The sequence below is a fragment of the Phyllobates terribilis genome, unplaced genomic scaffold (assembly GCF_046119375.1).
Source record: "Phyllobates terribilis strain yellow unplaced genomic scaffold, ASM4611937v1 Scaffold_231__1_contigs__length_3143052, whole genome shotgun sequence".
NCBI classification, from domain to species: Eukaryota; Metazoa; Chordata; class Amphibia; order Anura; family Dendrobatidae; genus Phyllobates; species Phyllobates terribilis.
This window is the reverse complement of record NW_027362991.1, coordinates 648,585-720,673: the sequence shown is the minus strand read 5'-3', so window position 1 is coordinate 720,673 and position 72,089 is coordinate 648,585. Positions and strand designations below refer to the sequence as shown.

The following is a 72,089-nucleotide window of genomic DNA, read 5'->3' as shown; positions in this document are numbered from 1 at the left end:
AGGATGAGTAAAAAATAGAGTAGAGCAGATCGATTTGCTCCAGCGCACGTGTCATTAGTCCATGGCCTTTGGGTGGGAACCCTGAGAACCTCCACTTACCTGCTGATATCCATGACTCCTCCTTTGATTGTCAGGCCTGCTAACCAGTAGTGGAGCTGGGGATGCTGGCAGATAGGATCTGGGTTGCAGGTCTCCAGTCCAGTTGTCAAAGACTACTCACATTGCCACTGAACCAGGATCATGTGAATCAACTCGCTCATCTCTAGAAAAGAGCTTTAATACCTGCATTTTGCGTTACATATTCTGTACACATATTTGTATTGTTGGAGTTTCATATTAAGAGTGGCACTGTATTAGCAGCCCCTTCCCCAATATTGCCTTGATAATTGCACTTGCCGACTTTTGATCATTTGCATCTCTCTGGGCCAGATGTCATGCTGGGGGTCATGGCACAAAGAAGTGGCACTAAGTGGTTTTCTCATCTCAGATATTCACGGTATGTCTACAGGATATGCTATAAATGCCTCATAGGTGCAGGTCGCAGAAATGGGATCTGCAGTTACCTTATCTCGAGCCATTGGGAATGGATAGTTTTCTGCACTTGCGCAGCGTTCTGTTCCCTTCCGTGGGAATTCTGAAAATTGCATAGTGATGTGCTATCGCTGAAGTTCCCATATCCTGTGGCTACATCTTAAGGCTGTGTGCCCACGTAGCGTTTTTCAAGCGTTTATGCTGCGGAATTTCCGCAGCGGAAACGCTTGTGAAACGCTAGGTAATCCGCACCCCATGGTCCCCAAGGGGATTCCGCATGTTCTATGCACATGCTGCGGATTTTTCCGCAGCGTTTATGCTGCGTACAAAAATCCGCAGAATGTCATTTAATTTTGCGGAAGCGCAGCGGAACTCCCGCCATTGACTTGCATTGAGACGCATAGAAACCGCGACTGTACATTTTTACAAGCGGCTTCTATGTGTGGATGGTACCCAGTTCTGGAGGAGAGGAGACTCTCATCCAGACCTGGGTACCATTGTACCTGTAAAAAAAGAATAAAATAACAAATAAAGTTTATATTCACCTGTCCGGCGGCTTGTCTCTGAATGCCGGCATCGCTTGAGGACCTGCGGTGACGTCAGTCATGTGACCGCAGGCCCTTCACCGCTCTGTCTCGCGAGATGCCGGCATCCAGGAACCAGACAGGAAGCAGCGCTGCAGCCACGCCGGGGCCTCGGGGGTGAGTATAGCTTTATTTGTTTTAATTTTTACGGTTCACACTGTATAAATCTATGCCGTTTGCATGGATTTATACAGTGTGACCTAGTTGTCAAGCACTTTCCAAGTGATGCTATCGCCTTGTCAATCTGCATGCAGAAACGCATGTGAATCTGCATGTGGATCCGCATGTATTCTGCAGGAAAAACGCATGCACAATCTGCATGCGTTTTTTTCTGCCAGGGAGATGCAGAAATGCTGCAGAAATTTTCTGCTTCATTTCTGCATCGTGGGCACATAGCCTAAATATCAGAGCAGGGAAAACCCGTATGAAGGCAGCGTGTCTGCAACTTTTACTCACAGCCCCTAAACTATTTATACAACAATGTAGCACTTTAAAACAAAAGACAATTATGAGAAATCACAATTAGTAGGCATGTATAAATGAGGCTGCAAGTGCACTGGGGTGTGATGATGCACTTCTACATCTCGGCTGGTCTATGTATTCCTCGCCTTGTGCCGCTCTCTTCTGGTTGACAGGTTGTAGGATGTATTACATCATGTCTATGTGCAGGAAATGGTAAGTTTGGTCTTTTCATTGTGCCTGTGAAGTACTTTCACATCTGTGTGTCTGCCAAACTAACGACCTCTCAATCATCCAGAGGAGGATGGCACCAGGCGATGAAAACTGAGGCTTTGGAAATACATGGACACGCCTCAGTGCACCTGCAGCCTCATTTACATATACATTCAAAAGTTGTCTCAATGCTGGAAGAACACTTTAGGGTCATAAAGGTATTGATTGTCTATGTAAATTGTTGCTGACCGGTTTGCTTTAAGAAAAATATTTTTATGACCTCTTCTTCTTTTGTGGTGAAGGTGGAACAATCCCTGGGTAACAAGTTAGTCAGCATGTTATACAATTCTGTCCGCTTCAATAGTAGTTGTTTTTTGTTGTTCAATTTGTTCACATCCAAAATGAAATTGACTCTAGGGACGCGATGAACAAACAGGAAGAGATATGAGGTGAACGGATTAATGTGAAATTGGCCAATAAACCATCAGCAGTGACCGTAGCTCTCATAAGTCGCTCACATAGTTCTCAGATGCCAGGATGCATCACAGCCGTTCTGTGGCCTATAGTCACAGGAGTATGAAAGCTATGTCCTGAAATCGCCATATAAGCTGAGACAAACGCGCAGATTTTAGCATTTTTTACAGCCAACATCTGCCTGCAGTATTAAATGGAAAATCTCTGTCCACATTAATTTCTTTAATTTACTTTTTGATGGTCAGAAAATCACTTAGTTTGTTCACTTAGCAATATACAATGTCTTAATACATGCATCCATCCAGACTGTCGGGTGTATGCTTCCTGAGAATATGCACCTGCCAGTCTACTTACAGACCCATTATTATGAAGGAATATAAAAATAAAACCTGACCCTAATAAATCATGGCAAATCTGTCAGTCTTTGACACCTGTAAGCAAAGCTTTAAGGGGTTGTCCGGTCTAAGTCTGCAATCACTGTATGCGCTCACTGTGCGGATTCTCTGACTGCGGTCATGTGACCTCAAGTATATGATATGCATACTCCTGGCTACATTAAGTCCTCGCTCAATGCAAGTGTATGAAACAGTCTAGTCAGAATGTATTCGGGAGTATGCATATTGCATACTTGCGGTCACATGACAGCCGCACCAGAGCATCCTCACAGCATGCAGTGCGTGCCTTGTGAGTATTCACAAGTCTGCAGTCTCAGAGGGACTGCAGACTTGTAATATTGGACTGGACATCTTTAATTCTTTTTAATCTACAGTTACAAGAGAATTGGGGAACACAATTTGTCTATCCTGATGATTGTGCAGTGTAAACAGGCTTCTGATCCCCTAACGAGCGAGCAAATACTCATTTGTTGGGTGAAGTAATCTTTTGGTTTGCTGAAAAAATAATCATTCTCGGCAGCGCATAACCCTACGTAAACAGGACATGTGCTATGGAGTACATTGAGAGCCTACCCGCACTGAACGATCTATTGCAGATTGTTCTGGGAACATATCTAATGTGATCGGCCTGTCCAAACTAGCTGTTGGGTAGTGTAAACCCAGTCTTGGTCTCTACAAAAGTGCATTGCTGGCTCTGTTGGATGCCTCCATTCTGATGGAAAAAATAGCTCTGTACACGGCGCTGATATTCCCCCCCACCACGACTGATACCACAGTAGAACCCAGTGGCCCCTATTTTATGTCTGTTGGGTCTGTGAGTTGCCACCAGTATCTGATGTGACAGATCTGGCTATGCAGATATGATCAGAGCAATTAGATCTAATGCTGTAATATCATTATACAATTACACTTAACATTGAGTAGGAGGATATTATACAGTCCGACTACTTGGTTAATTTGGGGCTTGGCGATTGTACACTATAGATCCTTTCTTTAGTATTGTGCATTTTATTTCATTCTCTGAATGACATTTGATCTACGGCCTATGACATACATTTGAAAATATTACAGTGTAGGTACTTAATAAATTCTGAAAGATGTATAACATTTTTATTTTTTTTTTTCCTCTCCTTGTATGCTACTTCATCAGACTATGCGTTCGTTCACATGGAAAATGAAAGTGACGCTAGGGAAGCTATCAAAAACCTGAATGTCAGAGATTTAAGAGGCAAACGGATTAAATTGGAAATGTGCAGTAAGGCTAATAAGCCTATGGGCGATAACGGTAGCTCTCATAGCGGTCGCTCACGTTGGTCTCATGAATACCGAGATGCACCGCAGAGCCACTCTGAGCCATATAACAGCAGGAGAGCAACCGAAGCGACTTATGCATCCTGTGCCCTGAAATCACCATACGAGCGTAATGGTGGAGATACTGAGCGATATGATGCTTACGACAGCAGAGTGCGTCCACCTTCCCTGATGTACTATTCGCGAGACAGGAGTCCCCTGCGGAGGTCGCCCACAAGAGCATACTATGAGGAAGCAATGACCTCCACTGCACTTGCACAGAAGTATTGTACTCCAGCGACAGACTATTCTTCATTGTCATCCGCCTATGGGGTCCCGACTACTCCATCATTGTCGTCCGCCTATAGTAGTCAGACATCGGCGTTGTCTTCTGCCTATGCTGCTCGTACCGCTGCTGCTGTGAATCAGACGGGATATGAGAGCCAGACTGCTACATGTGGTGCAGACACCATTACATATAATGCCCAGACAGCTGCAGCTTATCGGCAACAAGTTCCTACTCTAACCACAGGATACGCTGCACAGATTCCTGCCATGGCGGCGTCCTACACAACCCAGACTGCAGCCAACCCTTATGGATCCATTACCACCACTACTCCCTATGCGCCTGCTACTGCATATCGTCAACAGCAAGGTACCGCCTATGACCCCTCCCAAATCTCCGGTACCGGGACGCAGGCTGCTTATTCATCCCTCCCGACTAGAAATGATGCGCTCATATATGAGCGCGCCTGTCTTTCACCGCCACGAAGCGCTACCTCAGATGGCTTCAAGAAAACGTCGGATGCTTATAAAAGGTAAGTAAAATCAAGCGAGCTAGACTGGGTTGAAATTACCATTACATAAGACCTGAAGAGGTGAATCGGGAATGTGTTCTTTTTTCCCTTAGCAGGAAATGGGCATTTTTATGTTCTTTTATTAGGCTGGCCCAAGCCAAATTATGCTAGGTTTAGAAGCCAGTTACAAAAGTTAGGAGCCTGCGGTGACATGCTATATGCTGGATTCACACTAAGGCCGCGGCCACACTATCCGTATTTGGTCAGTATTTTTTTCTCAGGAGTGGATGATAAATGCAGAATTGGTGACTTGTTTCTATTATACCTTTTCTCTGATTGTTCGTTACCTGGTTTTGGCTATCACTCCTGAGAAAAAATACTAACTGAACACTGATCAAATATTGATAGTGGGGCCGTGGCCTAAAACTGGGAAAGGGTTTACACATCACTTGCTATGTAGTCAGGCTAGAACTCCCTTTGGTAATATGAGCAGTACCCCTCTTCCCCACTACCCTACACTGCCTCCATCATCTCCAGTGACCACAGCAAGTCCCCTTTTTTCCCCCATGTTGTCTTATCCCCTCATAAAACTGGTTGCCCTACTTCTAACTTTTTAGGAGTTAGACTTTCCCCGAACATCTCCTTCTTCTTCTTTTTTTTTTTTTTTTTTTTTTCACACCCGATGTCCCTCTGCAGTGCATTCTCTATGGACAGCTGCCTACTGGATATTTGAAAGGGAGGAAAGTAATTATTTCCTTAGTGCATTGTTACTATACAGAAAGTAGTATAAATCTGTAAGGTTAGCTCCTTCAGTATCCATGCAGTAATATGCACCGCTCAGTGCATTGTTGGATTTTGGGACATTTTGTGTGGCTGGTATGTTTTAGGCTCTATTTTTAATTATTAGAGGAGGGAGTAAGTCATTGTGGTAGAGGGTGACGTGACCAAAGAGTGGCGAGACAGGAGTCTCAAAAGTTGGTACACTGTATATCTGTTCAGTGCTGTTCAGTCACAGCTAGGAAGTTGAATGTTGTCAACCTTTGTTACCTAGCATCTAATCAGTAAGAACACTTAAAAAGCTGTGGTTCGTCCCACTATTCTTAATAGATAATGGAAATCAAGAAAAAGGTGCAGTAAGCAGGGTAACTCAATAAAACACATACAATTTATTTAGGTCTCATTAAAAAGCATACATAAAAGAATAAAATAAGCGATAAAAAAATTGTCAAAGTACACAGACATATGAAAGAAATGATGGGTGAGCAAAAAAATAACCCATAGAATGTATACATGTAAATATCAAAACCCAATTTGTATTATAGAATGTTGGGCTAAGGAGCTGCTGGTGAAAATGTATATATTGTCCATTCAAAGAATATTGGCAAACATTTTTATTTGAGTAAATACAGGAGAACACTAATACGTATTAGTAGTGGTCACTGTGAACCATAAAATCACCCTGATAACCAGCAAATTCAACCAATGTAAGAAATGCAGTGGTTCACACACCATGTGCCCAACACGTTTCACAGATGCCTTGTCAGAGGCTCACCAACCATTTCTTTCATGTGTCTGTGTACTTTGCCATTTTTTTATTGCTTATTTTATTCTTTCATGTATGCTTTTTAATGAAATCTAAATAAAATGTATGTTTTATTGTTTCTCTGCTTACTACACTTTTTTTTTCTTGATTTTCGAGCATCTAATCCGTGTAGTATCATTTAGCTGCAGTCTAGTGGAAAACATTGAATTGTTGACTCCTGTGATCGCTGGTGAGCCTGCCTGTTTGACAGCTCACCAGCGATCACATAGCGACGCAGCAGCGATCTCTGACAGGTCGTATCGTTGTCGGGATCGCTGTAGTGTCGCTAAGTGTGACGGGGCCTTAAGGTATTTGCAGAAATCCTTAAGGGCCCCGGGGGGATATATTGGGGGGGTAATATAAAGTACTGGACAACTTCTTTGATATCTTTGGAGGACACAGGAACTCGATGTTTCTGATAGGCTATGTGCCCACGTTGCGGACCTGAAGCATATTTTTTACGCTTCTCCCTGGCGGGAAAATCGCATGCGGATATTACATGCGGTTTTCCCGCCAGGTAGAAGCGTTTGTGAGGCGTCTTTGCATGCATTTCCGCATGCGGGTTATCAAGCACTTCTCCAAGCATCACTTGGAAAAGTGCTTGACAACTTGTTCAGAATGATTAAAAAAACCAAAAAAACTTTATACTCACCTTCTGATGCATCCTCTGCCCCGTCCGGAGTCTTGAGCGGCTCACGCTGTTGTGTGCAGGACCTGCGGTGACGTCATTGAGTCATGTGGTGGGTCACATGACTCAATGACGTGGCAGGTCCTTCAGACAACAGCGCGACGGAGGGAAAACATCAGAAGATAAGTATAAACTTTATTTTATTCTTTTTTTTTACAGGTTCTTTGGTACCCAGGTCTGGATGAGAGTCTCCTCTCATCCAGACTTGGGTACCATCCGCACATTGATTCCGCTGCGCTTCCGCAAAATTAATGAACATGCTGCGGATTTTTGACTGCAGCATATACGCTGCGGAAAAATCCTCAGCATGGGCATTGACATTGCGGAATGCCATTGGGGACCATGGGGTGCGGATATACATGCGTTTTTCAAGCGTTTACGCTGCGGAAATTCCGCAGCATATACGCTTGAAAAACGCTACGTGGGCACACAGCCATACAGTGCTCCAAATCCCCTTCACATTTATAGGTAAATTGACTTATCCAACTTACTAATACTATTTAACCAGTAAATGGTCATTCACAAATAATCCATTCAATTCCGAGATGGGAATATCTGCCTCTATGGGAACTCCGGAAACAGTCAACCAGGCTGTGCTATGCTCTTTCTATAATTTTTCTCTTTTATGTGAGATTTAGAAATGGCGTAGTGCAGCCTGCCAAGTTGTTTTGTGAGTCCCCACCTCCTGTGAACAGCACATAGAGATAGATATTCCTGTCTTTGGAAGTTGGAATACCCCTTTAACTTTAGGGATAATACCAGAAAAATTTTTTTCTATAAAGTTCTGAATTGAGGGTGGATGGGACGGTGGTGGGGTGATATTTATCTTACATTTTGTGATGAGATTAAAGATTTAATATCCACTATGTGAAAAATGAGCGGTTCTGGCTGCCTGAACCTCCACCGATATGAAACGTTTTAACGCTTACCGCATGCTTTTATTTTTGAGTTTAATACAGAACTACACATCTTTTCCAGGGCTAAAGCGATTGCCTAAAGTTATGGATGAGGGCCATTAAAGTAAATTGTTTACTGGACTTTTCAGTTTATGTGCAGCAGAGGATGTGTGAGCTTGGCTTACACGTTAATGTGACAAAATGAAGCTGCTGAAGGCACCATTAAAAAAAAAAAAAAAAAAAAAAAAAATACCAGACAACTTCTTTAAATTGCCCAATGTATTCAACATGTGGGAATAAGTATATTTGTAAACACCTTGTGCTGCCGATAGCGCCGCTCACAGGCATCACGTGACCCCGCGCTGATGTCATGACAAGTATCCTTGCATCCACGACAAGTATCACAGCATCCACCACACGCTTTCCCAATGAATGGGGAGAGGGAGAGCGCGCGGTGGGTGCCGGGTGTGACGCAGGGGAATAACCCCTCCCACAACCCAGCAGCCACCAGTGGAATGCGGAAGAGGGACCCTCGACTGCAGCCTGGACTTGTCGTGACGTCAGCGGATGTCAGCTCCGGCTGCAGCTGGGGGTCACGTGATGCCTGTGAGCAGCCAGTGATGGCTTCGCTCACAGGCATGATCTGCAACACAAGGTATTTACAGAGATACTTATGCCCACATGCTGAATACATTGGGCAACTTAATAAATTAAAGGGGTTGTCCGGTACTTTTTTTTTTTTTAACAGTATGCAGTAAGCTCCCCCTAGTGGTAGCTGCAGGCAGACAGAATTATGTCTTGTCTTTTAGTGATAAGCTAGCCTGTTCTGTTAATCCTTTCGTGCTGGAATGATATGTTAGTCACTGTGTGTGCATGATTTGCGACTGTTTGACAGCTTTAATACATGTAAGGAATGCCTAACAAACCGGCATTTCTCACATGTATTAAAGCTGTCAAACAGTCGCAAATCATGCACACACAGTGACTAACATAACATTCCAGCACGCCAAAGATACTCGGAAAACACCCCCAACCTCCCAAATCTCGAGTATCGAGCATGTTTGCTCATCACTATTATCTTTGTATATGCTGGGAGTTTGGAGCTCTGTAGTAGAAAAAATGAACTCTGCCATCTTACAAAAAATATAGGAACTAATCTGCACCTATTTTCTAAATAAAATGGGTTATGTGAGGCGGATATTTATACTAAAAAAAAACCCCCTTAACACTAGTTGTTTGTCAACTGCCGTGTCCGACGAAAGGCTAAAACACTTCAATGGTATAGGAGGGCTTTTAATGAGCATTAGCAGCAGTGTAAGGACATAACCTCTCCACTCTGAGTCATAAAAACACCAGCAGTCTCCAGGAAAATGTTGATCAATGGAGACCCCAAGTTTACTGTGTCGCACACTTAATTCAAGGCAATGCCTGCTTAGATCTTTATAGACCTTCCATAATTTTTTCCCTCTGCTTGGTCTGAAAAAAAATACCCTTACTGAGTACCACATTTTTAATCTTGATTTCTTTTAGTGTTTCTTAAAGCCCTAAAGTTGCCATTTGAAATGACTTTAGTTTTGTGCCATGTCTGTGATCTGCTTTTTTTTCAACAACATTAAACAACTGAATGAACATCCTCCGAGCCCGGTGAGTTCATAATTTTTGCCAGGGGTTGTAATTTCAGTCCTCTGGATTCTGTACTTTGTCCTGGTTACAATGCCACATGTAGTAACATTACGACTGGAGCAATGCTGAAAACATATTTAGGCCATGTTCAGTATTTGGTCAGTGTTTTACATCAGTATTTGTTTCACTCCTAGTTTTGGCTTACAATCAGAGGAAAAGTATAATAGAAACTCGTGCACCACTTCTGCATTTTGCACTCGTTCCTGGTTTTGGCTTACAAATACTTGTGTAAAATACTAACCATATACTGAAAGTATAATAAACAAGGCCTTGGAGTGTACACATTTTTATTTTTAATAGACCTCTTTTCTAGTTACTACTTGTGTAGTTTACGGTGTGTGTGTTTTTTTTTTTTTGTAGTATTAAATAAAACTCTTTGTTTCGACCGCAGGATCACTCCTGACCGCTGTTGCTCTGAACTATCTGATTATCGCCATTTAGCACAGAAGCCACAGGATTCCTTCCGTCGATCGCCGCCCAAGGCACAAATGGATTTTCACCACACAGCCGAAACACAATCTGAGTATCCTCAATATGCAGCTTACAATGATTATCTAAGAGCGGCACAAGCACCCAATTATCCACGACATATGTAACAGCATTTCAGGTGTGACGTTGGACAAGTGTTTTTAGAATATAGGGTGACTGTTAAAGCAATGTCCTTCAACTGTACGGAATATTCTAACAAAGTCACTGTTGCCTTTTGCCACCAGTCAGGTTTCAAGTGATCTAATTAGTTTTGATGGGCACTGACATGTTTTGTTACAACCCTTTGACTTTTTCTTTCTTTGTGTACATAACTTCTGCAATCCAAAAATCCTTTTGTTTCATAACAACCTAGGTATGGATATGGCATTAAGGAATTCTTGATCAATTCTCAATGTTTTTTCTTTTATATGAGAATAAACCTCTCACTTTATTTTCACATGTCAGATCTAGGGGGCTTGGGTGTTTTTATGTTACTTCACACAGTTATATATTCTAAGCTTGTGCCTGTTAGTTGACATGGTGTAAAGGAGGGAAGGGTTTACCATGAAACAGGTAACAATTGCATACAACTATGCAGTGTTCCCCAGTGATATGAAATATTTTGATCAAAAGAAAATAGTGTTTGATCCACGTTTGACTTCTTTTTTTTTAACACACCTTTTGTGGTGCAAGACAAAGCCAACTTGTATGTAACCAAGAAGTTGTTGACCCCTTGAGACCAAACGGCTGCCTGCTGCAATAGGAGACACATTTTTATTATCTGCGTTGGCCACAAACTTAGCATATATATTTTATAAGGTAACTAGAAGGAATATTGAGCGCACATAGGGTCTTATCTGAGATAAAAGGAATATTCGTGAGAGATAATTCAAATTCATTCACCTATTAGGGTTGTGTAAGACACAACCACTGTACTTAGCATTGGCGGCTGCTGCAAACCTTGAAGCAATGATCCTTTGTTGGGTAAAGAGAATGGGGCATCAGACTGTGCTGCTCGCCTGTCAGAATTATGTCCTGAGGAAGTGGTGTGATCACCACGAAACGCGTAGAAATAAAGTCTATTTCATCATTACATCGACTTGGATTCCTCTGGTACATAATTCTGACAGGTGAGCAGCGCAGTCTGATGCCCCATTCTCTTCATCCAACAAAGGATCATATATATTTTATGTAATTGCTACATATTGTGATCCTTATATCATTTTAGTGCTAACTGTATTTTTAATGCAAGACTATCTGGTCATTTATCGGTAATATTTTAATTTGACGCTCTCTTGTTGTATTTTTCCTAAACAAATGCAATTAAACTTTCCCTGTTTTTGTTTCTATTTTTTCTAGAATTATTTGCTTAAATTAACATCCAATTTTTCTCTTCAGATCACAGCCACTTTGCTAATGTTTAAGCTGGTGACATGCAGACTACTTAAGAAGCAGTCTAGAAAATACACATTTTATGGTCCCTAAATTCCGGCACTTGATTACCTTTGGTGTATTGCATGTTCTGTAAAGTGTACTTGCCTTGTATGCTTCACTTTAGATTTTCTATTTCATCCAGGATTTTCTTCCTCTGTTTATCAGCACAGCATCACATGATCTGCTACCTCCTGGGATGATACAGTTTATCGTATACTTCCAAATAAGCTAAGAGACCATAAATAAACAGTCATGGAAGCTGAACTGGGATTTTCATTATATCTGTGTGACTGGAGCTGTGTAATCATCATCAAAAACACTGATCCAAGTTTCTGTACCCCTTCTCCACCCACTAGGAAAAGAGTATGCGTGGAACAGTGTGCTGTTTTATAACAGGACCTTCTGGTAACTGATATGGTGAATCATGGGTAAAAAAACGTAGGCATTATCTATAGGTAGTCACTACAAAATCACATGACATAAGTGAATTGAAGGAATTCAGATATAAAAAACATCAAAATCATGTAATGTTAGCTGAGATGTATGTTGTGTAATAAAAAGCGAGTGCTATTGTACGCATGTCAATAGAAGTATAAATTCACATACATTAAAATATAGAGAATTGTTCAATAGTTTTATTTTTATTACAATTTTTGGATTATGAGATCAATCTTTATTATATTAATAAAATTATATAATAAGAAAACCACCTACTTTATGGAATTACTGAATCTGTGCATATGGGCTAGATATATAACCAAAACCAAGTACTGACCTGAAGGTTTTTTGTACCTGGAAATAGGAATTCCAGCTTGGTGTGAATCAGGTCCTAAGTATCTACAGCCCAAAATATGATCCTGGGCATGGAGGGTTTTTAACTCCCATTGGTTATAGGCAGGGCCTGGACAAGGTATTTTGGTGCCCTAGACAGATTAAGCAGATGGCCACCCCTCCTATGAATGCTCAGCCCCTAAGTAAAGGAATGGATTGAAGACTAAAGTACAAGGAGCCATAACTCAGCCGCCCTCCCATTCTGATGGGTCAAGCAACAATCTTTGAAGACCGCTACCACTGGAATTGTTACCTTTTTCACCAAATAATACCATCAACAGTAATAATAAAAAAAAGTGATGTACTTTAGGGCTGAGGCTCAAGAGAGTGCATTTTCAAAGTTAGATGTAGAATCATTCATTATTTGGGAATCATTTACACGACACATGGGGTTTTGTCAGCGATATTAATCCCTGACATCCTATATTTTGTATGTCAGACCCAAGGACAGTTATGGAAACTAATATAACTTAACTGCAATGGGGGCCAATTGCTTTCATTTTAGGCAGGGATGTTAAACTTAAACACAGAGGGACAAAATGAAAAACTTGGACAAAGTCACGGGCCAACCAGTATACAGTGTATAGGGCACCACATAGTCCTCTATACAGAATAATGGCCCTGCATAGGTGTGGCGATTCTGGTGTCGTGGGCCAAATATAACCACCCTGCACACCAGATTTAGCACGTATGATTTAACCCCTTTGCGACCTTGGGATTTTCCGTTTTTGCTCCCCTTGTTCCCAGAGCCATAGCGTTTTTATTTTTTGGGCAATGTGGCCATGTGAGGGCTTATTTTTTGCGGGACGAGTTGTACTTTTAAACGCCATTACTGGTTTTACCATATCGTGTACAGGAAAAAAATTCCAAGTGCGGTGAAATTGCAAAAAACTGCAATTCCACAGTTCTTTTTTTTCTTTCCACGTTCACTGGATGCTAAAACTGACCTGCCATTATTATTCTCCATGTCATTACAAGTTCGTAGGCACCAAACATGTGTAGGTTCTTTTTTATTTAAGTGGTGAAAAAAAAATCCAAAGTTTGCCAAAATAAAAAAAAAATAGCGCCATTTTCCGAGACCCGTAGCGTCTTCATTTTTTGGGATCTGGGGCTGGGTGAGGGCTTATTTTTTGCGCGCCAAGCTGACTTTATTAATACCATTTTGGGGTAGATACGATGTTTTGATCGCCCGTTATTGCATTTTATTGCAATGTAGCGGCAATCAAAAAAACGTAATTCTGGCGTTTGGAATTTTTTTTCTCGTTACGCCGTTTACCGATCGGATTAACTTTTTTTTTTTTATATTGATAAATCGGGCGATTCTGAACGCAGCGATAAATATGTGTATGTGGGGTTTATTTTTTATTTTATTTTGAATGGGGCAAAAGGGGGTGATTTAAACTCTTATATTTTTTTAAAAACATTTTTTTTTTACTTTTTGCATGCTTCAATAGTCTCCATAGGAGACTAGAAGCAGCAATTACCTGATCGCCTCTGCTACATAGAGGCGATGAGCAGATCACCTCTATGTAGCAGAAATGCTCCTGTACTATGAGCGCCGACCACTAGGTGGCGCTCATAGTAATCTTTACATGACAACCACTGGGGTCTGCCGCAGACCCAGGGTTGTCATGACCACCCATCGGTGACCCGCGATCACGTGACGGGGTCACAGAAGGGCAGGACTAATGCCGCGCTTCCGGCGCGGCTATGTTAAATGCCGCTGGCAGAGATTGACAGCGGCATTTAACATGTTAACAGCAGCGGGTGGATCGCGATTCCACCTGTGGCTGTTGCAGGCACATGTAAGCTGTAATAATCAGCTGACATGTGCCCGGTTCAGTGCGGGCTCAGCGCCGGAGCCCTCACTGAACCGGGGGTGATGGCCTGGGGCGGACTAATACGCCCTGGGCCAGGAGGGGTTAAGGTGTCTGGCATTTGGCTGATACCCTAGTGGAAACCAAACAAACCCAATTATAAATAAAGGGATACATATGTTTTTTTATGTCTGTCCTTCGACAAATGCAGTTTGCAACAAAACTGGTACTGGTTCTGATGCCATATTCATGCACTGATGGTGGTTGTGGGGCCGTATTCCTGTTCTGGTGATGTATTAATGAAGTGATGGTTGTTCTGGTGCTGTATTCATACACTATTGATGACTTTGGTGATGTATTCATGTAGTGACGATGGTTCTGATGCTATATTCAACACCAGAACTATCATCAGTACATGAATATGAAACCAAAATAGTCATCAGCACATAAATAGAACACCAGAGCTATCAATAGTACATAAAAACAGCACCAGAACTATCAGATAAATAAGTTACTAGAACCACTATCAGTACATGAATACATCACTAGAATCGCCTTCAGTAAATAAATACACCAGTACATGTATATGTCACCAGAACCACTATCACTACATGAATACATAACCACGCTTAGTACAGCAATCAATTTTAATGTCAAGCCCGGCCCATATACATTTGTATCTCATGAATCTACAATCTCCAGTATGTCCTTTACAATGGTAAGGAAATGCTGGGAGTTATCTGTTTTTATCAAAATGTGGACCATACAGGAACCACAGTACTGATGAGATGTAGTCAGTATTAACAAGGAATCATGTACATCCAGGTACCTTTATAGGTGACATTTTCTGATTGAGTTGTTTCTTTTCGTCTCCATCTTGTCCTGGCACCATGATGACTTTTCACATTTACCGCTCTTCTCTCTTCTCCAGTTTTCTGCAGCACATCCAGATGCAGTGCCCATAAAAATAAGTGTCATTATAATGTACTCTTCATAAAAATATCTGTCTATACTATGCCCTAAATAAGCCTTCAATGGTATATGGTCTCCACAATGTCCGCCTTAATGATCTATAACCACCCCACTGTGCCATTATCCGCTACTACCACCCCAATGTCTACCATTATCAGATATAACCGTCTGCCTTTATGAACCACGGTCTATACCATGGCTGTGCCCTCTCCACTGTTTTCCCTTAAGGCCCCGTCACACTTAGCGACGCTGCAACGATCCCGACAACGATATGACCTGTCAGGGATCGTTGCTGCGTCGCTATGTGGTCGCTGGTGAGCTGTCAAACAGGCAGGCTCGCCAACGATCAGGGGAGCAGCGACATCGTGGAAAGAATCTTTCCACGATGTCCTGCTCCTGGTTACGAGCCTGCTGAAGCAGGAGCAGGCTGGTAACTATGGTAAACATCGGGTTACTAGGGGCACACGCGCACCTAGTAACCCGTTGTTTATCATGGTTACCTCTCACTTTAGCAGGCTCTTAACCATGATAAACAGCGGGTTACTAGGTGCGCTTGTGCCCCTAGTAACCCGATGTTTACTATAGTTACCAGCCTGATCGCTGCTCCCGCTGGTCACACACAGCGATGTGTGCTGACCCGCGGGAGAGCAACGACCAAAAAATGGTCCAGGACACTTTGCAGCGATCAGCGACCTCACAGAAGGGGCCTGATCGTTGCAAAGTGTCACACAGCGACATCGCTGGTGAGGTGGCTGTTGCGTCACCAAAACCGTGACACAGCAGCGATCTCGCTAGCGATCTCGCTATGTGAGACGGGGGGCTTTACACTCTAGATTTCCACACTGTCTCCCTGCCATGCTAATCTCCATACTGTGCCCCCATTTTATGCTGCCCCCTCTCCATACGGAGACAAGGTTCTGTGTCCCAGAGATGAACGTGCTTTGGTCCGACATGTGCATATCAACCCAAGGACAAAAGCAACAGACTTTGTGAAGATGATGGGGGAAGATGGTAACATTGTGTCAATAACCACAGTGAAACGAGTACTGTATCAACATGGGTTGAAAGACCACTCTGCTAGGAAGAAGCCATTACTCCAAACGAAACATAAAAAAGCCTGATTAATGTTTGCAAATGCACACAGGAACAAAGACCTTAATTTTTGGAAATATGTCCTGTGGTCTGATGGCACTGAAATTTAACTTTTTGGGCATAATGACCATCGTTAGGTTTGGAGGAAAAAGGGAGAATCTTGGAAGCCTAAGAACATCCCAACTGTTAAACACAGGGGTGGCAGCATCATGTTGTGGGGTTGTTATGCTGCAGGAGGGACTGGTGCACTTCACAAAATAGATGGCATCATGAGAAAAGTAGATTATGTGGCAATATTGAAGCAACATCTCAAGACAATCGGCCAGGAAGTTAAAGCTTGGGAGGAAAGGGGTCTTCCAAATGGACAATGACCCAAGGATACTGCCATAATGTTAACAAAGTGGCTTAAGGATAACAAAGTCAATGTTTTGAAGTGGCCATCACAAAGCCCTGATCTAAATCCTATTGAAAGTTTATGGGCAAAGCTGAAAAGGCTGCGAGCAAGGAGACCTACAAACCTGGATCAGTTACACCAGTTTTGTCAGGAGGAATGGGCCAAATTCTGACCAACTATTGTGAGAAGCTTGTGGAAGGATATCCCAAACCACCCAAGTCATTCAGTTTACCCCTGAAGGTGGTTTGCACATTAATGACCAGGCCAATTTTTACAATTCTGACTACTGTCACTTTATGAAGTAATAACTCTGGAACGTTTCAACGGATCCCACTGATTCTGAAATTCTTTTATCGTGACATATTGTACTTCATGATAGTGATAAAATTTCTTCAATATGACATGCGTTACTTTGTGAAAAAAAACGGAAATTTGGCAAAAAAATTTCAATTTTTAAACTTTGAATTTTCATGCCCTTAAATCAGAGAGATATGTTTCACAAAATAGTTAATAAATAATATTTCCCACATGTCTACTTTACATCAGCACAATTTTGGAATCAAATTTTTATTTGTTAGGAAATTATAAGGGTTAAAAGTTGACCAGTGATTTCTCATTTTTCCAACAAAATTTACAAAACTATCTTTTTAGGGACCACATCACATTTGAAGTTACGTTGAGGGGCCTTAATGACAGAAAATACCCAGAAGTGACATTATTCTAAAAACTTCACCCCTCAAGGAGCTCAAAACCACATTCAAGAAGTTTTTTAACCCTTCAGGTGCTTCACAGGATTTTTTTGAATTTGGAAGAAAACAATGAACATTTAACTTTTTTTTCACAAAAATGTTAATTTAGACCCAATGTTTTTATTTTCGCAAGGGTAACAGGAAAAAATGGACCACAAAATTTGTTGTGCAATTTCTCCTGTGCACGCCGATACCCCATATATGGGGGAAAAACACTGTTGGGCATACGGCAGGGCTCGGAAGGAAAGAAGCACAATTTGACTTTTTGAATGTAAAATTTGCTTGAATAATTAGCGGATCCATGTCACTTTTGGGGAGCCCGTGACATGCCTAAACAGTGGAAACTCCCAAGTGACACCATTTTGGAAACTACACCCCTCAAGGAACTTCTCTAGATGTGTGGTGAGCACCTTGAACCCCCAGGTGCTTCACAGAAGTTTATAACATTGAGCCGTGAAAATAAAAAAAAACTTTTTCCACAAAAATAATCTTTTAGCCCCAATTTTTTTATTTTCACAAGGGTAAGAGGAGAAAATGGACCACAAAAACTTGTGCAATTTCTCCAGAGTACGCTGATACCCCATATGTGAGGAAAATACACTGTTTGAGCGCGCGACAAGGTTCAGAGAGGAAAGAGCACTGTGTGACTTTTTTTAATGCAAAATTGGCTGGAATCGAGAGCGGACGCCATGTCGCGTTTGGAGAGCCCCTGATGCGCCTAAACAGTGGAAACTTCCCACAAGTGACTCCATTTTGGAAACTAGACTCCTCAAGGATTTTATCAAGAGGTATAGTGAACATTTTGAACCCAGGGGTACCACACAGAATTTGATAACATTAGGTCATCATATTGAATAAGTTGTCATTAGTCTTGAGCGCAAGTCATCGCTACTTGAGTTTGCATTGGGTACTTGGGCATGCACCATGTAACGCGGGTGCTCGAGTGACATGCTTGAATCCCCGCCCCGCATGTTTCACGGTTGTTAGACACCCAGGATAAAACATGCGGAGATTGCTCATGTATGGCAGGCAATCCCTGCATGTTTGGCTGTATAACAGCCGCAAAACATATGGGACGGAGACTCGAGCATGTCACTCGAGCACCTGCGATACTTTGTGCATACTCGAGCACCCGATGCAAACTCAAGTAGTGAGCACTTGCGCACAACACTAGTCGCAATATTATCTTTTTTTTTTTTCATAACTTTTGAAAAAATCCCAACCCTAATTCAACCCCAACCCTAGCACAACCCTAACTTTAGTACAATCCTAACCCTAGCAAAACTCTAACATAACCTAACCCTAAAGTTTATTTTTACGCTGTTCCTCATGCAGTACAAGTGATTAGACGACTTTATTCTTTGGGTTGGTGCGATTACAGCGATATCAGATTCATATTTGGTTTTTATGTTTGGCAGCTGTCACACACAGATGCTTTTAATTTCAAAGACTAGTTTTTGCAATCATTTTTCCATATTTCGGCCGACAGTCACGTAAGGCTTGTTTTTTGCTGGGCAAGTTGACGTTTTTACTGGTACCATTTTCGGGCAAATTACATTTTTCATTTTTGGATCTCTTTCTATTCCGATTTTTGAGAGTCCGAATAAACAAAAAACAACAATTCAGGAATTGTTTTTTTTTTTTTTTTTTTTTTATGCCGTTCCGCGTGTGGTAAAATTGATAAGGCAGCTTTATTCTTCGGGTCAGTACATTTACAGCGATACCACATTTATATAGTTTTTTATGTTTTGGCGATTTTACACAAAAAATATTTTATATAAAAAAAAAATTGCATCGCTTTATTCTGAGAGCTGTAACTTTATTTTTTGGCTGATGGCGCTGTATGGTGGCTTGTTTTTTGCGAGACAAGATGACGTTTTCAGCGGTACCATTTTTATTTACATTCGTCTTTTTGATCGCATTTTATTACATTTTTTGTTTGGCGTATGATGATAAAGCATCGTTTTTTTGCTTCGTTTTTTATTTATTTCTTTTACCTTGTTCACTAAAGGGGTTAACTAGTGGGACAGTTTTATAGGTTAGGTCGTTCCGGACGCGCCAATAGCAAATATGTGTACTTTTATTGTTTGTTTGTTTTTTTCATAATATTTATTTATGGGTACAGTATATTTTTCATTTTTTGGATTATTATTTTTTAAATAACTTTTTTTTTCACTTTCTGACACGTTCTTTCACTTTTATACTTTGTCCTACTATGGGACTTTCATTTTTTGCAGGCTAATCGCTTGCATAGCATAGGGATGCAGCAGCATCCTTATGCTATGCAGGCTGTCAGCTTTGCACTGGCACAAGTTAGCACGATCTAACTTCCTGATGTCTGGTGACCCATATGTCATCATGACGACATTGGATCACCCATGGTAACGATCATGACCCCGTGCTCACAGCACAGGGTCTCCGATCCAAGGTAAGAGGGGCGCTCTTACCTCTGCCTGTCCCGGAAATGCTGTGATCGACTTAGTTCACAGCATTTCGGGGGGTTAATGTCCCGGGAGCGGTGCGGGACAGCTCCTAGCACATAGTATCGGGTGTCAGCTGTTAGAATAATTCTATGGGTAATTCTATGATTCTATGGGTAATTAAATCCAGAAAAAAATGTCAATTTTTTTTTGCAGTGTTACATATCACCGAAATGTTCCCCAGACCACAGAATACTTTATGGGTAATTTAGTCCAGAAAAAAATGTAAACTCTTTTTTGGAATGTTATATGGTACCAAAATGTACCACAAAGCACGTACTACTCGATGGATCATGATGCATTACATTTTTTCACACACAAAAAAGAAAAGCCGCTGCTATATATTTTGCAAGGGTTTGCGAAGCTCTAATCCCTGCCTACAGACCGTATTCTGCCACTCTCCCTGCACCTGGAACTCTCTCTCCCTTGACTAAATGGAGAATGTATGTGATACAAACAGCAAAGAATTAGCCCTGACAATGGCTCTTAGTATGATGGTTCAGCTTCAGCCCCAGTATCAACACTACAGGACTCTGATTCATTATACTCACACACACACGCCTGGACAAGCACTCTCTCCTTCCAATATGAACTGTCACAGATCTGTGCAATGGCGTCAGGGTGCAGAGCCTGGCGGCGCCTGTCCTTTTATAATCCCTGATCCCTGCCACTACCAAGATGGCTACAGCATTACAGTGCCTCGCAGGCAATCCTTGCATGCGTATTGGCTTTGTAACCGGTGTAAACATGCGGGGCAGGGATTCGAGTTTGAAATCGAGCACCGCCCAATTCTTGACGAGTAGCGAGCACATCCGAGCGCTCAGATACTCGAGTGATATCCGAGTATCACCGAGCATGTTCGCTCATCCCTAATAATGATCCTTAACACACATCAAAATCCACAATAGACTTATGTCACGGGTGTGTCAGATGTGAAAGACAGTCGCCCTGCAGTTGGTTGCAGAAGATCTATTCGTTTGGCATTACAGACACCTTAGCTGTTTCACTCTAGGACCCAGCGGCTACCTCCTTCCTGCTAATTGACACTCTGGCTTGGGTGTTTAAATTGTTTCACTTTGCAGTAGGAAAGGGCCGGTGATACTCACATGTTTCCTTGTGAATTCTTGGAGCTTTCAGACTGCTATCTTCCTTTGTGGTGCTAGGAAGACGCTTGGAGTTATCTCTCTGAAGTCGGCTAAAGCTAAGCTACTTTCCCCGTGTTTGTCTCCCTTGTTGTCTTTAGTCGTCAGTGGGGATCGACTAGTGCTCATCCCCCCCTTCCCTATCCAGGGCTAAGGGCTAGGGAAATAGAGGGTTTAGGTTCACGTGTGGCAATTGGTGAGGAACCAATATAGGGACGTTAGTGGAGACAGCCTAAGAGGTCTCCACTCCCCCATTTTCCTAGAATCTAGGCTCCCTTTCTCCCTTCCCTTTGTGTTGCACTTAGTCTTTTACACACCTTACGTGACAACTTCCTCAAAAGGCGCAAGCTGAAGGTTTTACAATGGCCCTCACAGCCCCTGATCTGAACATCTTGAAAATCTGTAGCTAGACCCCAAAATAGCAGTACATAAAAGACGACCCAGGAATCTCACAGAACTGGGAGAATTTTCCAAGGAAGAATGGATGAAAATATCTCAAACAAGAACTGAAAGACTCTTGTCTGGCTACAAAAAGCGATCAGAGAGGGAGCAAGGGCCGGGTGCAGGGAGTGACTTATATTACACTGCTCCCCTGTGTGCCTGCTCCCCGGCCGTCACTGTGCTGAATGCCTGCGGCCGAAGGAAGGTGAAGGTATTCTGCAATGTCAAGGTTTTTTTTTATTCCCCAAAGTACACCCCCCTCGGGGATGCAGGAGTTAGCAGCCTAGACGGGTTCCTACCCCTTGTACCGACCCTGGGTATCTGCATGTTATGATTATGAGGAATGTGACGCGCTCCAAATACTGCATCAATCTCTAGGAGTTTCTATGTTCTCCCCGTATTTGCTCTGGTTTCCTCTTAGCCTATGTGCGTTTTTGGTGCTATTTCGCGGCGTTTTTTTCTGTGCAGAAATGGGCCAAAAACGCTAGGGAATCCTTGTGCCAGCTAATGCAATGACAATCCTGAATCCTGCTGTGCACATGATCAGGAATTTTCCTGTCAGGATTGTCATTGCGTTTAAATCTGCAGCATATCCATTCTTTTTGCGTTTTTGCAGTGTTTTTCACCGATTGACTTCAATTGAGTCAGTTAAAAAATGCAGGTTTAAAAATATTTGCGGATTTTCTGCGGATTGTTGCAGCGTATTTGACTGACTCAATTCAAGTCAATAAGTCAAAAATGCAGCAAAAACACACATAATTGCATGCAGGAGACTACTCCTCCCATCATCCTACAGCTACTCCCTCTGTTAACAACGGGAACAGGCGCAGCTGAGGGGAGAAGTAGTCTCCTCAGCCGGCGTCTGTGCGCAGAGTTAAAAAAAAAAGAGTTAAAATAAATCGATATTAAAATAAAAAACACCTTATGTTCACCTCTCCGCCACCATCACGAGTGTCCCACGGCAATCCAATCACCCAGCAGCACTCTATACACTGACGGGAGCGCAATCGCTGAATGAAGATCAGCTGAGCGCTGCAGTGACCTCACGGCACCGGTGTTGCTTGAAAATTTTCGCTTTCAGCTGATGAACTCAAGTGACCTCAGTCCCGGCAACTCGGCGCTATACACTAAACAGGAGTGATTACACTCCTGTCAGTGTATAGAGTACTGTCCTCTACAACAGTCACATCAGTGATTGCTGATGTTACCGCTGTAGAAGTGAACCAGATCTTCGTGGGACACTCTGGATTGTTTCATCATGGCGGACAGGTGAGGCATACGGTTGTTTTTTTTTTGTTTTATTACTGGTGACAATGGCTTCAGCGGATTAGGTGTTAGATAGTGTTGAGCGAAAATGTTCGACACTGCTCGGTACTCGCCCGAGCATCACGTTACTCGGGCGGGAGCTCTGGTCTCCGCCCTGCATGTTTGGCGCTCTTTACAGAGCCAATGAACATGCAGGGATTGCCAGCCAGTCACTGTAATGCCGCAGCCATGTTGGTTGTGGGCATTACATTGATTGGCTGGCCGCACAGCGTCACCTCGAGTATTTAAAACCGGGCGCCGCCATCTTGGACACAGACGGCTGGGATCAGACAGTGTAGGGACAGCGCTGCTGATTTAGGGAGAGATATAAACTGCGAAATAGTTAGTGTAGGGTCTGTAAAGGCTGCCAGATCAAACAAACAGTCCTTCTCAGGACTATTATCCATCCCAGATATCAGGCAGGCAGGCTATATAGGAGACGCAGTGGTTATACCAGCAAACGCTGCATTACAGTCCTGTGTGCTCCTGTTGCTGAAATTGCTGGACTTAGCTCCAGGTCTGGGGGGCCAGGAAAAATCCTTTTTTTTTCATCTAAAGCCTCTTTTTTTTTCCTCCTTCACACTGTACAAATACCCATCTTATTAACCTTTTGGTGTCCCCTCCTCCCCCCCCCCAAAAAAAAAAAAAAAAAGTGTGTCTGTGACAGTTCAGACACAAATATATTTTTTTAAAAGAGTCTGGTGTAGGCCAGAGAAATAGAAGTGTGGTTTTGCCGTTCCACGGTTCAAACCTCTGTATTATCCACTTTTGGGCCATTTTTACCTAAAAAAGAACAGTTTGAGTGTGTCGCTCACTGTTCAGCCGCAAATATATCTATTTAAAAAAGTCTGGTATACACCAGTAAATTATAACTGTGGTTTTGCCATTCCACGGTAAAAAATCTCTTTTATCCAGCTTTTGGTATTTTTTCCATAAAGAAAAACAGTAATAGTGTCTCCTGATTGTTCAGACACAAATATATCTGTTGAAAATAGTCTGATGTAGGCCCGAGAAATAGAACTGTGGTTTTGCAGTTCCACGGGTCAAATCTCTGTATTATCCTGCTTTTGCCATTTTTTGCCGTAAAGAAAAACAGTAATAGTGTCTCCTGATTGTTCAGACACAAATATATTTGTTGAAAATAGTCTGGTGTAGGCCAGAGAAATAGAAGTGTGGTTTTACAGTTCCACGGTTCAAACCTCTGTATTATCCACTTTTGGGCCATTTTTACCTAAAAAAAAACAGTTTGAGTGTGTCGCTCACTGTTCAGCCGCAAATATATCTATTTAAAATTGTCTGGTATACCCCAGTAAACAATAACTGTGGTTTTGCCATTCCACGGTAAAAAATCTCTATTATTCAGCTTTTGGTATTTTTTCCGTAAAGAAAAACAGTATTAGTTTCTCCCTGATTGTTCAGATTGTTTAAAAGAGTCGGGTGTAGGCCAGAGAAATAGAACTGTGGTTTTCCTCTTCCACGGTTCTAATCTACTTTTTCTTACCCTTTTTCCATTGATAGTGCGAATGTAAGCTATTTTACTTCCTTTACAATGGGCAAGGGACTTCTTGACCAAATTACTAAGGAAGCACAGAACAACACCAGTATTACGAACTGATCAGTGTGAACAGGTTATTAACTGGATAGCAGATAATACTTCCAGTTACCTGGGCACCACCACCTCTGGTCTGTCTTCCACACGGTCAAATCTTAGTAGCCGTGAGTCTCGACCGCATACTCCTCCTCACCCTGATGCTCCTTCCTCCCACCATGCCGAGTGTCGTTAGACAGCAACTGATCCCACACTTGGACACTCTGAAGAGCTGTTCACTGGTCCATTTCCAGATTTGTGCCCCTCGCCTGCTCCGCTTGAAGTGGTGGAAGAGGAGATCCCATGTAGCGATGCCCAAATATTTGAACAGCCACGGCCACAGGACGTCGATGCTGGCAATTTGTCACAAGAGGTGGACGATGACGAGACACAATTGCCAGGAAGTGAGGAGGATCGTGGTGCGCAAGTGGAAGAGGAGGAGGTGGTGGATGATCTAGTAACTGACCCAACGTGGCAGGAGGACATGCAGAGCGAGGCCAGCAGCACACAGGGTGAGGGAGGCAGTCTACCCCAACAAGCAGGAAGAAGCAGTGTGGTGGCCGCACACAGAAGGCAGGCAACAGTTCCCCGTAACACCAACACGAGGGACGTTGCCAGTACAACCTGTAGGTCTTCCAGAGTCTGGAATTTTTTTAAAGACTCTGCTGATAACCCCAAAAAGGCCATTTGTACCACCTGCCATGCCAGCATCAGCAGGGGTGACAAAACTACCAGCCTGACCACCACCAGCATGATCAGGCACATGGCAGCAAAGCACCCGACTTTGTGGGGTGAACCCCAGGGTCCACGACCAGTGTCAGCGGGTGTCACCACTAGTGTTGAGCCACCCCCGTAGTGTTCGGGTTCGGTTCGTCGAACACCGGGATGTTCGAGGAACTGTTCGTCGAACACCTTAGAACACCATCGAACACCGTTAAAACCAATGGCAGGCAAACAAAAACACATATAAACACATAGAAAACACCTTCAAAGGTGTCCAAAAGCTGACAAACTGCTCAGAAGACGCTCTCTTTAAAAAAGCCGGCCGGCAATTCAGCAGCGGCATATACCGGTACCCGACAATTTAGACAAGAAGGAATAGAGCATCACACATAGATTAGATAGATAGAAACATGTCAGTCGCATATATATGAAGTACAGTGACAGTGTTGGTTACTGTACTTGTCATTTAGTGTAAAGGATTTATTAAAAAAAATATTAGTGTTTTCATGCACCGTCTCTTTAAAAAAGCCGGCCGGCAATTCAGCATCTGTACCCGACAATTTTGAATAGAAAGAATAGAGAATCATACATAGATTAGATAGATAGAAACATGTCAGTCACATATATATGAAGTACAGTGACAGTGTTGATTACTGTACTTGTCATTTAGTGTTAAAATAAAGGATTTATTAAAAAAAAAATTGGCGTGAGGTTCCCCGTAATTTTAGTCTCTAGCGGAGGTTAAGCAGACAGCTGGGGCAGATGTTTGAAGTCTGGGAAGGGGGTAATAGCCACGGAACTCCCCAGGCTACTAATATCAGCCCCCAGCTGAATACCTAGCCTTTACTAGCTATTAATATGGGGGACCCCTCAAAAAAAATGACGTGCTGTCCCCCCTATTTTAATAGCTAGCAAAGGCTAGGCAGACAGCTGGGGGCTGATATTAATAGCCCAGGAAGGGTGCCATGAATATTGGCCCCCTCCCAGGCTAGAAACACCATCCATGGGATGCGCCAATTCTGGCACTTAGCCTCGCTCTTCCCACTGCCCTGTAGCGGTGGCAGTGGGGTAATAGGGCTGGGGTTGATGTCAGCTTATAATGCCAGCTGACATCAAGCCCAGGTTAGTAATGGAGAGGTGTCTATAAGACACCCCCATTACTAACCCCATAGTGAAAGTTAAAAAAAAAACACAAACACCCAGAATAAAGTCCTTTAATTGAAATAAAGACACAATTCTTTATTGTTCTAAATTAAACCCTACTTACCGTATCGCCCATTCCAGCTGAAGCCAACGATCTCCTGCAATAAAAGTAAAATAATAAAGCAACATCATCCTTACCTTTCCATGGTTCCCAGGACGGCTCCAGCTCTGCTACATCGAGATGACAGGCTGGAGCGCAGCAGAACGCTGCCATCCAGCCTGTCATCCCGCAGACACTGAGAAGCAAAGGCTTGCTTGCGCTCCTCAGTGTCTCGCTGTGACGGCATCCAGATGAGCCGATGTCATGTCCAATGAACTCGGCTCACCTCATGTACGTTGTAGCGTCGGCGTCCCTGCCTCCTGCTAGGCAGGGACGCTGTTCCCCTCACCTCTCTGCTCCGTGCCCGGCGGCTTCCTCCCGCTCTGCTTGCAGCGCCCGCTCTCCCCCGGTCACTGTGCTTATGGCGCGCGCGCGCTCCCCCTCTCTTAAAGGGGCCGCGCGCGTCGCCCTAAGGAGTCCCCGGCCAATGTCCGGAGGATCCCTCCATATATAAGGCACCTCCTCCAAGATGGAGGTGCCCGAGCAATGTTGTTGCACTGTTCACTACTCTGCTTCAGCCCTCAGGTCCCGTTTCCAGTTACCTGTCAGTTACCTGCCAGATTGCTGTCTGATTCCTGCCTGCTATCCGCTTACCTGCTTGCTAGCCTGAGGTCCAACGGTCTGCCTTCCTACTCCTGTCAGTCTGTCTATGGACCAGCTAACCCGCTCACCTGGGAGCGCTCATCTGCTACCTGCCTGTTAGCCTACCTGGAGGCTCCGCCGTCACGTGCTGTGACCACCTGCCAGTCCAGAGACTCTTCCCCGCTCACCTGGGAGCGCTCATCTGCTACCTGCCTGTTAGCCTACCTGGAGGCTCCGCCGTCACGTGCTGTGACCACCTGCCAGTCCAGAGACTCTTGCCCGCTCACCTGGGAGCGCTCATCTGCTACCTGCCTGTTAGCCTAACTGGAGGCTCCGCCGTCACGTGCCGTGACCACCTGCCAGTCCAGAGACTCTTGCCCGCTCACCTGGGAGCGCTCATCTGCTACCTGCCTGTTAGCCTACCTGGAGGCTCCGCCGTCACATGCTGTGACCACCTGCTTATCCAGAGACTCTCGCCTGCTCACCTGGGAGCACTCATCTGCCATCTGCCTGCTAGCCTACCTGGAGGCTCACCCGTCACAGGTCGTACCTGCCCGTTTACCCAGAGACTGTCCCGGTCACTTGCTGTGACCTCCTGCCCGTTTACCCAGAGACTGTCCCGGTCACTTGCTGTGACCTCCTGCCCGTTTACCCAGAGACTGTCCCGGTCACTTGCTGTGACCTCCTGCCCGTTTACCCAGAGACTGTCCCGGTCACTTGCCGTGACCTCCTGCCCGTTTACCCAGAGACTGTCCCGGTCACCTGCTGTGACTGCCTGCCTGTCTTCCCTGGTCGCCACCCGCTTCCTTACAAGGACCGCCCCCTTGTATAAGTTGCTCAGAGGTTCCGCCTCCCAGACCCGTTACAGTTTGCTCGGGCCATGGAACCCGGTGGCACCCAAGCTCCCTCGCTCTCGGACCTTTGTCATGAACTGTCCCGACAGAGGTCCCAACAGGAGTCCATCCTGGGTCACCTGTGGAATGTCAATACTCGCCTGGACACTTTGACTGCTCCACCAGCAACCACCGCTAGTGTCATGACTCGCAGCCCGGCTGCTCCGCTGCCCACCAATACCATAGTATCCTGCTCTGGAATCCGGCTTTCTGCACCTCCTCGCTTCAGAGGCGACTCCGCTCAAGCTCGGGGCTTCATTAACCAGTGCACCCTGCACTTTGAACACCAGTCCCACCAGTTTAATTCCGACCGGGCCAAAGTAGCCTTCATCATGTCCCATCTCACGGGAGAGGCACTGGCTTGGCTAAATCCTCTATGGGAGAGAGGAGACCCTCTGGTGTCCGACCTGCCAGCCTTTCTCACGGCTTTCCGGAAGGTCTTCGACGAACCCGGACGGAAGGCCTCATCCGCCTCATCTCTGCTACGCCTCCGTCAAGGGAGTCTCACCGTGGGCCAATATGCCATACGGTTCCGTACCCTTGCTTCGGAGCTGGCCTGGGATAACGACGCCCTGGTGTCCGTCTTCTGGGAGGGTCTGTCCGGCCGTATTAAAGATGAACTCGCCGGTCAGGACATTCCTACCACTCTCGACGACTTGATTACACTTGCCACCCGGATTGACATCCGGTTCCAGGAGCGCGCTAGGGAGGTCACCCGTGAGAGGAGGATTCCACGTCTAGTCCCTACCTTCCAGAGACCCGTCACTCCCTCTGTTACTCCCCAGGCACACTCACCTGAGCCTATGCAGGTCGACCAGACCAAGATGGTCAAGACCCGTCAAGACTTACGTCGTGCCGAGGGGAGCTGTTTCTACTGTGGCAGTAAGGAGCACCGGATCCGTTCCTGCCCTGAGAGGTCGGGAAACGCCTGTGTCTAGGATCGCTCAGAGAGGTCGCCCTAGACAAAAGTAAACCCTCTCCATCCCTGATGCTGTCTGTTTCTATCTTCTGCGGAGAGAACCGCTATTTTGAACTGGCTCAACTTGACTCTGGAGCTGCTGGAAATCTCATCTCTCAATCCCTGGTAGAAAAATACCACATTCCCACCAAACCTCTGGCCGTACCTTTATCTGTCGCCGCCGTGGATGGGGGTCTCTTACCACATCCCATCCAACTCATCACCGAATCTCTGACTCTACAGGTGGGAATGCTGCATTCTGAGAGCATCTCCTTTCATGTTCTGCCTAGACTCTCTCACGCACTATTGCTTGGCCTGCCTTGGCTCCAGAGACATGCACCCGTGCTTGACTGGCAGACCGGAGAGGTCCTTCGCTGGGGACAGGACTGCCATAAGACTTGTCTAGTTCCCGTTCGTCCTGCCCGTCCTTCTCCTACCCCAGCCAATCTGCCTGGTCTTCCGGTTCCCTATTGGTCTTATGCGGATGTCTTCAATAAAAAGAGGCAGAGACTTTACCTCCTCATAGACCATACGACTGCCCAATCGACCTGATGCCCGGCTCTACTCCTCCCCGTGGGCGAATCTACCCTTTGTCCGCTGCTGAAACCCGGTCCATGTCTGAATATATTGAGGAGAACCTGGCCCGGGGATTTATCCGGAAATCTACCTCCCCGGCGGGAGCAGGCTTCTTCTTTGTCAAAAAGAAGGACGGCTCACTCCGTCCATGTATAGACTATAGAGGCCTAAACCAGATTACTGTGAAGAATAAATACCCCCTTCCGCTTATTCCTGAATTATTTGACCGTCTGAGGGGGGCTAGAATCTTCACCAAACTGGATCTCCGTGGGGCGTATAACCTGGTCCGTATCCGTCAGGGGGATGAGTGGAAGACGGCATTCAATACCCGGGACGGCCACTATGAGTACCTTGTGATGCCCTTCGGTCTCTGTAACGCTCCTGCCGTCTTTCAAGAGTTGGTCAATGACATCTTCCGTGATCTTCTCTACTCCTGCGTGGTGGTGTACCTGGACGATATCTTGGTCTTCTCTCCGGATCTTCCTACTCACAGGAGGGACGTTCGTCAGGTCCTGCTCAGGCTCAGGCAGAACCACCTCTACGCTAAATATGAGAAGTGCATCTTTGAGCAGACCTCTCTTCCATTTCTGGGCTACATAATCTCTCAGACAGATCTACAAATGGATCCTGAGAAACTGTCTGCCATCCAGAAGTGGCCCCGACCAGAGGGGTTGAAGGCTATTCAGCGGTTCCTGGGCTTCGCCAACTATTACCGCCTGTTCATACAGCACTTCTCTTCCCGGACCGCCCCTATCTCTGCTCTCACCCGTAAAGGTACGAACCCCAGAGAATGGCCGCCCGAAGCAGAGGAGGCATTTCTTTCCTTAAAACAGGCCTTCCTCTCCGCCTCGGTGCTGCATCGTCCGGACGGCAACAAACAATTCTTCCTAGAAGTTGACGCCTCCTCCTCCGGAGCTGGGGCGGTACTTACCCAAAAATCTTCTTCCGGAAGAAAGGTAACCTGCGGCTTTTTCTCCAAACTTTTCTCCTCTTCTGAGCGCAATTATTCTATAGGAGACCGAGAATTGTTGGCCATTAAGATGGCACTGGAGGAGTGGTGTTACCTGCTCGAGGGAGCTCTCCACCCGGTAATAATTTACACTGACCACAAGAACTTGGCATATCTCCAGAGAGCCCAGAGACTTAACCCGCGCCAAGCCCGGTGGTCTTTGTTTTTTGCCCGCTTTGATTTCATTCTTCATTTTCGTCCGGCTGACAAAAACATCAAAGCTGACGCCTTGTCCCGATCCTTTCTGGTGTCTGATCTTGAGGAGGAGCCTAAACACATCATCGATCCCGCCAGGGTAATGCAGGTGGCCCCCGTGGGTCTAAATCGTCTCCCTCCCGGTAAGACGTTCGTAACGGAGTCCGATCGGGAGAAGATTCTACACTGGGGTCACTCGTCTAAGCTAGCTGGGCACGCCGGTCAGAAAAAGACCCTCCAGCTTATTACCTGGCACTACTGGTGGCCTACCCTGCACAAGGATGTAATTGACTTTGTTTCTGCCTGTGTGTCCTGCGCCCGCAACAAAGTTCCGAGACACCTGCCTGCCGGCCGCCTTCTTCCTCTGCCTGTGCCTGCTGCCCCGTGGCAACATATAGCTATGGACTTCATAACAGATCTCCCCGTCTCTGCCGGTTGTACGGTCATTTGGGTAGTCGCTGACCGCTTTTCCAAAATGGCTCATTTTATTCCCCTGCCAGGCCTCCCGTCTGCTCCTGAGCTAGCTAAAGACTTTATCCGCCACATCTTCCGTCTCCATGGTCTGCCTCTCCACATCGTGTCGGATCGTGGGGTTCAGTTCACCTCACGCTTCTGGAGAGCCACATGTAAACTGCTCGACGTCACCCTGGACTTCTCCTCCGCTTACCACCCACAGTCCAATGGTCAAGTGGAGCGGATCAATCAGAATTTGACCAGTTACCTCTGGCACTTCGTTAATGCCCACCATTCAGACTGGGTGGATCTCCTACCATGGGCCGAGTTCTCTTACAACAATCACGAGAGCGAATCTTCTTCTAAATCCCCATTTTTTGTAGTCTTCGGTCAGCATCCTCGGATCCCTTTTCCTGTCTCCACCTCTGTGGACAACCCGGCCGCGGAATCTCTCATTAGCAAATTTTCCTCCATTTGGGAGAGTACCCGATCCGCACTCCTTCAGTCGTCCGAGCGGATGAAGAGACACGCCGACAAAAAACGCCTGGATTCCCCACAATTTCGTCCCGGAGATAAAGTCTGGCTCTCATCCAAATATGTCCGGCTCAAGATTCCTTCCTATAAGTTAGGGCCTCGGTTCATCGGCCCACTGGAGGTTATCAAACAGATCAACCCGGTGGCCTATAAATTGAAACTCCCGGCCAACTTACGGATCCCTAACTCCTTCCATGTATCTCTTCTCAAACCCGTGGTACTTAACTCCTTTTCCAAGTCTACAGGTACGCCTCCTGCTCCGGTTCTGCTGAAGACGAGTTTGAGGTAGAGAACATTCTGGCCACCAAAAGGGTAAGAGGAAAGACCTTTTTTCTAGTGAATTGGAAGGGGTTTGGTCCTGAGGAGAGAACATGGGAGCCCCGGGAGAACATCCATGCCCCTCTCATCCTTGCTAAATTTCTGTCTGGCCTAAAAAAGGGGGGGCCTAAAGGGGGGGGTACTGTAGCGTCGGCGTCCCTGCCTCCTGCTAGGCAGGGACGCTGTTCCCCTCACCTCTCTGCTCCGTGCCCGGCGGCTTCCTCCCGCTCTGCTTGCAGCGCCCGCTCTCCCCCGGTCACTGTGCTTAGGGCGCGCGAGCTCCCCCTCTCTTAAAGGGGCCGCGCGCGTCGCCCTAAGGAGTCCCCGGCCAATGTCCGGAGGATCCCTCCATATATAAGGCACCTCCTCCAAGATGGAGGTGCCCGAGCAATGTTGTTGCACTGTTCACTACTCTGCTTCAGCCCTCAGGTCCCGTTTCCAGTTACCTGTCAGTTACCTGCCAGTTTCCTGCCAGATTGCTGTCTGATTCCTGCCTGCTATCCGCTTACCTGCTTGCTAGCCTGAGGTCCGACGGTCTGCCTTCCTACTCCTGTCAGTCTGTCTATGGACCAGCTAGCCCGCTCACCTGGGAGCGCTCATCTGCTACCTGCCTGTTAGCCTACCTGGAGGCTCCGCCGTCACGTGCTGTGACCACCTGCCAGTCCAGAGACTCTTGCCCGCTCACCTGGGAGCGCTCATCTGCTACCTGCCTGTTAGCCTACCTGGAGGCTCCGCCGTCACGTGCCGTGACCACCTGCCAGTCCAGAGACTCTTGCCCGCTCACCTGGGAGCGCTCATCTGCTACCTGCCTGTTAGCCTACCTGGAGGCTCCGCCGTCACATGCTGTGACCACCTGCTTATCCAGAGACTCTCGCCTGCTCACCTGGGAGCACTCATCTGCCATCTGCCTGCTAGCCTACCTGGAGGCTCAGCCGTCACAAGTCGTACCTGCCCGTTTACCCAGAGACTGTCCCGGTCACTTGCTGTGACCTCCTGCCCGTTTACCCAGAGACTGTCCCGGTCACTTGCTGTGACCTCCTGCCCGTTTACCCAGAGACTGTCCCGGTCACTTGCTGTGACCTCCTGCCCGTTTACCCAGAGACTGTCCCGGTCACTTGCTGTGACCTCCTGCCCGTTTACCCAGAGACTGTCCCGGTCACTTGCCTGCCTGTCTTCCCTGGACGCCACCCGCTTCCTTACAAGGACCGCCCCCTTGTATAAGTTGCTCAGAGGTTCCGCCTCCCAGACCTGTTACATACGTCACTGACAGCGTGGGAAAATTCTCCTGCACTCAGCGCTTCAGTGTGAGATTTCTCCCACGCTGTCAGTGACGTGCATGAGGTGAGCTCATGTCCAATGAACTCAGCTCACTTCATGCACGTCACTGACAGCGTGGGAAAATTCTCCTGCACTCAGCGCTTCAGCGTGAGAATTTTCCCACGCTGTCAGTGACGTGCATGAGGTGAGTTCATGTCCAATGATCTCAGCTCACCTCATGCACGTCACTGACAGCGTGGGAGAATTCTCATTCTGAAGCGCTGAGTGCAGGAGAATTCTCCCACGCTGTCAGTGACGTGCATGAGGTGAGCCGAGTTCATTGGACATGACCTCGGCTCATCTGGATGCCGTCACAGCCTGACACTGAGGAGCGCAAGCATGCCTGCGCTTCTCAGTGTCTGCGGGATGACAGGCTGGATGGCAGCTTTAACCCCTAACCCCTTTATTACCCAGTGAGCCACCGCACCAGGGCCCTGGATGAGTTGGGTACAGCGCCAGAAGATGGCGCTTCTATGAACGCACCATTTTCCGGGGTGGCTGCGGACTCCAATTTGCAGCGGGGGGGGGGCCCAGAAAGCTTGGGTCCTCCCTGCGCTGCGGATTCCAGCCCCCAGCTGCCTAGTTGTACCTGGCTGGACACAAAAATAGGGCGAAGCCCCACGTATTTTTTTAAAATTATTTCATGAAATATAGTGCGAAGCCCCACGTTTTTTAAATTATTTCAGGAAATTCATGAAATAATTAAAAAAAAATTGACGTGGGGCTTCGCACTATATTTGTGTCCAGCCAGGTACAGCAGGCAGGAACGGGCTGCCCCCAACCACCAGCTGCCTATTTGTACCTGTCCGGACACAACAATATAGGGAAGGCCTTTTTTTCTTTATTATTTCATGAATTTCATGAAATAATTAAAAAAAAAAAATAAGTGGGGCTTCGCCCTATTTTTGTGTCCAGCCAGGTACAACTAGGCAGCTGGGGGCTGGAATCCGCAGCGCAGGGAGGCCCAAGCTTTCTGGGCCCCACCCCCCCACTGCAAATTGCAGTCCGCAGCCACCCCAGAAAATGGCGCGTTCATAGAAGCGCCATCTTCTGGCGCTGTACCCAACTCATCCAGGGCCCTGGTGCGGTGGCTCACTGGGTAATAAAGGGGTTAGGGCCAGCTTGGCATTATCAGCTGGCCCTAAGCCCGAAATTCATGGGGTCACGCCAATATTAGACATGACCACCATTAATTTCTAGTAAAGTATTTAAAAAAAACACAACACCCAGAAAAAAGTCCTTTAATTGAAATAAACACACAATTCTTTATTGTTCTAAATTAAACCATACTCACCATCACGCCCATTCCAGTTGAAGCCAACGATCTCCTGCAACAAAACAAAAGTAATAAAGCAACATCATCCTTACCTTTCCATGGTTCCCACGACAGCTTCAGCTCTGCTACATCGAGATGACAGGCTGGACCTGCAGAAAGCTGCCATCCAGCCTGTCATCCCGCAGACACTGAGAAGCGCATGCTTGCTTGGGCTCCTCAGTGTCTAGCTGTGACGGCATGCAGATGAGCCGAGGTCATGTCCAATGAACTCAGCTCACCTCATGCACGTCACTGACAGCGTGGGAAAATTCTCCTGCACTCAGCGCTTCAGCGTGAGAATTCTCCCACGCTGTCAGTGACGTGCATGAGGTGAGCTGAGATCATTGGACATGAACTCACCTCATGCACGTCACTGACAGCGTGGGAAAATTCTCACGCTGAAGCGCTGAGTGCAGGAGAATTTTCCCACGCTGTCAGTGACGTGCATGAAGTGAGCTGAGTTCATTGGACATGAGCTCACCTCATGCACGTCACTGACAGCGTGGGAGAATTCTCACACAAGCGCTGAGTGCAGGAGAATTTTTCCACGCTGTCAGTGACGTACATGAGGTGAGCCGAGTTCATTGGACATGACATCGGCTCATCTGGATGCCGTCACAGAGAGACGCTGAGGAGCGCAAGCAAGCCTGCGCTTCTCAGTGTCTGCGGGATGACAGGCTGGATGGCAGCGTTCTGCTGCGCTCCAGCCTGTCATCTCGATGTAGCAGAGCTGGAGCCGTCCTGGGAACCATGGAAAGGTAAGGATGATGTTGCTTTATTATTTTACTTTTATTGCAGGAGATCGTTGGCTTCAGCTGGAATGGGCGATATGGTAAGTATGGTTTAATTTAGAACAATAAAGAATTGTGTGTTTATTTCAATTAAAGGACTTTATTCTGCGTGTTTGTGTTTTTTTTAACTTTGACTATGGGGTTAGTAATGGGGGTGTCTTATAGACGCCTCTCCATTACTAACCTGGGCTTGATGTCAGCTGGCATTATAAGCTGACATCAACCCCAACCATATTACCCCACTGCCACCGCTACAGGGCAGTGGGAAGAGCGAGGCTAAGTGCCAGAATTGGCGCATCCCATGGATGCGCCATTTCTGGGGCGGCTGACAGCTGGTGCTTCTAGCCTGGGAGGGGGCCAATATTCATGGCACACTTCCTGGGCTATTAATATCAGCCCCCAGCTGTCTGCCTAGCCTTTGCTAGCTATTAAAATAGGGGGGACCCACGTCATTTTTTTGGGGGGGGTCCCCCATTTTAATACCTAGTAAAGGCTAGGTATTCAGCTGGGGGCTGATATTAGTAGCCTGGGAAGCTCCGTGGGTATTACCCCCTTCCCAGGCTTCAAACATCTGCCCCAGCCGTCTGCTTAACCTCCGCTAGAGACTAAAATTACAGGGAATCTCACGCCAATTTTTTTTCTAATAAATCCTTTATTTTAACACTAAATGACAAGTACAGTAATCAACACTGTCACTGTACTTCTTATATATGTGACTGACATGTTTCTATCTATCTAATCTATGTGTGATGCTCTATTCCTTCTATTCTAAATTGTCGGGTACCGCTGCTGAAATGCCGGCCGGCTTTTTTAAAGAGACGGTGCATGAAAACACTATTATGTTTTTTAATAAATCCATTACACTAAATGACAAGTACAGTAAGCAACACTGTCACTGTACTTCATATATATGTGACTGACATGTTTCTATCTATCTAATCTAGGTGTGATTCTCTATTCTTTCTGTTCTAATTTGTCGGGTACCGGTGTATGCCGCTGCTGAATTGCCGGCTTTTCATGTTTCACTGTGAGCACTGTTCCCATCGATTTGGGCAATCACTGTAATGCCACAACCACCATGGCTGTGGCATTACAGTGAGTGGCAGACAATCCCTGCATGATTGGTGCTCTAAATAGCGCCAGACATGCAGGACACGCTTTTGGTGCACGAACAGTTATCGAACATAACCTCGAACAGCCGAATTTTTTGCAAATTGTTCGGGTTCGTCGAACAACTCGAACACCGCCCAAAACAGCTCGAATTTGAGATTGGTGAACAGTTCTAGTCGAACACCGCTCATCTCTAGTCACCACTGCTTCTTCCGCTGTTGTGCGTGCAATAGAACACCCTGTTGTGTGTGCAAGGCAATCCCCTGTCCATACTGCATGCAAAGATGCCCCCTCCTCTCAGTCTTCACTTGTTATGGCAGTTTCTCAAGAAACAGCATCAACGTCCACGTCCTACCGCAGCGTTCAATTGTCCATATCCCAGACCTTTGAACGAAAGCGGAAATTCGCAGCCAACGCCCCACAGGCCACAGTCCTAAATTCGCACATTTCACGACTGCTTGCGTTGGAAATGCTGCCTTTTAGGCTGGTGGAGACGGAATCCTTCCGCAACCTTATGGCGGTGGCCGTCCCTCGGGGTACTCGGTCCCCAGCCGACACTATTTTGCCCGGTGTTCCATCCTCGCACTACACAAGCACGTGTCCCAAAACATCTGCCGTGCCCTCAACAACGCAGTTACTGGGAGAGTCCACCTGACAACGGACACGTGCTTGTGGCCAGGGACGGTACATCTCCCTGACGGCACACTAGGTAAACATAGTGGAAGCCGGGACCCAGTCGGACCTTGGGACGGAACACATCCTCCCCACACTGAGGATTGCGGACCCTATGTCAGTCAGAGTTGCCCCCACAGTGTACTGGTCCTGCGCATCCTCCTCCTCCTCCTCCTCATGTTCAGCCTCCATCTCAGATATCACCACATCAGTTACAAGCTGGAAGCACTGCAGTACTGCCTCCGCCAAGCGGCAACAGGCTGTGCTGAAACTCATAAGCTTAGGTGAGAAACCTCACACAGCTTGTGAGTTGTGGACAGCTGTGAAAGAGCAGGCAGATCTGTGGCTGAGACCGCTGAACCTACATCCAGGCATGGTCGTGTGTGACAATGGCCGTAACCTGGTGGCGGCTCTGAGGTGAGGCGAGATCACACACGTACCATGCCTGGCTCATGTGCTTAACCTCGTGGTTCAGCGGTTTCTTAAATCGTACCCCGAGTTGCCAGATCTGCTCGTCAAAGTACGCTGCTTGTCAGCTCATTTTCGCAAGTCGGCTACAGCTTCCACCGCCCTTGCTGTGTTGCAGCAGCGTTTGCAGCTTCCGTCACACCGACTGGTGTGTGATGTCCCCACACGTTGGAACTCTACCCTCCACATGTTGCAAAGGATTTGTGAGCAGAAGAGAGCAGTTGTGGAGTACCAGCTGCAACAAGGCCGTCGATATTCAGGTCAGACTCCACACATAAGACCTCAGGAGTGGACCTGGATGTCTGACATATGTACCATCTTGACAAACTTTGAGGAGTCCACCAAGATGGTGAGTGGCGATGACGCCATCATTAGCGTCAGCATTCCACTTGTCTGTCTTATGCAACGCTCTCTGCAGAGAATTAAAGAGGAGGCATGGCAGCCAGAGTATGATGAGATGGATCAAGAAGCCGTAGCGGGCGATTACACACAGCCCAGCCTCATCTCATCCCAACGTGCATTGGAGGGACAATGAGGGAGAGGAGGAGGAGGTGGAAGAACAGGAGCTTGTATCATGCGCTGTAGACGGTAGTACCTGTACAACTGTCATACCGTCGGTTCAGCGTGGGTGGCCTGAGGACAGGGGGGAGGAGGACGAGGAGGAGAGCATGGTCAGTCGTCATCTTGGTGAGGACACGGAAGTCTTGCCCGTTACCAGTCTGGCACGCATGGCTGACTTTGTTACGCTGCCTTAACCGTGCCCCTCGCATTATCAAAATGTTGGGTGACAGTCATTACTGTTGGTGACACTTTTAGACCCCCGCTACAAGGAGAACTTTCACTCTCTTATTCCTGAGGTGGAGAGGTCTACAAAAATGGGGCAGTACCAGAAGGCCCTTGCTGCAGAACTGTTAAAAAAAATCCCATCTGAACACGCTAGCGGCAGAGGTCACAGTTCATTGCCCAACCAAGGCGTACATGCGAGAGAGACGCAACTCCAATCCAGCATAGGCAGGGGAACACTGTCAACGTTCTGGGAAAGTTTTCTCAGACCCTCCCTTCGGACAGACCCTGAGGCGTGGGGTACTCTCACAAGGAGTGGAAAGTTTCAAAAGATGGTGAGGGAGTACCTTGCCGACTGTACCAGCGTCCTCCGTGATTCCTCTGTGCCTTTTAATTATTGGGTATCCAAGCTGGACACTTGGAATGAACTCGCTCTGTACGCCTTGGAGGTCCTGGCCTGCCCTGCCTCTAGCGTGTTATCGGAGCGTGTTTTTAGTGCCGCTGGGGGAATTATAACTGATAAGCGCACTCACCTGTCAACTGACAATGCTGACAAGCTGACCCTTATCAAAATGAACAAGGGCTGGATTGGGCCAGACGTCTCATCACCACCAAATGACAGCAGAGTAACATAAAGTCAAATCCACTGTGTTATTTTGGGAGGTGTATTCACATGCACCGCTTCACACCCACACATGGGTATACGCTTCCTCATTTCGGCTGTTTTATGTTCTTCTACTTATCCTCAGCCTCCACCACCACTATACCACCAGGGTGACCGTGGTCTGTGTTGCCATTATTGAAAGTTCCTCCGTCCTTATTTTTGTCAGCTTTTGCTTGGAAGGCATAAGCAAAGACTGTAGGAGACCCACTCCCCAATAATGGGAATAATATTTTTAAGATGCTGTACTGTATGGCTCTTGTAAGGGGCATTAAAATCGTCTTGTTAAGCTACTGCGACCTCCACCACTTTTCCAAGGGGCATTAAAACCGTCTTGTTAAGCTACTGCGACCTCCACGTCTCTTCCGAGGGGCATTAAAAGCATCTTGTTAAGCTACTGGGACCTCCACGTCTCTTCCAAGGGGCATTAAAACCGTCTTGTCAAGCTACTGTGACCTCCACCACTTTTCCAAGGGGCATTAAAACCGTCTTAAGCTACTGCGACCTCCACGACTCTTCCAACGGGCATTGCATTTCCTCCTAATTTTAGTCAGCTTTTGCTTTTCAATGCATAGGCGAACACTAAGGGAGACCCACTCCCCAATAATGGGTAGAAGGTTTTTAGTACGCTGTAATCCATGTCTGTTTCAAGGGGCATTGCAGTTCCTCATAATTTTTGGAAAGCCTTCCATTCACTGCTTAGGCCAACAGTGCACAGGAGACCCAGTTGTTATAAATGGAAAAAATGGTTTAGTTAAGGCCCTCTGACCTCCATGTCACTTCCAAGGGGCATTGGAGTGCCTCTAAATTTTTGGTAGGCATTGCACTCACTGTATGCCCTATAACTGTGTAGCCGAACCGCTCCTTTTGGTACAGAAACATATCCTACAAGAAATGTGTGGTTGACTGGCCTGATATTGATGTGAATGGTCCCTGTTCCTCCTGCTCTTTCTCCTTTGCCACCACCTCATAAATCATTCATCACCTGAAGCTTTGTTTTAACTGGAGTTATAGAACTGGGATAGTTGCAGGAAAACATCCAGCAATCCTCGGAGGAGGTAGGATATGCGCCAAAACGCTGACTACCTCAGGCCTAGCCGCTACTACATACATGCGCTTGCATTCCAAGAAAACAAAGCAGATGCTAACTTCTATCATCATCATCATGCTCCTCACCTTGGCACTCTCAACTCCCCTGATGGAGAAGCCAGGGCCCACCGGAGGAGTCTGGTTCTCTGGTGGGCTCGTCCAATGCTGCCCTAAAGCAGGCCCGGCTAAGAAAAGTGTGTGGGAAGGTGACAGGAGAAATAGGGGCGGCTGGGGACCGTGTGTGGACACCCCGCCGCCCCCTGGCGGTTGGGGATCGAGTGTGGACACCCGACCGCCGGGCAGCTTGGGACTGAGTATGGATACCTCGCTGCCGAAGCAGCCATGAGGTAGTGGCCAGCTTCGGCCTCCAAACTAAAAGGCCCCATTTCAAGTGAAAGCTAGCAGTATGGTATTGCAGCCTGCGGGTGGGTGGGTGGTTGGCTGCATATTTGCGCTTGCATTGCAAGGAATGGGGGAGGTACAATTGAACACTGCCCTGGGACAAGGACTTGCACGGGGATAGTTGCAAGTCTGCATCTTCTGATGCGTCAAGGATCACTTCTGATGGGCACACTTTTAGGCAGTGACCTGGGAGTCAGAGATGCTTCCAGGGGTCTTCCCCATGCTGTTCCCATGTCTTTTCAGCACTGTATGCATGTGTCACACAGCACATGGCCAGATAAGGTTGTAAAATGTTAAAATGACATTTCCCGGTGAATGGATTTGTCACGGTTGAAAGCAATACAAAAGTGCAAAAACGCATGAAAAATCCTACTTGTGAACATAGCCCAAGGTGTGGAGGAGTATTTTTGTTTTTGATTATTTATTTTACCTTATACACAAGTCTTTACCCTGGAAAGGAAATTCATTAACATATTTCACAGGAAAACCGTTTCAGTTTAGTTTTTGAACGTTTCATTGTGAGCCCGTAAAAGTGGCTTAATACCTCTGACCACGTTGCTGACAGCAGTGACCTGGGGGTCAGAAATGCTTCCAGGGGCGATCCCCATGCTGCCCCCATGTCTTTTGAGCACTGTCACTATCGTTTTGGGCACTTTTTAGGCTTTCTACAGACTGCCGGGTGTGCCGCCGCAAAAATGCTCGGGTCTCTCATAGACTAACATTGGGCTCGTTGCTCGGGTCGAGCACCCGAGTATCACGGTGAGCTCGGCCCGAGCTTCGAGCATTTTAGTACTCTCTCAACACTAGTGTTAGATGAGTATACAGTGTTTTTTATTTCTAAATAAATTATTAAAACCGTGTGGACTTTTATTTCAATAAAGGATTTTTTTTCAGGCCGTGTGTTTATTTCAAAACCTTTACTACGGGGTTAGTAATACCCCCTCCATTACTAACGTGGGCTTCATGTCAGCTGCCAATACAATGCTGACCTGAACCCCAACCCTATTACCCCACTTGCCACTGCACCAGGGCAAGTGGGAAGAGCGAGGCCAAGTGCCACAATTGGCACATCTTATGAATACGCCATTTCTGGGGCGGCTGAGGGCTGATATTATTAGCCTCGGAGGGGGCCAGGATCCATGGCCCCTTCCCTGGCTATTGATATCAGCTCACAGCTGTCTAGCCTTTGCTGGTGACATTTTATAGGGGGACCCTATGTCAGTTTTTTTCTGGGCTCCCCCTGTAATCTAGCCTGTAAATGCTAAGTAAACAGTTGTGAGCTAGTAATAACCAGGGAACATTTTTGGTTAATGGCTCCTTCCCTGGCTACTAATATCAGCACGCAGCGGTCGGCTTTCCATCTGCTGGTTTTGAAAATGATGTGGGAGCCCACGCCATTTTTTTTTATTTAATTCTTAATTATATTTCATTTAATTTATAAGAAATCCCATGCCCACTGTGCGTAAACTGACTCACAGCATGTTAATCTCTGTAGCAGAGACGCAATTGAAATGTCTTTACATGCAGTGGATCCGCATGTACTGACAAAACAAGTGTGGCATTAGAACGCAGCATTTTTGATGCAGTGAAAATACGCTGTGTCCAAACAGCTGCTGGTGGCTGATCGTGGGGATGTAGCGGCTAACCAAACAGCTGTGAGCTATTATTAATTGCCAGGGAACATGTTGGCCTAATGGCCCCTTCCTAGGCTAAAAATAGCAGATCTTAGCTGCCCCAGAAAAGACATGAATGAGAATTAGGGCTAATGGGATTAGGTGTCGCTGACACCAAGCCCTTTGCTCAGTGAAGAGGTGTCAACCAGGCACCCTCAGTACTAAACCTGTAAGTAAAGAGTTAAATAAACACAGAGAATAGAACACTTTATTTGAAATACAACATACACATTCGTTAATCATTTAAATTAACCAATATACTCACCCCATGTTCGATGGTAATCCAAGGGTTAAAGCGATGTCCCACGTTTCTTTTTTCAAATATCTTTATTTAGCTCAAAGGGATTCATTGCTGTACAAAAACGCATCAGAAAAATGCATCAAATCACGGCAAACACGCACGTTTTTTCACAAGCGTTTTTGCTTCAAAGGTGCAAAAACCGTGCAGAAATTTCTGCAATCAAATACTTAACGTGATCACATAGCCTTAAACTACAAAGACATACTGATAGGGAAACTAGATTGTGAGCCCCAATGGGGACAGCAGTGATAATGTCTGTAAAACTGACCTACAAAGCAATCCATAACCTTTCTCCTCTGTACATCTCTGAACTAATCTCCCGATATATTCCCTCACGTAATCTCCGGTCCTCCTTCTCTCCTACACACTTATTCGTTCCTCACCCAATCGCCTCCAAGACTTCTCCCGAATATCCCCCATCCTCTGGAATTCTGTGCCCCAACACTTCCGACTATCCACCACACTCGGATCCTTCAGACAGAACATGAAAACCCATCTCTTTAAGAAAACCTACAGCCTGCCATGACCCCGCTGCCTCCTCAACACCACTGGTGCTGCTGCCTCACCAACACCGGAGCTGCTGCAACCCCCCACCTACTGTCTCCTTCCCCATCATCCTGTAGAATGTAAGCCCTTAAGGGCAGGGTCCTCTTCCCTCTGTACCAGTCTACAATGTTTATTTGTTACTGTAAGTGATATCTTTATTTTGTATTGTAACCCCTTCTCATGTACAGCACCATGGAATCGATGGCGCCAAATAAATAAATAATAATAAAACGCTGTGCAATTAATGACATTAAATAAGTGAGTAAAATAAATAAATCTTGAATCCTATTATTATGAGTGACGTCACTGCGACAGACAAATGAGTGGACCAACGATATTGGGGATATCTAGAACCTAAGCTATGACTGTAAAAGAAAAAAATGTTTCCACATACATCATACAAACCTCCAGTGGGAAAAATCAATGGTAAGTTAAATGATGATCAAACAGCTGGAATCAAACGTATAAATACTTTCAGTAAAAACTAGGTACAAAACAAACATCCGAATACACAATAGCTGGTGACGTCCCGATAACTTTCTGGTTGTTCCTCAGTGTGTCCCCAATGCACTTTTTGCCCCCGAAACCTGTTTAGGGGGGTGATCGGGAAGGTAATCCCCATAATGGATTATTGGACCCATGAAAATCATGGAATAGATTTAGTGATGAGCGCAAGTGCTCGTTACTCGAGTTTGCCTATGGTGCTCGGGTATGAACCGAGTATCGCTGGTGCTCGAGTCCAGGTGGCCGCTTGTTTTTCGGCTGTTAGCCACAAAACGTGGGGATTGCCTGTGTTTTTCAGGCAATCCCTGCATGCTTTGTGGCTAACAGCTGCAAAACATGCGGCCGCAAGAACTCGAAAATTTAGCACCTGCTATACTCTGCATACCCGAACACCCTAGGCAAACTCCAGTGACGAGCACTTGCGCACATTACTAAGTAGATTAACTGAAAATTGGGAGAACGTGATTAGAGAATATATATATATGTTGGTAAAGCTAAATTTCCCATACAATTAAAAGTTCACCTAATGGGATGAATTGGGATAGAAGAACCTGCAGTCAGCTGATGGAAACAGCCTGCGTATTTCTCTATAGTACAGCCGTATATGTACGCAATAATAGGATCCAATGACATGAGGTGATATCCGCCATCTGTCAGGTACAGGCTTGCACGAGGGACGATACCTGACAAGAAAAATTTGATCACGGTCGTGTTTTGTTTTTTTTTCCCCACCCCACGTGTGAGGTAATGGTGTCGTCACGGGACCGGAAGCGTGGAGCGCATATCGCGATAACACACAGCCAGGACTCTTCCTCCTCCCAGCTTGTACGGACGTCGTCCTGCAGCGTCCACATCGGGTGGTAGCAGCGATTGCCGAGTACCTGCTCTCTCTGCCTCGCGTCACCTACAAAAATGAGGGACGCCATTAAGATTTTCGTCGGTAACGTGGAATACCGGACCACGCAGCAGGAGCTGACTGAGCTCTTCGAGAAGTACGGCACAGTGGTGAGCTGCGCCGTCATGAATCAATACGCTTTCGTTCACATGAGGGTGTCGGACCACGCCACGAAGGCGATCGAAGAGCTGAACGGCCACGAGCTGCACGGCAAGAAATTGGTGGTGGAGCTATCGAAGCCCCGACCCCAGAACACCTGGAAGATATTCATAGGCAATGTCGGCACCGACTGCGACGCCTCCGAGCTCCGCAACTTGTTCGAAAAGTATGGGAACGTGATGGAGTGCGATGTGGTGAAAGGTAATAACGACCGGAGGAAGGAAGACGTGTGTGAGGAAACTAAAATGGCCGCCGAGCGCTGGGTGACCTAAGATGGCGGCCGCTAGTGCGCGCTTGTCTGACTGAATCCTGTCGCGTTTGTAGTCGCCTTCTCCCCGCGTTTCTGTAGTGCTGCATCTATTTAACCCCTTCTTGCGTGGCCTGTGCCCCGAAGAAGATGGCTGAAGAACAAGCCCTGTTGTTTCCCTTATTGCTCGATTGACATCAGTCTGTCGTTTAGTCCTCGAGACACGCTTAGGGATGCGTCGACGTTGTGTAACGCGTCCGTATCAAATTCTCGCCATTAATGCAGTTTTCGGAGATGCGTGTAACGTCATTCTGTATGTCAGGACATATTTCGACGTTATGTAATGCGTCCTTATCGTCGTTAATCCAGTTTGCGCGCTATCGTGAGGTGTCGCCTCTGCTTTTCGTTATTGCGATGTGGGAAGCTGCGCCGTTCATTTCCCCATTCACATCTATCATCGCAGTTTCTGCGTTACTACTTCTCCCTGTGAGGTGCGATGGATCAAGAGGTTTCGCCTAAAAACTGTTCCTAACTGATGCAGGGCGAGCAGTAGTCCAATGGTGTAGGTTTAGGGTATGTGCGCACAATGATTATTTTGTGCAGAATTTTTTTGCAGCGTTTCTGCACCTCTTGGTAGCAAAAATTGTGCTGAAATTCCGTTCATTTTTTATGCGTTTTTGCTTGTCTTTGTAAATGCATTCAATAGATAAAACTCACGAAGAGTTGACATGCTGTCGACTAAAACGCACTGCCAATCCTGACAGCAAAATTCCTGATCATGTGCACAGCACTTCAAATTCTCATAGACATTGATGGTATAAGGTTTCCAATGCATTTTTGTGGCCAATTCCACGTAGGGGAAAAAGCGCATCAAAACGCGCCGTGTGCACAGAGCCTTAGTGTCATCCGAAGACTGGCTTCAGCGATAAGGCAATGTTCACACGGTTATCCGAAATGTTCAAAAATGAAGGTGTCCCCCACCCCAAGGGGAAATAACTTCAGGAAGTGGATTTTTTTTTTTTTAAAGGAATTTTTCTTTTCCTGAAGAGGTTTATTTTTTTATTCAACTTTTTTTTTTGCAGTCTTTTGATTGGACAGTTTGGTGCAGCTTTAATTTGGGATCCATTTTGGAGAAGTACCCGCCAGGCTTTTTTTTCAGGATCTCCTAAGGGGGGAAAAAAGGCTATAAAAAAAAAACAAAAAAAAAAAAACCTCGTCGTATGAACAGTAAAGTGGATTTTCCATAGAAATAAATTGGAAGAGTTTTCCAAGGATTTTAAAGCGGTTTTAGGGTATTTTGGAGCAGAAAATCTGGTCGGCGCCATCAGCTGCATCTCTTAAGGCTATGTGCCCACGTTGCGGAAATGAAGCATATTTTTTACGCTTCTCCCTGGCGGGAAAATCGCGTGCGGATTTTACATGCGGTTTTCCCGCCAGGTAGAAGCGTTTGTGAGGCGTCTTTGCAGCATCTTTGCATGCATTTCCGCATGCGGGTTATCAAGCACTTCTCCAAGTGATTTAAGCATCACTTAGAAAAGTGCTTGACAACTTGTTCACACTATATAAATCCATGCAACGGCACGGATTTATATAGTGTGACCAAGTAATAGTTAAAAAAAAAAAAAAGAATCAGAATGGTAAAAAATAAAAAAATAAAGTTTATACTCCCCTTCCGATGCATTCTCTGCCCCGTCCGGAGTCTTGAGCGGCTCACGCTGTTGTGTGCAGGACCTTCGGTGACGTCATTGAGTCATGTGATGGGTCACATGACTCAATGACGTGGCAGGTCCTTCACACAACAGCGCGACGGAGGGAAAACATCAGAAGATAAGTATAAACTTTATTTTATTCTTTTTTTACAGGTTCTTTGGTACCCAGGTCTGGAGGAGAGTCTCCTCTCCTCCAGACTTGGGTACCATCCGCACATTGATTCCGCATGCGAAAACGCAAAATTAATGAACATGCTGCGGATTTTTGACCGCAGCATATACGCTGCGGAAAAATCCGCAGCATGGGCATTGACATTGTGGAATGCCATTGGGGACCATGGGGTGCGGATATACATGCGTTTTACAAGCGTTTACGCTGCGGAAATTCCGCAGCATATACGCTTGTAATCCGCAACGTGGGCACGCAGCCTTACACCAAATGTCACGCGAGGGGGGAAATGTTGCAAAGTGGCACTTTTAAAGAGGTTGTCCACTACTTTTACGTTGATGGCCTAGCCTTAGAAGAGGCCATCAATGTCTAATTGGCTGGGGTCCGACAACTATTATTGGTGCCTGCGGCAGCTAGAAGTACTTACTTGCCGAGGTTGGCCTTTTAGTTGTATTAGCTGCCTCGGGATATTGCACATCCGCATTCCATTGATTTGAATAGGAGGCGGATGTGCAGTGTCACACGGCAGCTGCTACAAGTACACGGCCAATGTCGGCAATTAATTACTTCTGGCCGGTACCGATAATAGCTGATTAGCGGACCTCGGACAATCAGACATTGATGGCCTCTCCTAAGGACAGGCCATCAATTTAAAAGTAGTGGAGAACCACTTGAAGTAATTTTTCATCTTAGATATTCACAGCATGTCTACAGGATATGCTATAGATGCCTCAGAGGTGCGATCTGTAGTTACCTTATCTCAAGCCATTGGGAATGGATAGCTGACCGCACATGCACAGCGCTCTCTTCACTTCTGTGGGGATTCTGAAAATTGCATAGTGATGCGAGATCGCTAAAGTTCCCATATCCTGTGGATACATCGTAAATGTCCGAGAATAGAAAACCCTTATCAAGGCAAACCTGTCTGCAACTTTTACTAACAGCTCTAAAACTGTTTATTCAACAGTGTAGCACTTTAAAACAAAATAACAATTATGAGAAATCACAATTAGTAGGCATTATTAAATGAGGCTGGAAGTGCACTGAGGTGTGATGATGCACTTCTACGTCTCAGTTGGTCTATGTATTCCCTGTTTAGTGCTGCCATCCTCTGGTTGACAGGTTGTTGGATCTATTACATCATGTCGGTATGCAGGAAATGCTTAGTTTGGTCTTCTTACTGTGCCAGTGAAGTACTTTTCCATCTGGGGGCACAGGTATTGCGCATCTGCTGCACATGTGCCTGCCACACCAGTGACCTCTCAATGAACCAGAGGACGATGGCACCAGGCGCTGAAAACTGACAAGTTATATGCACACAATGCGGAAATTCATGCCAAAATCCGCATACGTTTTATCCTTTCCCTGGCAGAAACAACGCATGCGGAATTGTGTTTTTTTTCTGCCAGGGAGAAGCGTTTTAGCTTTTTTGCATGCGTATTTTCAAGCACTTTTCCAAGTGATTTTGAGCATCACTTGGAAAAGGGCTTGACTACTTGGTCACACAATATAAATCCATGCAACTGGCATGGATTTATATTGTGACCATAAAATAGTTTAAAAAAAGGAATTATGGAGTAAAAAATATTCATACTCTCCTTCCGCCGGCTCCCGATGTCCTCCCGGCGACGATGCACTCTCCTCGGCTCCCTGTGGTGATCTGCAAGGACCTTCGGTGTCGTCATTTAGTCAGCTGATGGTCACGCGACCGCTGACGTCAGCGGTCAGGTGATGGTCGTGTGATCATCAGCTGACGATCTGCAAGGACCTTCGGTGTCGTCATTTAGTCAGCTGATGGTCACACGACCATCACCTGACCGTCAGCGGTCGCGTGACCATCAGCTGACTAAATGACGACACCGAAGGTCCTTGCAGATCACCATAGGGAGCCGAGGAGAGTGCATCGTCGCCGGGGGCGCCGGAGAGGTGAGTATGATTATTTTTTATTTTTAACTTAAAAAAAGAATTATGAACTTGTAGGTACAATGGTACCTGGGTCGGATGAGAGTCTCCTCTTCTCCAGACCCGGGTGCCATCCTCGCATACGATCCACATGACTACATGTCGTCATGCGGATGTTATGCGATCCAATGCAAGTCAATGGCGGCGATTTCGCAGCGGAATCGTGCTAGAATTGGTCTTGCTGCTGTTTTTACCGCAATTCGAAATTTCCGCATGATATGGACAGCACATGCGGATTTGCATTGCAGTACATGGCAGACTTATTACAAACGATTTTAATGCATTTTCTTGGCGTAAATCCGCCGCAAAAACTCATTAAATCCGCATTGTGTGCACACAGCCATATGCTGGAAATACATGGACACGCCCCAGTGCACTTGCTGCCTACTTTACATATACCTTCAAAAAGTTGTCTCTCACTGCTGGAAGAACACTTTGGGGTCATAAAGGTATCGATTGTCTATGTAAATTGTTGCTGACAGGTTTGCTGTAAAAAATAAATAAATAAATTATACAGGGTGGTCCAAAAGTAGGTGGAAAGAAAGTGTAATAAGGTTATGAAGGGGGAGATTTATCAAACATTAAATTTCAGCCGCCTGTCTGGATCATCCTCCAATAAACCATGAATTAGACGTGGACAATAAGCTTACCACCCAATAGATTTCAGGATTCGCATGATAGAAGCTCGTGACATTCCCAATTCCAAAGAGGCTCTTCTGATGGACTTTTTTGGACTCTGAACAAATGTTTCAGCAACAAGTTGTTTATTATCTTCTGTACAGACTGTTTTGGGTCGACCAGTTTTTGGAGCATTAAGGATTGAGCCAGTGGCATTGAATTTGGGAGATCTGTGAAACTGGCTCAGTTGCCCTTAGCAACCAATCAGATTTCACCTTTCATTTTCCAAAGAATCTGTGAGGAATGAAAGTGGAATCTGGTTGCTAAGGGCAACTGAGCCAGTTTCATTTTACACCATGTTTGATAAATCTCCCCCTTCATAACCTTATTACACTTTCTATCCACCTACTTTTGGACCACCCTGTATATTTTATTTATGACCTCTTCTCCTTTGTGGTGAAGGTGGAACAATCCCTGGGTAACAAGTTAGTCAACATGTCAGCTTCAATATTAGTTTTCTTTTTTTTTCTCATTCAGCTCGTTCACATCCAAAATGAAAGTGACTAAGGAGGCGATCAACAAACAGGAAGAGATATGAGGCAAACGGATTAATGTGAAATTGGCCAATAAAGCATCAGCAGTGACCGCAGCTCTCATAACAGTCGCTCACATAGTTCTCAGATGCCAGGATGCATCACAGCCGTTCTGTGGCCTATAGTCACAGGAGTATGAAAGCTATGTCCTGAAATCGCCATATAAGCCAACACAAACGCAGTTTGTATCATTTTCTATATTTTCTTATTGGCTTATAGCCAACATCTGTCTGCGGCATTAAATGGTAAATCTCTGTCCACGTTAGTTTTTAATTAGTTTTTTGACGATTAGTAAAACATTTTGCGTTTGTGCACATAGCAAAGACTCCTTAAAGGGGTTGTCCAGTACTATTGAAAATAGGCCAATGTATTTTTTGCATGAAAATAAGTGTCTTTGTAAATACCTTGCGCTGCTGTTACTGCCTGTGAGCGGCGCTATAGCTGGCCACTCACAGGCATCAGGTGACACCCCCCCTCTGATGTCCTAGCAAGTGAGGCGTGACATTAGTGAGGCGGTGGCTGCCCTCGTGTCACACCCTGCATCCACCGCGCGCTTTCCCAATGAATGGGGAGAGAGAGCGCACGCAGTGGATGCTGGGTATGACACTTGGGGTAACCCCACCCACAGCCTGGCATCCACCATGGAACGGAGTGCTGAGTCACACCCGGCTGCAGCCGAACTTGACTTGACATCAGCGGATGTCAGGGCCGGCTGCAGCCAGGGGGGTCACGTGGTGCCTGTGAGCGGTCAGTGATAGCCGCTCACAGGCAGTAATACCAGTGCAAAGTATTTACAAAGAAACGTATTTTCATCATAAAGATCTCATTAAATCATGGCAAATCTGTCATATGAAGCCTTTGACACCTTTAACAAGTGCTTCCCCGATTATGCAGTGTAAACAGCTGCCGATCGATCCCCCAACAAGCGAGCAGAATGTTCATTTGTCTGGTGAAGTAATCTTTCTCAACAGTACATGGCCCTACGTAAACAGGACCCTTACTTAAACAGGACACGTGCTACTGCGAACATTGACAGCCTACGCGCACTGAACGTGCTATTGCTGATCTGGGAACATATTTATTGCAATCTTAATGTCCAAACTGGCTATTGGGTAGTGTACGCCCGGCCTTTGTCTCTACAAACCTGCATTACTGGCTCTGTTGGATGCCTGCATTCTGATGGAAAGAATAGTTTTGTATACTGCGCTGATATTCCCACCAACGCGTCTTATAATGCAGTAAAACCCAATGGCCCCTATTTTGTCAGTGGATCCTGAGTTGTCACCAACGTCTGGTGTGACAGATCTGGCTATGCAGATATGATCAGAGCAACTAGATCTAATGCTGTTTATCATTATACAATTACACTTAACATTGAGTAGGAGGATATTATACAGTCCGACTCCTTAGTTAATTTGGGACTTGCAGATTGTTCACTATAGGTCATTTCTTTAGTATTGTGCATTTTATTTCATTCTCTGAATGGCATTTGATCTACGGCCTGTGACATACATTTGAAAATATTACGGTTTAAGTATTTAATAAATTCTGATGTATAACATTTTTTTTTTTCCTCTCCTTGTATGCTACTTCATCAGATTATGCGTTCGTTCACATGGAAAATGAAAGCGATGCTAGGGAAGCTATCGACAAACTGAATGGCAGAGAAATAAGAGGCAGACGGATTAATGTGGAGATGTCCAGTAAGGCCAATAGGCCTATGGGCGGTAACGATAGCGGTCGCTCACGTAGGTCTTATGAATACCGAGATGCACCGCAGAGCCGTGCAGAGGCATATAACCGCAGGAGAGCAACCGAAGCGACTTATGCGTCCTATGCCCTGAAATCGCCATATGAGCGTTATGGTGGAGATTCTGAGCGATATGATGCTTACGACAGCCGAGTGCGTCCACCTTCCCCAATGTACTATTCGCGAGACAGGAGTCCCCTGCGGAGGTCGCCCACAAGAGCATACTATGAGGAAGCAATGACCTCCAGTGCACTTGCACAGAAGTATCGTACTGCAGCGACAGACTATTCTTCATTGTCATCCGCCTATGGGGTCCAGACTACTCCATCATTGTCGTCCGCCTATAGTAGTCAGACATCGGCGTTGGCTTCTGCCTATGCTGCTCGTGCCGCCGCTGCTGCTGTGAATCAGATGGGATATGAGAGCCAGACAGCTACTTATGGTGCAGACACCGCTACATATAATGCCCAGACAGCTGCAGCTTATCGGCAACAAGTTCCTACTCTAACCACAGGATACGCTGCACAGATTCCTGCCATGGCGGCGTCCTACACAACCCAGACTGCAGCCAACCCTTATGGATCCATTTCCACCACTACTCCCTATGCGTCGGCTACTGCATATCGTCAACAGCAAGGTACCGCCTATGACCCCTCCCAAATCTCTGGCCTCGGGACGCAGGCTGCTTATTCATCCCTTCAGGCTACAAATGATGCGCTCATGTATGAGCGCACCGGTCTTTCACCGCCACGAAGCGCTACCTCAGATGGCTTCAAGAAAGCGTCAGATGCTTATAAAAGGTAAGTAAAATCAAGCGAACTAGGCTGGGTTGAGATTACCATTACATAAGACCCAAAGAGGTGAATCAGTAATGTGTCCATTTTGCCGTTAACAGGGAATGGGCATTTTTGTTTTCTTTTATTAAGCTATCCTAAGCCAAATTGTAACTGTCTTCTAAACCTAGTAATAAGTTAGGAGCCTGCTGCGACATGCTGTAGACTGGATTCACACTAAGACCACGGCCTTGTTATCAGTATTTGGTCAGTATTCGATCAGTATTTTTTTCTCACGAGTGGGAGACAAAAAAACAGGTGAGGAACAATCAGAGAAAAGGTATAATAGAAACAAGTCACCAATTCTGCATTTATCACCCACTCCTGTTTTTGGCTGCCACTTCTGAGAAAAATACTGACCAAATACTGATAGTGGGGCCGTGGCCTTAAACTGGAAAAGGCTTTACACATCATTTGCTATGTAGTCAGGCTAGAACTCTCCTTGGTAATATGAGCAGTACCCCTCCTCCCCGCTGTCCTACACTGCCTCCATCATTTCTCCAATGTCCACAGCAAGACCCCCCTCCACCCCCATAGTCTACCCCCCTCAAACCTGGTTGCCCTACTACTAACTCTTTAGAAGTTAGACCTCCCTAAACCTCCCACACTTTTCTTCCTCACCTCCTGATGTCCATCTGCATTGCTTTTTCTATGGACAGCTGCCTACTGGGTATCTTGTAAAAGTGAGGAAAGTGATAATTTCCTTAAGTGCATTGTTTTAGAAAGTAGTATAAATCCTTTAGGTCTGTAAGGTTAGTGCTTTCAGTATCAAAATAGTACCATGCACCTCTCAGTGAATTGTTGGATTTTGGGACATTTTTTTGCTTAGTATGTTTTAGAGTCTATTATTAGATGAGGGAGGAAGTCATTGTGAAAAATGGTGACATGACCGAAGAGTGCCAAGATAGAAGTTTAAAAAGTTGTTTCACCATCTGTCTGTTCAGTCACAGATAGGAAGTTGTATGTTGACAACCTTTTGTTAGCATCTAATCAGTATTGCTTTGTTAGAAGGCTGCAAGAGTTTCAGATTTTTATTATTTGAGCTTTAACTGCAGTCTAGTGGAAAACATTGAATTGTTCACAACTAGGTGTAGATATCATCTGATGATCACTATTGTAAAACCCTGCTACTGTTTGGTAGTAGTACTGTTTAACTGCATAATATAACTTTCTCTTTAATAGCTTTGGAGGACAAAGGAGCTCGATGTTTCTGATACAGTGCTCCAAATCCCCTTCACACATATAGGTAAATAATTGACTTATCCAATTTACTAATACTATTTATCCAGTAATTAAAGGGTCATTCACAAATAATCCATTAATCTCTGAGATGGGAATATCTGCCTCTATGGTGATTTCAGAAACAGTCAAGCAGGCTGTGCTATGCTCTTTCTATAATTCTTCACTTTTATGAGAGATTTACAAATGGCGTAGCGCAGCCTGCCAAGTTGTTTCCAAAGTCGCCACCTCCTGTGAACAGCACATAATGATTAGATATTCCTGTCTTAGGAAGTTGGAATACCCTTTTAACTTTATACAAATCTTTTTTCTGGTACTATTTCTAAAGTTCTGAATTGGGGGTGGATGGGACGGTGGTGGGGTGATATATTTACATTTTGTGGAGAGATGAAAGATTTAATACAGCGTGAAAAATCAGAGCTTCTGGCTGCCTGCAGCCACCGGTATGAAACTTTTAAGCGCTTACTGCATGCTTTTATTTTTGAGTTTAATACAGATCTAAACAAATCTTTTCCAAGGCTAGAGCGATTGCTTAAAGTTATGGATGAGGAGCATTGAAGTAAATTGTTTACTGGACTTTTCAGTTGGTTATGTGCAGCAGAGGATGTGTGAGCTTGGCTTTACATGTCACTGTGACATCAAGCTGGTGAAGGCTCCATTAATTTATTAACAGTATGTAGTAAGCTCCTCCTAGTGGTAGCTGCAGTCAAGACAGAATTATATCACGATTGTTGTCTTTGTATATGCTGGGAGTTTGGAGCTCTGTAGTAGAAAAAATTAACTCCGCTACCTTACAAAAAATATGTAGGCACTAATCAGCACCTAATTTTGGACCCATTTTAATTAGAAAATAAGCTGAGAGGCTGATAGTTGGTTTTTGTTGTTTTTTTTTAAATGTGACTAACACCAGTTGTCTTGTCAACTGCTGTGCTCGACAAGAGCCTAAAACACTACTCTGGTACAGGAGAACTCTTAATGATATTTAGCAGCAGTGTAAGTACATAGCCTCTGCCCTCTAAATCATGAAAACACCAGCAGTCTCCAAAAAAAGTAGATCAATGGAGACCCCCAGTTTACTGTACCACACACTTGATTAAAGGCAATGCCTGCAGAGATCTGTTGTAGAACTTCTAATCGTTTCAGTCCTCTGTATGCTGTACTTCGTCCTAGTCACAATGCCACGTGTAGTAGCCTCACGACTGGAGCAATGCTGAAAACACATTTAGGCCACATTCAGACCTTCAGTATTTGGTCAGTATTTTACATCAGTATTTGTAAGCCACAATCGGAGGAAAAATATAATAAACACATGCAGCACTTCTGCATTTTTCACCCACTCCTGGTTTTGGCTTACAAATATATATATATATATATTTTTTTTTAATAAAAAAAATATATATATTATACAACTTTTCTAGTTACTACTTGTGTGGTTTACGGTGCATTTTTTTTATTTTCTTTGTAGTGTTAAAAAAACTCCTTTTGTGTTTCGACCGCAGGATCGCCCCTGACCGCCGTTACTCTGAACTATCTGATTATCGCCGTTTAGCACAGAAGCCACAGGATTCCTTCCGTCGATCGCCGCCCAAGGCACAAATGGATTTTCGTCACACAACTGAAACACAATCTGCGGCTTACAATGCGACTTACAATGATTATCTAAGAGCGGCACAAGCACCCAATTATCCGCAACGTCTGTAACAGCATCTCTGGGGCAATGTGTCGGACAAGTGTTTTTAGATTATAGGGTGACAATGTCCCTTAAGTGTACGAAATATTCTAATAAAAAAGTCACTGTTGCCCTTTGCAACCAGTCAGGTTTCAAGCGATCTAATTAGTTTTGATGGGCACTGACATGTTTTGTTACGGCCCTTTCACTTTTTTTTTGTGTACATAACTTCTGTAGTCCAAAAATCTTCTTGTTTCATAACATAAACTAGGTATAGATATGGCATTAAGTCTTTCTTGATCAGTTCTCAATGTTTTTTTTTCTTTTATATGAGGAGAAACATTAACTCACTTTATTTTTACATGTGAGATGAGATATAGGGGGCTTGGGTGTTTTTTGTTACTTCACACAGTTATAAATTCTAAGCACGTGCCTGTTGCTTGACATGGTGTAAAGGAGGAAAAGGTTTGCCACGAAACAGGTGAAAATTGCATACAACTATGCAGAAATGTTTTGATCACAAGAAAATAGTGTTTGAGCCACTTGTTTGATTTCTTTTACATGCCACCTTGTTGCGCAAGACGAAGCCAATTTGTATGTAACAAGAAGTTGACACCTTGAGACCAAACAGCTGTAATAGGAGCCAAATTTGTATTATCTGTGTTGGCCACACACTTTTTTTTATTTTTATGTAAATGTGTTGCGATCCATATATAATTTTAGTGCTAACTGTATTTTCCGTGCCAGACTTGCTGGTCAGTTATTGATTATATACAGCTCTTCTGTTGTATTTTTCCTAAATAAATGCAATTAAACTTTCCATGTTTCATTTCAAATTTATTTACCGTAAATTAACATCCAAGCTTTCCTCTTCAGATCACAGCCACTTTGCCTAAAGTTTAAGCTGGCGATATGCAGACTATTAATGAAGCAGTCTAGAAAATACATATTTTATGGTCCCTGAACCTCTTCACTTGATTATCTTTGGTGTTTTCCAAGTTCTATAAAGTGTACTCGCCTTGTCTGTCTCTTTGAGTTTTATATTGCACATATTTCACCCTGCATTTTCTTCCTCTGTACATCAGCACAGCATCACATGATCTGCTACCTATTAGGCATGAACAAATTGTTACATTTTTCCAAATAAGCTAAGAGACCAAAACTAAACAGTCATGAAAGCGTAACTTGAATTCTTATATCTGTGTGACAGGAGCTGTGTGCTTTTCCTCTGCCCACTTTTTATTTTTTTTATTTTTTAAAAGAGTATGTGTGGTGGTAAGTTTTATAAAAGGAACTTCTGTTAGCTTTGATGGTGAATCCTGGGGGAAAAAAAAACAGGCATTATATATACATGGAGTCACAACAAATTCACATGAACCAACTAAATCGAAGGAATACAAGAGTTTTCAATTGGAAAAGGACAAGAAAATCATGTAATATGAGCTGAAATGTATGGTGTTTAATTCTGTAATAAAAAGAGTTCTATTGTATGTGTTAACAGAAGTGTAAGTTATTCACATACATTAAAGAGTTGGGAATTTTTTTTTACTATTTTTGGATTGAGATTATTCTTAATTATATTCGTAATATGACATAAGAAAGATCCTAGTTACTTACCGGTAACGGGATTTTACAGAGCCCATGACAGCACCACCTGAGAGAGGGTATCCGTCCACCAAGGACAGGAACCTACTGAATAAAAAGGCGGTACCTCTCTTCCGCAGCCGTTTTTGTTTCAGAGCATGAGGGTGCCTCCGAAAAATAGGTTAGTACACAACTACCACCAAAACATTTCTTTATAAAAACACCTTTAGAAGTGCACACCATAAGTGATAGAGGGGAGGGAATTAATAGGGTGCGGTCATGGGCTCTGTAAAATCCCGTTACCGGTAAGTAACTAGGATTTTTTCCCCTTCTCCCATGACAGCACCACCTGAGAGATCAGACACCAGAAGGGAGGGATCACCGCTTGCAACACCTTCCTCCCAAAGGACAGATCAGTAGAAGAGGAAAGGTCAACACGGTAATGCTTGTAGAACGTAGAGTGGGATGACCAAGTTGCCGCCTTACATATGATGTCGATGGGCACATCCGCCTTCTCAGCCCAGGAAGCAGCTACAGCCCTGGTGGAGTGGGCCTTCAGGTTCTCTGGAACTGGCAGATTGTTAGAAGAGTACGCTAAACCAATGGTGTCCCTGACCCATCTAGCTATGGTCCCCCTTGTAATCTTAAGCCCTTTCCTAGCCTCCTGAAATGAGATGAATAAGGCGTCACTTTTCATCCAGGCCTTCATTACCTCCAAATACTGGACTAATACCCTCTTTACATCTAAAGTGTGAAGCCTTCGTTACTCAGAATCTCTAGGATCAGGATAGAAGGAAGGGAGAGTAATTACTTGTGTCCTATGGAATTTGGAGGATACTTTTGGAAGATGGCTCTGGTCTTAAGGTTACTCTATCCATACACACTTGAGTGAACGGATGGTTTACTGACAGCGTGTGCAGATCACTAACCCTATGTCGCTTTTGGAGAGCCCCTGTGTGCCTAAACATTGGAGCTCCCCCACAAGTGACCCCATTTTGGAAACTAGACCCCCCAGGGAACTTATCTAGATGGGTGGTGGGCATTTTGAACCCCCAGGTGCTTCACAAATTAATCTGTAAAAATGAAAAAAAAAATTTCTGGAATTTTTTTTTTTTTTTTTTCATTTTTCCGAATCAAATCCCACACTTTTTTCCCACTCACTTTCAGAGCAGGTGGACATTCTGGGGGCTGGATCCTCGAATCCTTTCCCTCGTACACTCTAAAGCTGTGAGTGCACCCTGAGGCACTCTCGCACAGCTTGTAGAGTTTTATTCCGTACCTCGCCCTCTTACTGGGCAGGTATTGTCGGAATTGAAGCCTCCCTTTGAAGTGGATCAGGGATTCATCCACAGAAATTTCCCTTTGGGGAACGTACACTTCAACAAACTTGTTGCTCAAGTGTTCGATGACCGGACGAATTTTGAACAGTCTGTCAAAATTTGGGTCATCGCGGGGAAGGCTGTCCGCGTTATCCCTGAAATGTAAAAATTTGTGAATGACCTCAAATCTTTTGCTGGTCATCACCATTCCGAACACTTGAGTTTGATATAAAATATCAGTACTCCAGTATTGGCGGATTTCTGGTTTCTTCACAATCCCTATGTGAAGTACTAGTCCCCAATATTTCAACATTTCTACTGAGTCAACGGGACTCCCAAGTAGAAAACATTGAATTTGGGTTTGTAGCCAAAAATTGTTGGGCTTAGATATTGGTCTGCTCCACCATGAGACTGACAATGGCCTCAGAGAAATAGACTTTGAAAAAGTCTATTTCCCTGAGGTTTGCTGTATCAAACTGGATTCCTGATTGGGGAAGGAAATCAGGAATCCGTGGAGTGTAATTTTCAGGGACGGGGGTCCACACTGGGGCCCTGGTGCTAGGTTGGGCGTGACTAGCACCAGGTGGAGGGTTACTCACAGATGGCTGTGGGTCTTCTTCCATGGCCTCCGGACGATGTCTTGACCTCTGACGTCGTCTTGGTGCCGGCTCGATGTCACTGGAGGAGGAAGAATGGGAGGAATAGAGGAATGTGGGGTCCTCTCCCTCACTATCAGCTTCGGAGGCAATAATGGAATATGCCTCCTCAGCTGTGTACGCCCTAGACTGGGTTGAGCAAGACGGGCGGGACATTTTGTGTGCTGTGTGCAAAAAAAAAAAAATCAAAACTTTATTATAGTGTGAGTGTACATGTGTGTATGTGTGAGTGCTTGGTGTAAACTTATGCAATCACGTGTGGGGACTGTCAGGCGTAGGGGGCGCACTCAGGCACACGGGGCGCAGGAGGGGGCGCACACGGGGCGCATGAGGGGGCACACGGGGCGCACTCTGGCACAAGGGGCGCACTCTGGCACACGGGGCGCAGGAGAGGGCACGCTCAGGCACACGGGGCGCTCAGGCGTAGGAGGGGGCGGAAAGGGGGGGCAGGAAGTTGGTAGCAGCAGCGGGGGGTGATCACTAGGGCAGAAAGGGGGGCAGGAGCCGGCAGCAGCAAGGGAGGTAGGAGGCCGGCAGCAGCAGGGGGGGTTGATCACTGGGGATGGAGGGGGGGGCTGATTACTGGGGATGGGGGGGTGATTACTTGGGATGGGGGGGTGATCACAGGTGCAGGGGATTTATAGTGAGCCTGCTGCTGCCTGTGATCACCTTACACCGGCTGGCAGAAGGAGAGCACCAGCCGGTGGATGAAGATGTGGGAGAGGGAGCGATAGGAAATTGGACTGGGGTGGAGTTGGACAAGGGGGGAAATATTTACCGGCGGTGACAGTGGTGGCAATGGGGGGCGGCGGATCGGCGGGTAACCAAGCTCCTCAGCTTCCACGGACGGGATGAAAGCTGGGGAGTTTGGTCAGCCATTGCAAACATCCCTCTCCACATCTGATTGGAGGGCTAGCGTCACATGGACACTAGCCCCAATCAGATCTGGGGGGGGGGACAGAGATGACACTCCCCCAGCCAATGGCTGATGCTATATGCATCAGGCCATGCCCAGATTGTAAATATTTCACCAATTTTCATTGGTGAAATATTAAATTTATTCCGATTGGCAGTTTCACTAAAGTGAAAGTGAAACTGCCAATCGGAGGGGTCCTAGGCACGGGGGGGGGGGGGGGGGGTTAATCCACCCCCCATGGAATCAACTTCAGGTTGTCTAGTTGAATCAGCAACTGTGACACCTGAGTGACCTCGCTCGCACGCGCTGCAGGAGCGCGATCCCTCCATGTCACAGACGCTATGACATGGGTCGGGAACGCACCGATTTCAATGTCACAGACGCTGTGACACGGGTCGGGAAGGGGTTAAAGTGAGAACTTTCTCTGAACCCTTCTTTAAGGGCTCAAAGGGAGACTTGGTTAGCGCCTCTAGAACCAGATTAAGGTCCCAAGGAGGCATCCTTGGAGTAGGAATGGGTCTAGATCTACTGCAAGCTTTAATCAATCTGATGATCTACCTATTTGCTGCCAAGTCACAATTATATAGTGCCCCCAGAGCTAATACTTGTACCTTAAGGGTACTGGTGACTAACCCCATGCTTAAGCCTCTCTGAAGGAACCCTCCCTTTGGCCGACTGACCCGAGGTAGACAGAAATTTAGCCCAGGTTCTGCCATAGATCCTAGTAGTCACCGGCTTCCTACATGCCAGTAGAGTAGCAACTAGACCTGGAGAAAACCCCTCCTATGTTAGTAGTGACCTTTCAAAATCCAGGCCGTCAAATGCAGGCCCGATCTCTGGGGATGGAAGACTGGGCCCTGCCTGAGGAGATCTGGGGTGTTCAGAAGGACCCATGTTTCCGCTTGGGACATTCTCTACATCCAAGTGAACCATGGTCTCTTGGGCCAAAACGGGGTGATCAATATAACCCTCGCCTGTTCTTCTCGGATCTTCCTCAGGATAGTAGGAATCAGTATTAAAGGGGGAAAGGCATAGGCCAGGATAAAGTTCCAGGGAATTTGCAGTGTGTCCACCGCAAAAGGATTCTCCTTTGGATTCATGGAGCAAAAGATTTTGGTTTTCCGATTGCGTTTTTTTGCAAACAGATCTATCTGAGGTTGTCCCCATCGGCCGACAATCTGCTGGAATATCGCTGGATTCAATTTCCATTCTCCTTGTTTCAAGATGTGCCGACTTAGAAAATCGGCTCTTACGTTCTCTACTCCTCTTATATGCAGTGCCAAGAGCGCGAATAGATGACTCTCCGCAAAATGAAGGATCTGATCTGTCACTAACATCAGAGGAAGGGATCTTGTTCCCCCCTGACGATTGATATAGGCGACTTGTTCAGTTGTCCGATGTTATCCGGATGTGTTGACCCCGAAGTAGAGAACTGAACTCTACTAACGCGTTTCTGACTGCCAACAGCTCTCTCATGTTGGAGGAGAGACCCGTCTCGCTGTCTGACCAGAGGCCCTGTATTGAAGGATCTCCTAGGTGAGCTCCCCAGCCTTCTGCGCTTGTGTCTGTTGTAATCGTATCTGACACCTGGAAAGACCAAGGAACCCCCAGAGATAGATTTACCGGATTCATCCAGCGAGTTGATTACCGAACTTGAAAGGGATATTCTTCCATCCAGTTGACTTCTGAGCCATCTGTCTGCTCTCAGGATCTCCTGCTGTAGACGTCTGGAATGAAACTGGGCTTACTGTACTGCGGGGATACAAGATGTCATCATACCCAATAGAGACATTGCATTTCTCAGGGTCATGGATGGATTGCTGATTACCCGTGAGATGAGGGAACTGATCTTCATTTTCTTGTCCTCTGGCAGAAGACAAGTCTGGTTTTCTGAGTCTAAAATGAGACCCAAAAAGGACTGAACCTTTTTTGGTTCTAGTCTCGATTTTTCTAAATTTACAATCCATCCCAGGGCATTTATACTGGCCATGACTTCCGCCAGAGCCAGTGCACAGAGTTGTTTTGATCTGCCCACCACTAAAAATCTTCCAGGTAAGGGATGAGTTGGATATCCTTCTCCCTTAGATGCACTGTAACTTCCAGGATAATTTTTGTGAAAACCCTTGGAGCCATGGAGATGCCAAAGGGAAGAGCTGCAAACTGAAAATGCTTTATGTGCTTGTTGAACTGTACAGCTACCCTCAGAAACTGTTGGTGTGCTGGAAAGATTGGGACGTGGTAGTAAGCGTCCTTCAAATTGAGGACACACATGTAACACTCTGGAAACAACATCTTTATGGCCGATTTTATTGACTCCATCTTGAATGGCCTGTAAATTAAATGGTCGTTCAGCTTCTTCAAGTTGACAATGGTTCTGAAGGAGCCATCCGGTTTCTTTATTAGGAAGAGAGTTGACTAAAACACTCTCCCTTGCTCGGGTACTGGTGTTTCTACTAGAACCCCCTTCACAACCAGAGTGAGTACTTCCAGCTGCAGGGCCATCTGGTCTCTAAGGCCATGTGCCCACGTAGCGTTTTTGCAGCGTTTTTACGGCCGCGAAAACGCTTGTAAAACCGTCCGCCATGTAAAGCAATGTGAATTCAGATGTGCTGTGCACATTATGCGCTAATTAGCGTGCCAAATTCGCATTGCATTGCGAAACGCAGCATGACCATTTCTACCATGATTACGCTGCAATTTCGTGGCCAATTAAATTGCGTTTCAATTAAATTCAGTGGCCGCGAATTTGCAGCGTAATCGCGGTGCGTGTGGTACCCAGGATGAAGAGGAGACTACAACTCCTCTTCATCTCGGCTACCATGCGGTGAAAAAAAGAAATAAAAAAGTTAAAAATAAAAAAAACCTATTTACTCACCTCTCCGGTCTGCTCCCGGCGACGATCCTCTCTTCTCGGCGTCCCGCGATGTACTTGCACGACCTGCGGTGACGTCATTTAGTCAGCTGATGGTCAAGCGACCGCTGACGTCAGCAGTCAGGTGATAGTCAGCTGACTAAATGACATCACCGCAGGTCCTTCCAGTACACTGCGGGACGCCGACGAGAGAGGATCGCCGCCGGAAGCAGGCTGGAGAGGTGAGTATACAGATTTTATTTATTTTTAACTTTTTAATTTTTAATTATTTTTTTTTTTACAATAGATGCAGCATTTAAAGCATCTAAGTTGGTCACACAATATAAATCCATGCCGGTTGCATGGATTTATATTGTGTGACCAACTTGTCAAGCACTTTTCGAAGTGATGCTCAAAATCGCTTGGAAAACTGCTTGAAAAAACGCATGTAAAAACGCTTCTCTGGCAGAAAAACCGCATGTAAATCTACATGCATTTTTTTCTGCCAGAGAGAGGCAAAAATGCTCTGCATTAAATCTGCTACGTGGGCACATAGCCTTAGGCCTCTGGGGGGCTGAAATCCTGACGGTGTCTCTGGGAACTGTTTTGAACTCCAACTTCAGCCCCTTTCCTATTATCCCTAAAATCCAGGCACTTGACGAGATCTTTTCCCAGACGGGAAGGAAGTGGGACAACCTTCCTCCTACCTGGGGAGTCCAGTCACTTAGGGGCTTTTTTATTCTCGGAGGATGGACCCCCGAACATGAAGCGTCTGTTATTCGGCTTCTTGTCTCTCCAACTACTTTGGTCTCTGGAAAATTTGCTCCGATTATATTTCCTCTTCCGAAAGGAGCTCTTATACCGGGGAACAGATACAGTAGGAAACCCGTGTTTCTTGTCCGCGGCCTTATCCAGGATGTCATCTAAGGCCTTTCCGAAAAGAAAGTCTCCTTCACATGGGATTGAGCGGAGTTTTGATTTTGACTGCACATCCCCTGGCCAGCTCTTGAGCCATAATGCCCTACGGCTGCATTGGAAAGATTTGCTGACCTGGCAGCCAGCCTAACTGAATCTGCCGATGCATCCGCAAGGAATGCAGCCTCCCCCTGCATAAGAGGAAGACCCGACAGAATTTTATCTCTAGGGACATTCCCTTCAATCTGGTCTTCTAACTGCTGTAGCCAGATCATCATAGACCTGGCGGTGCAGGTGGCCGCCACTGCCGGTTTCAGAGCCCCTGCTAAGGACTCCCAGGCCTGTTTTAGAAAAGACTCCGCCTTTTTATCGAGCAGATCTTTGAGGGCCCCCAAATCCTCAAAAGGCAGTGTGGATCTTTTCGAGGACTTCGAGATGGCCACATCAATTTTAGGGGTTTTGTCCCACTTAGCTGCATCCTCCTCTTCAAAAGGGTACCTCCGATTAGAAGAAGAAGGCAGCTGACCGTTCCTCTCTGTTTTTTTCCACTCCCTATCTATGAGTCTTGATCCTCTCGTTAACTGGGAATGTGCGTCTCCTGATCTAAGCCCCCGAACATGACATCCTGAACTGTTCTGGGAGCCTTGGCATCAGCAATACCCATGGTTACTCGAATAGCCTTGACTAATCTTTCTGTATTGTCAACCGAAAAACATGGCCTACCCCCTCCATCATCATCCGAAGACTCTGATGAAGACAATGACGAGAGGTCAGAGGGGGAAGGAGATTTCCTCGCAATACGATACCCTACTGAATCTTCTGAGTCCGAGGTAACCCATTTCTGCTTTCTCCTCTTACGTGAGGTCAAGTTCTTTAAGGAATCCCTGACCTCCGCCTGGATTAAGGTTTTTAAATCCATAGAAAAGCTAGGGGACTCCTCTGCTATAGTTTTCTGGATACATCCAGAGCACAAGTTCTTAGCGTAGGAGTTGGGAAGGCTAACGTTACATAACGCACACTCTTTATTCTTAGAACTACTCTTTTTAGTTTCCGGAGGCGGTGGTTGCCGTTCACATGAACGCTCCCATCTGGCGGAGGTGGACTCTCGAGATTTCTTCTGACCGGTTCTGCCGGCACTCGTACGCCCCCACTGCTGTGGCTCTGATGATGGGAAGACTCCCGTTGCTCCGGTTGTCTCACATTTTGCTTGAGCTGTTTACACTGTTTAGGTGCATGTGGCTGCTTTTGTTCCTCCTGCTGCGGCGGTGACAGCTGCTGTCCAGGTGACTGCTTCTCCTCACTCATGATGACGGGGATGCAGACACCGCCATCTTGACTGCTTCCCATCTTTTTAAAGCATGCTCTCTCCCTCCTTTTTTTTTTTTCCTTTTTATTTTTTCATTATTATCTCTTAGCCAGCTGGTGTGCTACGCCGCAGGATCCCTCCTGCGCGTGCGCAGACCCAGCGGCTCCCGGCGTGCTTGCGAATGGGGATGCGTCATGGTGATCGCACCCCGTGCAAGCGCAGACCCGGGCTTCTGGCGCACTCGTGCCAGGGCGTGACGCGACCCCGCGTGCGCAGCCTGGACTTCCGGCCTGCTTCGTCACAGGGCGCGGCGCGACCTGCACGTGCGCAGACCCGGGAGGCTTGCCTGCCGGCGCACCCAGCCACGGACCTCCGTGCGTGTGCAGCTCCGGCCGCAGGATCCGGCGCACGCGGGAGAGGCCCCCTGGAAGGCGTCCCCACGCACGTAGACCCAGGCACCAGCAAGATGGGGCTGAAAACAGAGGTCCCATCTGCTGCGTCTTCACGGCCTCCAGGCCGCATCGATCCCAAGATCCACGCTCCAGACCCCACGATCAGGTCGGCGAGGCACCACCTAGAGAGGCTGCCATCAAGGACAGGAACCAAAACTGATGCGGAAGAGAGGTACCGCCTTTTTATTCAGTAGGTTCCTGTCCTTGGTGGGCGGATACCCTCTCTCAGGTGGTGCTGTCATGGGAGAAGGGAAAAAAACATGAACCATTGCAAAAACCATCAAGCGCTACAAAGAAACTGGCTCACATGAGGACCGCCCCAGGAAAGGAAGATCAAGAGTCACCTCTGCTTCTGAGGATAAGTTTATCAGAGTCACCAGCCTCAGAAATTGCAGGTTAACAGCAGCTCAAATTAGAGACCAGGTCAATGCCACACAGAGTTCTAGCAGCAGACACATCTCTTCAACAACTGTTAAGAGGAGACTTTGTGCAGCAGGCCTTCGTGGTAAAATAGCTGCTAGGAAACCACTGCTAAGGACAGGCAACAAGCAGAAGAGACTTGTTTGGGTTAAAGAACACAAGGAATGGACATTAGACCAGTGGAAATCTGTGCTTTCGTCTGATGAGTCCAAATTTGAGATCTTTGGTTCCAACCACCATGTCTTTGTGCAACGCAGAAAAGGTGAACGGATGGACTCTACATGCCTGGTTCCCACCATGAAGCATGGAGGAGGAGGTGTGATGGTGTGGGGGTGCTTTGCTGGTGACACTCTTGGGGATTTATTCAAAATTGAAGGCATACTGAACCAGCATGGCTACCACAGCATCTTGCAGCAGCATGCTATTCCATCCGGTTTGCGTTTAGTTGGACCATCATTTATTTTTCAACGGGACAATGACCCCAAACACACCTCCAGGCTGTGTAAGGGCTATTTGACCAAGGAGTAGAGTGATGGGGTGCTACGCCAGATGACCTGGCCTCCACAGTCACCAGACCTGAACCCAATCTAGATGGTTTGGGGTGAGCTGGACCGCAGAGTGAAGGCAAAAGGGCCAACAAGTGCTAAGCATCTCTGGGAACTCCTTCAAGATTGTTGGAAGACCATTTCCGGTTACTACCTCTTGAAGCTCATCAAGAGAATGCCAAGAGTGTGCAAAGCAGTCATCAAAGCAAAAAGTGGCTACTTTGAAGAACCTAGAATATCAGACATATTTTCAGTTGTTTCACCCTTTTTTGTTAAGTATATAATTCCACATGTGTTAATTCATAGTTTTGATGCCTTCAGTGTGAATGTACACTTTTCATAGTCATGAAAATACAGAAAAATCTTTAAATGAGAAGGTGTGTCCAAACTTTTGGTCTGTACTGTATATATTGTGGCAAGACGACTCACTCGGCTCTCCCGGAGGCAGACTCAGGACACACGTTCTCAGGTTACCTTTCTGCTGGTTTATTATCTGGCATAAACTCATGCAGGGTTCCACAGGAAAAAATAAACAAGACCTCCCTGGGTTAAATGGGGAAACAAAGTATAGCTCAGTCCATAGGTGAGCGGGTTCTGCCCTCTCTCGGTAGCATAAACTGCACTGGTAAAGTCCAGGTAACAAGCTCTGCAGCTTCCACAACACTATCTGGAGACTTCCCTCTCCAGACCACACTCCAGAGAAAAAAAAAAAGGACTGAGCTTTTACACATTGCTCAGCCACACCCTGAGGGGAGGTAGGGGGAATGGCGTCCCGCCCTCTTTGCCATTCCCATAAAACCGCACACCCTTTAACAGAGTAAACCTACCAGCATATAACACGCTGGCAGAAAAATAAAGTAGGTCTTAGTTCACACAGGAGAGCATCCTGAGTGACACATACCTCCCCTCACATATAAAACCAGTGACACTGTCAAATATTCCCCCCCCTCTGCCCAAAGCCGGGGGTTTGGGTACCTTCTGACACCAGGCAGGGAATCCTAGAGAGGGCATCTGCATTCCCATGTAACTTCCCGGGCCTATGCTCCACTTGAAAGTTAAAATCTTGAAGCCCTAGGAACCATCTAGTTACCCTGGCATTTTTACCCCTCTTCTCCCTCAACCATCTCAACGGGGCATGGTCTGATACTAATTTAAACTTCCGGCCTAGTAGGTAATATTTCAGTGTATCCACGGCCCATTTTATGGCTTAACACTCTTTCTCTACTATGGCGTAGTTCTTCTCGCAGGAGGACAGCTTTCGGCTTAGATAGAGAATGGGATGTTCTTCCCCATTTATCTGTTGGGAGAGTACAGCCCCTAGACCAACCTCTGAAGCGTCCGTCTGGACCACAAATTCTTTCTTGAAGTCTGGCGCGACCAGGACCGACTGCTTGCACAGTGTTAGCTTCAATGGTTGAAATGCGGTCTCCTTTCTTCCGTCCATTTCACCATGGTTGATTTGGTGCCTTTTAGAAGATCTGTTAGTGGCGGGCAATCATGGTGAAATTCGAGATAAACCGCCGGTAGTATCCCACCATTCCCAGGAATGCTCTTGCCTGCTTCTTCGAGAGCAGTTGCGGCCAGGTTTGAATTGCCTCCACTTTCTTGATTTGCGGCTTTATTTTGCCTCTCCCAACAACATAGCCCAGGTACTTGGCCTCCTCTTTTCCGATGGCACACTTTCTCGGACTTATGGTAAATCCTGCCTTCCTTAGCGCCTTCAGAACTGCCTGTAGTTTAGGTAGGTGACTAGCCCAGTCTGGGCTAAAGACCACAATGTCGTCAAGGTAGGCTGCGGCATACTTCTTATGTGGGGCTAGGATCCGATCTATAGCCCTCTGGAAAGTGGCTGGGGCATCCACGTGTATTGAAAACACCCATCAGATGTTGAGAAAGCCGACTTCTCCTTAGCCATCTGGGACATGGGGATCTGCCAGTAGCCCTTTGTCAGGTCAAGAATTGTGATGTACCTCGCCGGTCCAAGCCTCTCGATGAGTTCGTCGACGCGGGGCATCGGGTACGCGTCACACTTGGATACCTCATTCAGCCGGCGGTAGTCATTACAAAACCTACACTCTCCATTGGGTTTCGGCACGAGGACGATTGGGCTCGACCACCCACTCTTTGACTCCTCTATTACCCCGAGGTCTAACATCCTCTTCACCTCAGCCAAGATCATCTCCCGGCGTGCTTCCGGAATCCGATATGGCTTCAGATTCACTCGTACGTGCGGCTCTGTCAGCACGTCATGCTCTACCACTTTAGTATGCCCCGGCAACTCTGAGAACAGCTCCCGATTCCGCTGTAGTAATTCTCGACACTGTTGCTTCTGGGCCGGTGATAAGAGTCTCTGCAATAGTGACCTCCTCCACCTTGCCTTCTGATGTGGCTCCCAGGCAAGGAGTTTCCACAGGTACACGGTCCCGCCACGGCTTGAGCAAATTTACATGATATATTTGATGCGGCTTTCTTCGGCCAGGCTGGTGGTCTTTATAATTAACCTCGCTGACTTTCTCCACCACCTCGTATGGACCTTACCATTTGGCAAGGAACTTGCTCTCGACGGTAGGGATCAGCACCAAAACACGGTCCCCTTGCTGAAACTGTCTTAGTCTCGCCGACCGGGTATATAGACCCACGCCTAGGCTTCCTGCGCCTGGAGGAGATGTTCCTTCACGATGGGCATCACCTTTGACATTCTCTCCTGTAACTGGGCGACATGTTTGATGATACTCTGGTGTGGCGTGACTTCAGCCTCCCAAGTTTCCTAGGCGATGTCTAGGAGACCTCTTGGATGCCGCCCATATAGGAGCTCAAATGGAGAGAAGCCAGTGGAGGCTTGAGGAACTTCTCTGACCGAGAAAAGCAGAAATGGGAGCAGGTAGTCCCAGTCTCGCCCATCCTTTTCAACGACCTTCTTGAGCATCGCCTTTAAGGTCTTGTTGAAGCGTTCCACTAGGCCGTCCGTCTGTGGATGATAAACCGAGGTCCGAAGCTGAGTTATCTGAAGGACTCTGCAAAGCTCCTTCATCACCTTGCTCATGAAGGGGGTTCCTTGGTCTGTCAGAATCTCTTTTGGCAGACCTGTCCGAGCAAAAATATGGACCAGCTCTCGGGCTATACTTTTACTGGACGAGTTCCTTAGGTGAACCGCTTCAGGGTACCAGGTCGCATAGTCCATGACGACCAGGATATATTGGTGGCCCCGAGCTGATTTAACTAAGGGGGGCACGAGGTCCATGGCAATCCTCTCAAAGGGAACCTCTATCACAGGTAGTGGGACTAAGGGGCTACGGAAGTGGGAGGAGGGAGCGGTTATTTGGCAGGTGGGGCAGGACCTACAATAGTTTTGAACTTCTCGATAACACCCTGGCCAATAAAACCTCAGTATCCTCTCCTGAGTTTCCTCGACCCCTAGGAGTCCCCCCAGAACATGTGAATGGGCCATATCTAGCACCCGCCGTCTGTATGGCCCCGGCACTAACAGCTGTTCCACTATCTCGCCGCCCCTCAGTTTGGCCACCCGATATAGCAACTCCCCCTGCACTGCAAAGTGGGGGAATCTGGTGTCGGCCCCCGACTCTTGGGCATCCCCATTACATACAGTAACCTGGTCGAACGCCCCTTTTAAGGTCGGGTCTCGAACTTGAGCAGTCCCAAAGTTCTCTCCGGACATATCTAATGCAGGAAGGTCGGCCTCCTCGGTCACCGTCTCACCCTCGTCACCGACAAGGACGCACAGTGGGAACTCCTCCATCTGAGACTTCGTCGGGGGTTCTTCTTCAAGGACCTGGCTTTTCCCCATGCTACTTAGTCCAGTTCCCTTCCCTCACAAGTCCCAAAATAAGGAAAAATCACGGCCCAATATGACGGGGTGTATCAGGTCCTTCACTACCCTGACTTCATGGGACTGGGCACCACAGTCTGTCCCCACTGTCCATGTGGCCACGGGATAGTCCTTGGCGTCACCATGGATGCACCGAACGCCCACGGTTTTGGAAGGGATCAACTGGTGGGAAAGGGTTGCTCTGATCAAGGTCACCAGACTCCTGGAGTCCAACAGCCCAAGCACTTTTACTCCATTAATGGACACTGCACACGCCTGCGGCCCCTCGCCGGGTCGACAGTCCACGCTACAGGCTGGATAGGCATAATAGGAGACCCGTCTGCCTAAGCTGCAGTCCATGGGCTCAGGGGATATTTGACACCTGGCGGCTACATGTCCAGGGTTGTGACACCGCCAACAAACTATATCTTTACCAACAGTTTTAACGGCACCTTCAGTGGGAGTGGGACGTCCCCCAGTGGTGGCTCTAGACCCCTTCCGTGCTGAACCCGCCCCCTTTTGGGTATCCCAGTAGGGAGAAGTGACTGCATCCGGTTTCCCAAGGGATCTCTCAACTACCTGGTACCTCCCTACCAGGCCGATGAAGTCATCTGCGTTCTGGGGATCACCCTGGGCAACCCAGATCTGTACTCAGTCAGCCCTGGGGGTGGGGCGGCCGCCCTGCTCTGGATGGCGTCCGCCAAAAGCTGTATATGCTGTTGCGCCTCCTGCTGGTGCTGCTGCGACTTTTGCTGCAACTGGATTTGCTGAAGCAACAGTTTGGTCGTCTCCTGGTTCTGCTGCTGCATGCTCTGCTGGGCTTGCTGCATACTCTGCTGGCTCTGCTGCATACTCTGCTGGCTCTGTAGGTGTTGCTGCTGCATGTTCTGCTGGCTCTGGACCAGGTGCTTAATGAGCTCTTCCATGCTGCCGGACTTCTCTGGCTGGCTGGCAGCCTTCACCCAGGACATCAACCGGTCTTTGTGGCAGGTACACGTGTTCCTGGAATCCTGCACGCACTCTCACACCAACTGTGGCAAGACGTCTCACTCGACTCTCCCGGAGGCAGACTCAGGACACACGTTCTCAGGTTACCTTTCTGCTGGTTTATTATCTGGCATAAACTCATGCAGGGTTCCACAGGAAAAAATAAACAAGACCCCCTGGGTTAAACAGGAAAACAAAACGAAGTATAGCTCAGTCCATAGGTGAGCGGGTTCCGCCCGCTCTCGGTAGCATAAACTGCACAGGTAGAGTCCAGGTAACAAGCTCTGCAGCTTCCACAACACTATCTGGAGACTTCCCTCTCCAGACCACACTCCAGAGAAAAAAAAAAGGACTGAGCTTTTACACATTGCTCAGCCACACTCTGAGGGGAGGTAGGGGGAATGGCGTCCCGCCCTCTTTGCCATTCCCATAAAACTGCACACCCTTTAACAGAGTAAACCTACCAGCATATAACACGCTGGCAGAAAAATAAAGTAGTTAGTTAGTTAAAGTCTTAGTTCACACAGGAGAGCATCCTGACTGGCACATACCTCTCCTCACATATAAAACCAGTGACACTGTCACAATATATATATATATATATATATATATATATATATATATACGTATATATATATATATATATATGTATATATTGTAATGCAGCGGCTTGCGGCATTACTGTAATGGTGTAGGGGGTGTGCTCTAGCTGACCATTTACCTCTCCCTCAGGTGACTAATCACATGACTGTGACATCATCGCAGGTCCTGTGTGCACTAAAGGATATATAAATCCTGGTGGTTTGGAAACAGGGTGAAAAGCGTGAGGCCTGATCCCTGCGTGTGGGACACCATTAGCCTGGAGAGGCTGGAAGAGAGAGGCCTGGTGAGGCCTGGTGAAGCCTGGAAGGTAGAGGCTGGATCTAGGATACCAGTAGCCTTTTGAAGGCACGTGGCTTGGAGACTATGTCTAGGAAGCCTTAAAGCC

General features: G+C 46.4%; 2 protein-coding genes and 1 long non-coding RNA gene across 9 annotated transcripts in view; all 3 read left to right on the top strand.

Moving 5' to 3' along the window:
• LOC141215213 (RNA-binding protein 14-like) overlaps window positions 1–12,182 on the top strand; it is a 16,369-nt gene extending 4,187 nt beyond the window's left edge. The window contains exons 2-3 of one of the 3 annotated variants that reach the window (XM_073665523.1): window positions 3,807–4,764; window positions 9,984–11,409. In XM_073665523.1, the coding sequence (XP_073521624.1) occupies window positions 3,807–4,764; window positions 9,984–10,188 (1,163 nt within the window). In that variant the 3' untranslated portion in view covers window positions 10,189–11,409. Of the gene's footprint in view, window positions 1–3,806; window positions 4,765–9,983; window positions 11,410–11,659 lie in introns of those variants that run through there. The other 2 variants (XM_073665525.1, XM_073665524.1) reach the window with 2 other exon arrangements.
• Window positions 12,183–44,231: 32,049 nt separating this feature from the next.
• On the top strand, window positions 44,232–56,143 carry LOC141215211 (RNA-binding protein 14-like). Of its 5 annotated transcripts, none has more exons than XM_073665519.1 (4): window positions 44,234–44,736; window positions 51,432–52,383; window positions 53,599–53,662; window positions 55,155–55,208. In XM_073665519.1, the coding sequence occupies exons 1-3, from the start codon at window positions 44,394–44,396 to the stop codon at window positions 53,660–53,662; spliced, it is 1,359 nt and encodes a 452-aa protein (XP_073521620.1). In that variant the 5' UTR covers window positions 44,234–44,393; the 3' UTR covers window positions 55,155–55,208. The 5 variants fall into 5 exon arrangements, with proteins under 5 accessions (XP_073521619.1, XP_073521622.1, XP_073521623.1 ...); XM_073665520.1 differs by having other exon boundaries at window positions 55,121–55,208; XM_073665518.1 differs by lacking the exon at window positions 53,599–53,662 and having other exon boundaries at window positions 44,232–44,736; window positions 55,155–56,143.
• On the top strand, window positions 44,743–51,394 carry LOC141215212 (uncharacterized). Its single transcript, XR_012284325.1, has 2 exons — window positions 44,743–48,276; window positions 48,555–51,394. It is a non-coding gene; the product is annotated as an uncharacterized lncRNA (long non-coding RNA).
• Window positions 56,144–72,089: the final 15,946 nt, after the last annotated feature.

Excerpts from the sequence above, each read along its gene's own strand:
- LOC141215211 (XM_073665518.1), top strand. The coding sequence starts at position 44,394 with ATGAGGGACGCCATTAAGATTTTCGTCGGTAACGTGGAATACCGGACC. Across the intron at positions 44,737-51,431 it reads GGAGTGCGATGTGGTGAAAG|ATTATGCGTTCGTTCACATG; the intron begins GTAATAACGACC and ends CTACTTCATCAG. Across the intron at positions 52,384-55,154 it reads GCGTCAGATGCTTATAAAAG|GATCGCCCCTGACCGCCGTT; the intron begins GTAAGTAAAATC and ends TTTCGACCGCAG.